This window comes from Brachyhypopomus gauderio, chromosome 3 (assembly GCF_052324685.1).
Source record: "Brachyhypopomus gauderio isolate BG-103 chromosome 3, BGAUD_0.2, whole genome shotgun sequence".
Classification (NCBI taxonomy): domain Eukaryota; kingdom Metazoa; phylum Chordata; class Actinopteri; order Gymnotiformes; family Hypopomidae; genus Brachyhypopomus; species Brachyhypopomus gauderio.
Genome location: NC_135213.1, coordinates 21,204,881 through 21,275,274, shown reverse-complemented (window position 1 = coordinate 21,275,274; position 70,394 = coordinate 21,204,881). Strand labels below are relative to the sequence as shown.

The 70,394-nt window shown below is 43.9% G+C and overlaps 4 protein-coding genes and 2 long non-coding RNA genes across 11 annotated transcripts in view; 3 read left to right on the top strand and 3 right to left on the bottom strand.

Annotated features, from left to right (window-relative positions):
* The window catches only part of atpaf2 (ATP synthase mitochondrial F1 complex assembly factor 2), a 3,212-nt gene extending 524 nt beyond the window's left edge, over nucleotides 1-2,688 (top strand). The window contains exons 2-8 of the mRNA XM_077000284.1: nucleotides 25-69; nucleotides 196-344; nucleotides 430-527; nucleotides 756-836; nucleotides 928-1,040; nucleotides 1,302-1,417; nucleotides 1,664-2,688. Of these exons, the coding sequence (XP_076856399.1) occupies nucleotides 25-69; nucleotides 196-344; nucleotides 430-527; nucleotides 756-836; nucleotides 928-1,040; nucleotides 1,302-1,417; nucleotides 1,664-1,801 (740 nt within the window). The 3' untranslated portion in view covers nucleotides 1,802-2,688. The remainder of the gene's footprint in view (nucleotides 1-24; nucleotides 70-195; nucleotides 345-429; nucleotides 528-755; nucleotides 837-927; nucleotides 1,041-1,301; nucleotides 1,418-1,663) is intronic.
* On the top strand, nucleotides 2,539-12,574 carry tom1l2b (target of myb1 like 2 membrane trafficking protein b). Of its 6 annotated transcripts, none has more exons than XM_077000279.1 (15): nucleotides 2,540-2,688; nucleotides 3,571-3,655; nucleotides 4,077-4,155; nucleotides 4,245-4,394; nucleotides 5,079-5,213; nucleotides 5,331-5,495; nucleotides 5,592-5,708; nucleotides 5,958-6,091; nucleotides 6,181-6,229; nucleotides 7,438-7,603; nucleotides 7,708-7,825; nucleotides 8,028-8,103; nucleotides 8,592-8,651; nucleotides 9,173-9,209; nucleotides 9,394-12,574. In XM_077000279.1, the coding sequence occupies exons 1-15, from the start codon at nucleotides 2,637-2,639 to the stop codon at nucleotides 9,546-9,548; spliced, it is 1,578 nt and encodes a 525-aa protein (XP_076856394.1). In that variant the 5' UTR covers nucleotides 2,540-2,636; the 3' UTR covers nucleotides 9,549-12,574. The 6 variants fall into 6 exon arrangements, with proteins under 6 accessions (XP_076856395.1, XP_076856394.1, XP_076856393.1 ...); XM_077000278.1 differs by having other exon boundaries at nucleotides 7,983-8,103; XM_077000282.1 differs by having other exon boundaries at nucleotides 7,996-8,103; nucleotides 9,394-9,497.
* A 2,443-nt stretch (nucleotides 12,575-15,017) lies between these two features.
* On the bottom strand, nucleotides 15,018-20,352 carry foxl3 (forkhead box L3). Its single transcript, XM_077000276.1, has 3 exons — nucleotides 17,683-20,352; nucleotides 17,008-17,176; nucleotides 15,018-16,702 (listed from the first exon to the last, which is right to left on the bottom strand). Exons 1-3 carry the CDS (start codon nucleotides 17,787-17,789, stop codon nucleotides 16,280-16,282), a joined length of 699 nt encoding a protein of 232 aa, XP_076856391.1. The 5' UTR covers nucleotides 17,790-20,352; the 3' UTR covers nucleotides 15,018-16,279.
* Nucleotides 20,353-20,488: 136 nt separating this feature from the next.
* fam20cb (FAM20C golgi associated secretory pathway kinase b) lies at nucleotides 20,489-49,241 on the bottom strand. Its single transcript, XM_077000275.1, has 10 exons — nucleotides 47,817-49,241; nucleotides 47,142-47,317; nucleotides 44,590-44,668; nucleotides 27,579-27,671; nucleotides 25,679-25,794; nucleotides 24,068-24,248; nucleotides 23,179-23,288; nucleotides 22,954-23,035; nucleotides 22,766-22,825; nucleotides 20,489-22,412 (listed from the first exon to the last, which is right to left on the bottom strand). Exons 1-10 carry the CDS (start codon nucleotides 48,344-48,346, stop codon nucleotides 22,154-22,156), a joined length of 1,686 nt encoding a protein of 561 aa, XP_076856390.1. The 5' UTR covers nucleotides 48,347-49,241; the 3' UTR covers nucleotides 20,489-22,153.
* On the top strand, nucleotides 31,129-37,752 carry LOC143510666 (uncharacterized). The gene is made up of 3 exons (XR_013130050.1): nucleotides 31,129-31,252; nucleotides 36,185-36,800; nucleotides 36,915-37,752. It is a non-coding gene; the product is annotated as an uncharacterized LOC143510666 (long non-coding RNA).
* A 19,346-nt stretch (nucleotides 49,242-68,587) lies between the features above and the next one.
* On the bottom strand, nucleotides 68,588-70,068 carry LOC143509773 (uncharacterized). The gene is made up of 2 exons (XR_013129769.1): nucleotides 69,827-70,068; nucleotides 68,588-68,736 (listed from the first exon to the last, which is right to left on the bottom strand). It is a non-coding gene; the product is annotated as an uncharacterized LOC143509773 (long non-coding RNA).
* Between the last annotated feature and the right edge of the window lie 326 nt (nucleotides 70,069-70,394).

The window sequence follows — 70,394 nt, the reverse complement described above, 5'->3', positions numbered from 1 at the left end:
TAAAATCAATATTGCCTTCCGCAGAGCGTAAGAGATTTTATGAGGATGTGACTATCTCTCAAAGTGAATGTAAGTATTTGTTAACTATTGTCTTTAATTAAATTTATGGACGAGGGTCTCCCATTTTAAAAGTGCCTTATGTCGTATGTGTCTTCAACAATGTGCTGAATGAATGTTACGTGTTTTCATGAACAGGCGGCCGTTATGAAATTAACCTTGATAGGCGAAAGCTGAAGACCCCTGGTGGCAAGCTGTTCACTGTACCCAACGAGGCTCTTGCCATCGCAGTCGCAACAGAATGGGATGCTCAGATGGACACGCTTAAGTTCTACACAATGCATCTGGTGCGATCTAAATGAAGATGGAAGATAACGGACTGTAGTAGTTGTTGGGTTATCTATCTTATTTGATGTTTTGTTCTTCCTCTAGACCACTCTGTGTAACACTGCCCTCGATAATCCAACACAGCGTAGCAAGGACCAGATTATTTCTGCTGCCCTAAAATATATAGATACGGACACCATTTGGTAAGATGAACAGCACTTTAAGTGAAAAATCTATGAAGCCATTAGTGGTTCTTTTTACACTGCAAATAACCAAAACATAATACTTTATATAAATTCAGGGGGGAAAAATCATGACATTTTGCATGAGGGTGTGCACTCATTGACAGCCAAGTCGTTACCATGACACAGATTGATTTGACAAAAGAAGGTAGTTGAGGCAGATGTTACCAAACCTCTGTGTTCCTAAAGTTACAGAGTGGATGAACCTCCAGGACTTGTAGAACTTCAGAAAAATGAATGGGACCCTGTAATGGACTGGATTGAAAAAAGGTCAATTTTATCTTTGTTGTTATTAAAGTTTTTAAGTGTTTCTATATGTGTGATTGAATGCAGTATGGCTAATCAGTATTTATGTTTGTAGGTACAATGTTGTAATCGGTTCATCTTCTAGTATAATGGGTCCCAAAATCCCAGAGGAGACCAAGGAAACATTTCGCCAACATCTAAATTCTTATAACTTCTGGTCTTTGACAGGTATAGATGAGTAACATCATATGCTAAGTTTTGTCATTCATTGTGACATGGTTTTTATACAACAGGATTTTATGTATTTTATACAACATTACCAATTAAATGAACATCGATCCTTTGCAAACAGACTGTCACTGGAAAACCATTATTAGAACACCTGTAAAATGTTAAAATAGAAATATGAAGTATTTTTTTTTTTATGTATTTGATAAATGTTTTTTTAAATCTCTGAGAAATACACTGAATATTGAAATATTTCTGCAGGATTTGAGTATGTGATCACCCAGCTGAAGTCAGTGGTCCTTTCCTTTGGCCTGATTGATAGACATCTGACTGTGGAGCAAGCGGTTCTCCTCTCACGACTGGAGGAAGAATACCAGGTATAAGCAGCTGATTGATGTTCATCAGCGTGCTTGATGATTGGATATTCTAAATAATCATGTTCATTGAAGGTGACATGCAGTTGTTAAGAGATTTTTCATCATATGGGGAAGCATCACTTTGCTGTTGCCTGTTTTCTCTGTTCCAGCATGTCTTCCTGAAAGTGTATAGAAAGAACATGGTGTGAGCCCTTGCACAGTTCCATGCAGATCTCATCAGTGACCTGTGTGTCTGTTCTGCTCTAGATCCAACGCTGGGGTAATGTTGAATGGGCTCATGACTATGACATGTATGAGATGCGGTCCCGGACGGCAGCAGGTGCCCTGTTCGTGCATCTGTCCTCAGAGAGTTCCACAGTGAAGAAGAAACTCCTGCAGGACTGAACAGGCCAGTTGCTGTCTGCTACGGTCAAATGCAGAATAATAAGAGCAGACAAGGAAACGTGCAATCTCCTGGACTCATGCATTTAATGTCTGCTTGTGATAACACGGACTAATTATGGTGATGAAATTGAACTCTTGTTGGAGCCTGCAAATATTAAATAACTGCATAAGTGGTCTACAAGCCTGTTAAGTCGCTATGTAATTTGTGTGTGTGTGTGTGTGTGTGTGTGTGTGTGTGTGTGATGTCTGAGATATGCTTACACAAATGCATCTGATGGAGAGAACCTTGGAAGTGTTGACTAATGCACTTGCTATGTTCAGTTTTAGCTGCAATTCAAGTGTCATTGTTAAAGTCTCTTATGCATTATTGTCTAACATTACATATACAATGCCTGTGACTGTGTGACCCTTACCCCTGTCTTCCTTTTCAATTGCTATCTTGTAAACTAAAGTACAATATTAGATGACTTGTCTTGTTGCTTCAGTAATGTACTAGGGGACATTAAAAGTGTCAGATACTCAAAATGTCCAGCAGATAAGGCTTCAATGCAGGAGGAAAAAGGTCATTACGTGTTGGACTAATAAAAGTGTTGTTTTATATAAGTCAAGGCTGTCGTAAAATACATGGTATTATTTAATCTGAAAGATTTTCAGACTTTCAGCTAGCCGCTGCTTTTTCCTTAAGCGATTTTTAAAACGACTTTCCTGAGATGGGCAGCAGGTCCGACCAATAAATGTGAAGTGCAGTCTAACGCCCTCCAATGGAACTATTTGAGGGGCGCGCCTTCAATGTTTACTGTCTAATTCACTAGTAGTCGATGGGATTGTTGACAAAATGGAGTTCTTGCTGGGAAATCCATATAGTACTCCGGTGGGACAGTGCATTGGTATGTTTTAAATATTAATGATTCAATCATGTTTTGTCTACTTTTATAATAAGACTTTTCTGGTCTGGCAGCATCGCAGCTGCTAACGTTAAGCGTGCCCTCTGCTAGTCAGATCCTAGCTAACTAGCTGGTTAGCTATCTTGATAATCGTTTCGATATCTGTCATAAATAATGAAAGGTCAGTTTTTCATTCGTTTTATCTAACAGGTTTCGTGTATGTTTGTGAACTAGCTTTTGTTGGTGACAAGCCATCAATAAAAAGAAGCTCTAGCTACACCCTGTCATCTGCTAGTTGGCTAGCTAGCTAGGTTAGCTACATGGTAAAAGCTGGTTTTTATTATTTTACACGATGTAGATTGCTAGCTAGCTAACCTAGCTGGTTAAACCGTACAGACGACTAATACGCTAATGTAGCGTTAGTTTCCATTCATAATGGATGCAATTAAGCCGTATTGATTAGAATAAATATTCTTAAAAAGACGATGGGGCTTGCAGCTTTTGAATTCTGCTAGACCGCTGCAAGAAAGTGTTGAAGTTACTCGCATGAGCCGCTATATCATCAATTGTAGCTAGCTAGCTGTGCTGGCTAATACAGTTAGCGTGCTCAATTTTTACCTAGCTATCAAGCTAGATCGCCTGTTATTTTGTGGTGACCTCAATATTTTTGACTAGAGTTAACTTAAGTATTACGTGTATGGTAATTATAACACACTCTGAAAGAGTGCTGTCCTAGCTACTTAGCGAATTGTGCCAGGTCACTATCTTGCTAGCTGCTTGCTCTTGTCATGGGAGTGTCCCTTAGAATTGCATATACATAGGCTAAATGGCGAACAGGGTTACCAGGTTTCTGTGTAATATTTGGTAAATAATATTTTGTCTAAGAAAAAGCTACAGATGGCTCCTTACAAAGTGAAGACTGGACTTTAAATATGGAGATATGTGACATCATCAACGAGACAGAAGATGGGTGAGAAATAACTTTTTCTTTATCTGTAATGCTAAGATTTATGGGTTCCTGTTACCAAATGTAAAATTGTCATTGTTTGAGATACGACTGGGGTCATTCTGGTGGTTGAGCAGTTGGAAGTAACTGCACAATCATAGATACAGTTTGCAAAATGACCTGTATGCACGATGACCTCATTAAACGAATGACACATCATAAATGTGTCCGTTTTGTCAGTAGCCAAAAACAAAAGGTCAGAGTGGTGATGTATCCTTCAGATATGTAACAGAATATAACTGAGCAACCCAGCAGTCAAGAGAAAGCGTCTTGTTGCATTTTAATGAGAAATGTATTGTGGTGCAGCACCCAAATACCAAAGACAGCTGTAATGACACCATAAAACCAGTGTCTCCAACAACCAATTTATTCTTTCTGATCACAGGCCTAAGGATGCCATAAGGGCTGTAAAAAAGAGACTTAATGGTAATAAGAATTATAGGGAGGTGATGTTGACATTGACGGTAAGCAGACATATCTAATAAATAATTTCCTAATCTCACTATTGTCATATTACCATGTTTTACATACTGCTTATCCTTCATCGTCACAGGTCCTGGAGACGTGTGTGAAGAATTGTGGTTATCGTTTTCATGCTCTTGTCACCAATCGAGACTTTATCGATGGCGTTCTGGTTAAGGTCATTTCTCCAAAAAACAACCCTCCCGCGATAGTGCAAGACAAAGTGCTGGCTCTCATTCAGGTGTGTTGCAACCTTCATAAAATATGAGTAGAATGAAAACATGATTAGAAACATGACAACTGAAAGGTCTTGTGGGAAGAGGAGAAGGGTAGCCTGTTGAGTCTCTTTGTAATGAGAAGCCTGTAGTCCAGGGGAACTGGGCAGTACTTTGACTTGGGACTGCTGGCCAAACCAGCTAGTGTGATCTAGTTACCTCTGAGTGCTCAGGTGTCTCAGGGCAGCTTGAATGCATCACTAATAGCTCACCTGCTGTTTATAGAACGGTAGCCTGCTCTCGAAGCTTTAGGAAGATTCAAACACAGTAAAAAAAATTTAGGACATGACCTAAAACAAATTATGGTTTTTACCAAAGAGACTTCAAGTTGTTTTTTTCCACCTCCAAGAGTTGTGCCTGTGAAATGTTATTCGGCTGTGTCAGTGGAGTGAGGTTTAGTAAGCATCATCTTACTTTGTATTATTTTACATTTATGATTTATTTACTTTTGGTATTGTGATTGTGTAGCGATGTTATTGCTAATAGTGTTGGTCTCTGTCAAGACATTTTATTGTGCATTTTCAGGTTTTTTTCCACATGTAATTTGGTGCTAACAGACTTAGCATTTTTGCACTATACTCTGTATTCATGAATGCCTGCATGTATCTGAATAATGTTTGTTGACGCTCGGGTAACGTGCTCTCTCTCAGGCTTGGGCTGATGCCTTCAGGAGCAGTCCAGATTTGACGGGTGTGGTACACGTCTATGAGGAAATGAAAAGGAAAGGCATAGAGTTCCCAAGGTCGGACCTGGAGACGTTATCGCCCATCCACACTCCACAACGGGTAAGGCACACAGGCGCGAGCGGCCTGGCCATGCGATTGTGTGTGCCACACTTGCTAAAGAGGCGGTTTCGGCCAGAGCTCTTAGAAATACACTGTGCTTTCTACTGCTGTGCTCAGTTGCAGGGGGCTACCGAGGGGGATACCAAACCCTCTGCTCCGTCCCAGCCCAAGGCTCCGCCCCACCCAGCCCCTGGCCCTACCTACTCGGCTCCTCTGGCTCACGCTCCCCCGCAGATCCCAAACCTGCAAATGGCTGGACCCATCACCCCCACCTCAGAACAGGTAGGCTGCTTCTGTTCTGCATGGCTGTGTGACCTTATTACACGTGCTGAGGTGGCAGTGTCTGATCTTGGTCACCACTCCACATGTGTTGATCAGATCTGCAGGCTGCGGAGTGAGCTGGATGTTGTGCGTGGTAACACTAAAGTAATGTCAGAGATGTTGACGGAAATGGTGCCCGGCCAAGAGGACCCGTCCGACCATGAGCTCCTGCAGGTCGGTGACTCTGCCTTTTGTTTTACCTTTTTTTTTAATCGTCACTGCCGTCTGTGGAATGCATGAGTTAACAAGGTTATACAAACAAAGATCGAGTTTAATCTCTGCGAAAGATTCTGATTGCTTCCCGCACACCCCCAACCCGCCCACCCCCTAACGCTACTGGGTTTTAGGCTCGCAGTGGCATTGTAATGACCGTTATTGTTGTTATGACCACTGTGTGCTCATAACCTTGTGTGTGCTGGTAAGGAGCTGAACAGGACGTGCCGGTCCATGCAGCAGAGGGTAGTGGAGCTCATCTCCCGCGTCTCTAACGAGGAGGTCACCGAGGAGCTCCTGCACGTCAACGATGACCTCAACAACATCTTCCTGCGATACGAGAGGTATGCAGTCATGCCTGGTCTCTAAATGGAACTTTTCCCCCCAAGACTGCTTGTAAGTAACATTTAATGTATGCTTTTGTCCCATTTAGATACGAGAGGTTCCGGTCCGGTCGAGCTGCTCACGGTGTCAATAACGGGGTGAGTTGCACTGTGTTGTTAGATTAATGTTTTGTTTGGAAAGTGTCACTTCATACACACAGCCTCTTCACCTGTGTACATGAGGGTTAGTGAGGTCATGGAGAGGCTGCCTCGGAGTCAGGCTGCTTCTTCTGCTTCTTCCCATTGCTTGCTTGGTATTTTCTCTGCATTTTGTTTTGAGGAATGGATTTTGTGCTGCATAGAAAACACTTGTGAAAGCATGCTGACATTATTTATGGTGTCTTTCTGTTCTGTGTTTTCATTTTTTTTTTCTTATTTCAAATTGCTAGCTGAGAGAGGCAAGTATAAAACTCATTTGATCACACTTCAACATTACGAAGGTGTATTCGTCTCATTTCCCAACATTTCACATGTTGCATTTTGGCATGATGAAGCCCGCGTCTGTGTTTGAATGACTCCACTCGCCCCCCCACCCCCAATGTCCCGAGACTGCAGCTCGCCTCCCTGTCTTGTCTCGGACGCGGAAGGATAAATACACATCCAGGACTTGGGTGTCTGAAATGAAATTCTTGCTCTAAACATCTTGGCCTATTTGCTCATGCGGTTTTATTATTTCCATTTATTCCTCTATGTTCAACGCTTGGTCAGCTGATCCCCTTTCACACTTTTCTCACCAACTCTTGATGTTCTAAGCTACAATTGTTGGTATATTCATATGGCTAGTCATGCATTTATGCCTTTTGGGTTGGTGAAACTAGTGAATTTGCATTTTACTTTTCCTAAAAATCCCCCAAATCATTTTTTACTAACCTCTCCCTTATTTGTAGTTAGCGCGCTCCTAAAGGAACAGCGCATATGTGGCTTATTTGTAGTTAGCGCGCTCCTAAAGGAACAGCGCATATGTGGCTTATTTGTAGTTAGCGCGCTCCTAAAGGAACAGCGCATATGTGGCTGATTTGTAGTTAGCGCGCTCCTAAAGGAACAGCGCATATGTGGCTGATTTGTAGGTTTGTCATGCTGTCACTATTTTAGTTGGGTAACTTGTCTGCTTCCTGATGCAGTTGCTCTTTTATTCTGATGTTGAGGGCCAGTTTTATCACACTCCAATATGAATCTTTAACGGAAGGGCTTACACAGCTGATTTCTGATTGGTATAAGAAGGCAACTCGCACCTCTCTGCAGCTTTGGTGGGCCGTGGGAGCTGACCGGGGTTTGCTGGTGCATGTGAAATGGTTGTGTGCCCTCAGGTCCTGAGCGAGGCCACCGAGGACAACCTGATCGATCTGGGTCCAGGATCTCCGGCAGTGGTCAGCCCCCGTATCTCTGCCACGCCGCCCTCCGCCCTGCCCGCCTCCGTGGGCCCCGCCCGCTCAGCCTCCCCTGCCACGTTGTCCTCTAGGCTGGCCGGCCTCGGTGAGTGGACCCCTGCCTGCCCAGACCGCCTGTGCCACCCCAATCGTGGAGTGATGTTCACGCTGGCAGTAGTGAATGCTGTTTGATGGGTGGTTGTTTTTCAGACGTGGGCGCTGACAGCGTTAGCGGCACTCTGAGTTCCCTGAACAGCTGCCAGCCACAGGACGACTTTGACGTGTTTGCTCAGGCTCGGACCGGCACGTTATCTGACCAGCACAAGAAGTAAGAACTTCTTATAATAACTGTCTATGTTATGAATAGTATTCAATGGAAGTTTTCATATTGTAATTCTAATTATATTTTTGGTCTTTTTAAAATGCTAGATGTGAGTGTTACCTTTTATATGAGAAGTTAATATAAAATAATGCATTTGGTCAAGTAATCTTTCACAGATGGCCTTCTCCTTTACCAACTCAAAATCTAGCCCACCAATCGAAAACCCACAGGCTGCAAGTGGAACGCCTCCTACTCTTGATCTTAGGCAAAATCTCTCTGGAGGGGTGAGTGTGTGTTGTTCATCTGGGCATGCAAGGCAGGCTGGGGAGGGGGGACTGTTTTGCCCTTTATTCTCTCTCTGTATGGATCTCTATGTTTAAGGATGTTTAATGCTCAGGCAAATGCAAATAACTGTAGTTATGTAGTAACAAAAATGCAAAGTAGGCACATGATATCATCTTATGGGTAGTGTGTTGGCCTTCTTATTATTGACCGGCTTATCCTACCTAAATGGTCACCTCTATTTCATGTCTCGTATGTTTCCCTGGACATGCTTAGGGCCGCACCTTAAAAACACTTTACCAGTCACCTCATTGCAGTACTGTTTTCGTGTGTGGGTGTGTTAGACTCTTGATTTATTTGGGGGCAGGGCTTGTCCTTATTTTAATTTTTAAGGCATTTCCTATTTCAGTTGAATATTGTTTTCTGTTTTGTTCTTTTATGTTTTCTGCCATTGTGTTTTTCCACTGCGTCCTGTGGCTTTGGTCCAAAGGTTTCTCTTGCTCAGTTCTCTGTCATGGAGGACATTGAGGAATGGCTGTGTACCGATGTGGTGAGATTTGTATTTTGTGTTTTTGTAATCTTTTTACTTCTTGGATGATGGATGCTGCATAACTCGAAAAAGAAATCTGCTCCATTAACAGCACATTTCTTTTTGGTTTGCTGTTCTTTCCTTAACCAAACAGCCAACACCTTCTTTTAGACATCTCCTGTCCTGTTAAGGACTTTCCTGGGATGGTCACTTTTCTATATGGACTAAATCTTCCTCTTTTCCTTTTCAGGTATATTCTAACTGTCTGATTTTCCAAAAAAACAGTTACTAATTTAGCTTCATTTTCGCATTTTGACCTCTGTCCCTAACATCTTTGCATCCAGAGTACCCTGCACTAGAGTGCTGCTGTAATTGGGAATGGGTGTGGATTCCTTACAATATGATTAAGGCGTTTGTTTTTCTGAAAGTTCTCTGTGGACAACTTCTCTCAGCTTGGTTTGTCCTGCTACCCAAAAGCTTTGTTGCTTTCCTCCGATCCCTCCATCATGTCTTTTGACTATTTTTCTGCTTCTGTTTAACAGAAAGGAGATGAAGGAGAAGAGGGTGTGACGAGTGAAGGTATGAATCAGTTTATGGAGCAGCCTGGGGGTCTTTTGTGTGGCGTCCCCAGTCTAGCAAGTGTTCAGTTCACACGTGTCTAGCTGTCAGTAAACGCCGAGAACTGTCATTCAGTAGACTGTCTGTAGAAACCGCCCCTCAGTCACTGCTGACATCTCCCTCTCCCTCTCTCTCTCTTCCTTAGAGTTTGATAAGTTTTTGGAGGAAAGAGCTAAAGCTGCCGATATGGTCCCCACCCTCCCGGCGCCCCCTAGTGGTGACCCTGCCACAACAGCGAGCTCCTCTGTAAGTGCTGGTAAGAAGGCTGATCGGCCCGAGGATGCACTGTTTGCCTTGTAGAAGGAGTGGCAGGCCCCCGAGCGTGTGGCCCCCGAGTGTGGCTCCACGGCCCCTACAGCAGTCCTGCTGGCCTCCATCCCTCCGGCTTCCTGCATCACTACACAATCAACCCTATGGTGGCTGCCTCCTATGCATTTTGTATTTCCTGGATGTAAACAGACTGGCTTTGTTTGGGTTTTTCCTTGAAGGTATCCTAAAGATGGACATTTTCATACTGGACATTTTCATACGCTGCAAGGTTGTCATTTCTTCAAAAGCCTCACCCCACAAACACACCCCCTTCTTTGCCTGAGTGGGAGAGGTCACTGTCGTACCTCATTACCTTTTCTCAAGCACATGGCAACGATCGGTTTTAACTCACCAGGTTCCTTTGTTATGCACCCAGTAATGAGACAGGGCCCTTTGTCCCAATTTCTCAAATGTTTGTTTCCAAGCTTCCAAACACTTTATAAGAACGTTGAAGAGGTAATTTTCTTTCTCCGGTTGTCTTTAGAGTGTTGATCGGGATATTTAACAACAGCCTTTGAGTTGCTTAGCTGCCAGTAGTACAACTCAAAAGGTTCTTGTGGGCAAGTGGCACTAATGCCTCTACAGAATGTAACTGTTGCAAGTTGAGCTCTTATTTAGTTGGGTGCATCTCTTTGTGTTGTAATGTATGAAGGTTGTAGTACCACAGGGATAATGTAGAAAAGTCGTATTCATAATTTATCAGAACAGGTCTATTGTATTTCAACAAGTTTCACATCGTCCATTATACTGTATGTGAAAAGGAAATTCGGAGGGAAAATGGTTTTGTTTATCTTTGCGTGTGTCTTACTCGTGTGGTGTTCAGCGATTTAACGATGAGGTTGTTGATTTAGTCTTCATCTACCTGAACACCTGCTATATTTTTGCTTTCCTCGTGTAGGAATCGATGAGAGGAGGAAAGGACAGAAGAGTGATTGTTTGGCAAAGGAGATCTCATATATGTTGTAGTTAATGTGAGCGTGACATTAAGACAGCACTGAGAAACGGTAATGCTGGCCATGCTTAATCATTTTACCTGTTAAAACTCTTTGAGAATCACAAAGGATTATAATGTTAATATGTATATTTTAGTATAAATTTGCACTGAAACAGTTATTAAGTCTTTTAGGTTGTCAACAAAGCTTTAGTTCAAATGCAAATCGTAGCCGTCATTTGGTTTAAATGCTGCCTATTATGAGAGCTGTATTCCAAGTAAATCGAGTTCATCGAAACCTGATGGTGACTGCAAGGCAGTTTAAATTGGATTTTCCCTTACACAACTTCTGTAGGAATGATGTCAAGCTCGCTCTTGTTACTGGGGAATGAAATGGATTTGCCTTAATGAACAGATTTCCTTTAGTTAAAGAAGGCAAAGGTGACTAACATTTATTTAGGGTTTGGTACTCGCGTGTTTGCACATTTGAACTTTAAACTTTGGTCTGTGAGTTGAATGTGCTACTTTATATCTTTATAATGGCTTTTCTGCCATGCGACTCTCAGTTGGGTACATGCCGTTTAATGGACCAAATGTTTAACCCGAACGAACTTCAGCGATTCGCTTCATGAATGAGTCAGTACTCCACTACATAATGTAAGTATGCGTGTCCAGAGGATTTGCGGTTCTGTTTGTAAACACTAGAAAGTGACGGTATCCTTTTGTGTGAGTGGATGGAGATCAAAGGGACGGAGTGTTTATCGCTGAAATGCTAATCCGATATGCGACGCAGCTGCCTGTGTTCTGCCCGTATAAACACAGATGGCTCGTGCCGGGTTGTGTTCTGAACTCCTGCTCCTCCTGATTGGGTGCACCAGTTCTACAGTCTGGTGCTTGATCTGTAGTTCCGTTGTCCTAGGGAATTGTCGCCCTAATGTTTTTACAGTCTAACAAAGGGAAAAGCTTCCCCGGGTGAATCGAGGCAGGGCTCTGTTCGGCAGCTGTGTTGTGAGCCCTGCTGTGGGGTTTGCCAGCCACAGGGTGCAGGATGGCACCGTCAGACTGGCAAAGGTGTGTAGAACAGGACGCAATGGTTCCAGTTGTTAACATGTGCTTGTAGCAGGAAGAGACGTGATTAGGCCCGTGTCACTCTCTGAGTAAATAAGGTAATGGGTTTGTGGTATGTAAGTCTTAGTGGGATCTGTGCAAATTTGTGGACAAGTTCTAAATGTTGATTAGTGAGTGTAGAAAACTGCTGTTTTCCAGATAGAAGCAGGATATATTTCCTGGTGAAGAAAAAAAGTCATTTTTAGAGGAGTTGAAGGAAGAAAATATATAATTTTTAAAAATCATTATTAAAGCTGATACTACACATTGTTGTTGGTAGTTTGTATGCTGAAATTAATCTGATATTCCAGGCTGGCTTTTTAAGGTACCTATTTTCTTTCATACAAGCAGTTATTAATTGTTGTTCTGTTATGTCTAACACTTTGAATCTGGTGTATCTACCTTAAGGATGTTGGTAGGGAGGTGGTATGAGATTATTACTGATTTATGAACATGTTTAGTGTTAATTTGGTGGGCTAATTCAACTATGTGCAATTAATTACTGGAATTTTTTTGGAATGGATGAATCACTCCGCTTGTACACTACATGATATATTTTTCATATTGAATATGGTTGGCATTGTGAACAACATGATGTAAACCACATTTTGAGAATGTAAGAATGAGCTTGACTTTTTTCTTTTGTTTCCTATTGTCAGTATTGGGACAGTAAAATTGAATGCAATCGGTGTCACTGTTTCCCAGAGTTCAGTGTTTGATTGTCTTGAGTTTCTGGTGTTCGAATTGCATTTGTCCTTGTGCTCCACATAGAGGCTGCTGCAGCTTTTCGTCTAATAATCACATAATTTTAAATTTGACAATGTGCATTTCTCAGACATGGTTACACCAGTAGTGATCAGTGAGGTATCTGACCTGGCAACAAATTGGATAATTTTTTTGAAAAGCCAAAAAAAAAAAGTGCATTTCCATGTTTTCCATGTAGGAATGGCACTTTCCTTCATTTGCATACATGTTTGAAGTGTGTGTGTGTGTGTGTGTGTGTGTGTGTGTGTGTGTGTGTGTGTGTGTGTGTGTGTGTGTGTGTGTGTGTGTGTGTGTGTGTGTGTGTGTGTGTGTGAGAGAGCGAGCAGTTCCCCATACTTGATTGCTGCAAAAAACATGTTCAGGAGGAAAAGACCCCAGGCTTTGGGCACACAGGGGCCTGTGAGGCATGGCTAGGCTGGCACACAGGGGCCTGTGAGGCATGGCAAGGCTGGAGTCGGCACTGCTATGGATCTCCAGATTAGGGATGTTACCAATATGCTGGTCTGTGTGCTTATCTGTTATACCTCAAGTTGAGCTCTGTACTGTTTGATTTCATGCATGTGTTAATCTCCAATAAAACATACCAAGTTGGTGACCTTTCATCAAATTAGTGTTGTTCACTGCCTGTGCTGTGTGTTTTCCACATTACAGGTTTTGGTGTACAGCAAGAGCAAAGATTAATATATTTACAGTATAAATGTTGGTGTCCCTTATTTTTCCTACTCTCCAAAAAAGCTTAAGTTTAACATTTATACTTTTTGAATATATTAAACCGTATATCTTTCTTTTCCTACTCTCCAACATCATATTATTGACAAATACCTTGCTTATTATTTGTTTTTGTTTCACAGTCTAGACTTAGATTTTACATTGTTGTGCTTGTCTACTGAGCCACCATATCATATACTCTGTATAAGGTTACTTACAGCGATCAGTACTTTCTCACTGCTGTCACCTAGAGTCATTTAAGAAAATACTGTTTCAGTTCACCTGTAAGGCACATCCATAAACTATGAGCTGTAAGTCAGACGTAGCTGAAAGTCAAATGGGTTGCAAATGTAAACGGTGTTAGTGGTATACAGGGATGATAAAATGTCTTAGAATCTCAACAACAACCTGGTGGATTTGTCCACGCTGATAATAAACATTATCATATGGCCATTTTAAATAACACTGGCCTAGTTGAACTGATTGTCATAAACAGCCAGATCATTCAGACAGATATGTAAATATCCACTGAGTTATTCAGTGAACACTGCATCTTTAATCTTCAGTGAAAACAGACCTGAAGGAAAGGGTAGTTAATCAGGGACTGAGTAATTGGATTGCCATTCTTACACATAAACACACGTAATATATTTAAAAAATACAGATTCCTCATAGTCATCATTGTCATTTATTCACAATTATTTCTGAACAACAACAAAAAATCCAATTATGAAATGTGAGGAGAAGGTAACAGTAGGGACGTAACCGCGTAAATTGGCTGTTTATGTTTATGATATGGCCGCTGTTATTGTTGCACATCACTGATTTCCCAATTTCCTCTCTGTTCTGTGTACTTAGCCCTAAGCTCCTTCAGCCCACCAGTGCAACATTGGTGCTTTTATAATGCAAGTTCTGGAAAAATTATGAAGACTGAAGTATTCTAAAAAGCCATTTTTATGTTATGATTTCTAAAGACAGAAATGGACCAAAGAACCATCCATTTAACCAAACATTTAACAAAAAAAAATGGATAAATAAAATATTGTGTCCAAGGCACAAAGCTAACTTTGTGAAAAAAGCATTAAAGTATAGAGAGACTTATGACTGGTCTTTCTGTTGCCTTTAGTTTTTAAGACCAGGCCTTGGAGCACTTTATGCTAAGTTAATTTACCCAAATATATCCACACCACAGCCCACAACATCAACAGCTCTGTTAATAGAAACCTGCTGATCCATAACAGTTCTACTCCTAGTCGTGCGCTGGGGGGCAGTGCGATATTAACGTTAATATCAATGATCGATCAGAGGATTTGCAAGCCGGCATAAGGCATTTAATTATAATTGCATCAGGAGTGGTGTTGTAGTGGCAGCAGGATTTGAATAAGGTCACATCTCCTGCTAACCTTGCAAGTGTAATACTATATTAAATGCCACTCATGTTAAGTGCGTCGAAACCTTGATGTAGTCAAACCATAATATAAAGGTTAAATTGAAAAATGTCCCCTTTCCAGTACAAAAGCCAGCAATGATTGATACACCTTAGAAGGAAAATAAATGTTAACAGGCTTCCATTTTAAACTCCCCCTTTATGAATGATATGTATTCTAATAGTGTTTCCATCTGTTTCAGGAGAATGGAAAAGGTCAGTCAGAGAGATTAGCAGGATTTGAAGAAGGTTAGACTGTACTGGACTAGCAGCATGTTAATTACCATGTCGCCGAAACATAAACTTAACAAGCAAAGAAAGACAGTTTTTCATCTTTCACATGAAGTGTTATTTTCATTAATAATATATTGTAATTAGAGTTGGTATTATTTTCTAATTATTTTCTAATAATCAGTTGTTTATTGGATGTTAAGGTATTCAATAGATGAATTTCTTCAATTGAAAAATAATTTTACACCTTGGCAAACTTGAAATTAAAGGTGTTTATTACACTAGTGTATGATCAGTGCTCTTTACAAATGAACATGGCTTTACCATAAGGTCTTGGCTGTTTGTTTATTTGTGTATTGGTACCATCAGACGGCTAGGTTCTTTTCTTTTCTTCTTTTTTTTCCAAAAAGTAAATATACAGATCTTGTACAGTAAAATGTACATTCATATTTACCATAACACACACACACATACACACACTGTAAATTTTGGTATTGCACAAAAAAGCGATAGCGCTTTCTCCTATCCTACTGATGGACTAAATATAGACATTTCTTTTTTAAAAAAAAGCATTTTACAGTGACAGCTGTTAAACGGAAGCCTATCTTGTGGAAGTCAAATGAGCACAAGGAAGCAATATATAGTGTGTAATTTTTCACAAGTTCTCTAATATATTGTAGAAGACGTACAATTCCAATATTTCCATCCCTCATCCTTTCAAGATGTAAATAAATGTTTAGGATTCAAAAAACAAAAGCAAAGGAAATTAAAATGTAGTAAAAAAAAATTTGAAGTAGTGCAGATTCGTAGTCATCGCTGTCATTGTGAAGTGAGAACATGCTCATAAATCTCAGACGTAGATCAGTGAGCGTCGGAGGCAAAATGAAACATGATGTAAACACTGAAGTATGTGTAAACAGTCCAGCCAATGTGCCAGCATACATGTTTAAGCAGCCTGCTAATGCCATGGGAAGAGACTCCAGCAACAATTCAGAAATCAAGGAGCACTGAGGATCCAGACATGATGGTTCAGCTTTTGGTTCTAAAAAGACTGTGTCTCAGAAAGCGGCTCTGGGTGTCAGGTTTTAGGAACATGGCTACCAGAGCACGCATACATTTATCACTGATCAGAAAAAAATCCTGTATGTGTAGACCAGTAGTCAGATGTAAAAAAAAAAAACTGCACTGTTTGTAGAGAGAGAAAGGAGAATTGAACTAATATAGCAGGATCCCAAACAAAATAATTTAGGACTCTGTATTTGTAATTTGCCCATTTACTTACTGATACCTCCACACATGTTGATATCATGTTGTGCAGCTAACATTCCACTTTAACATACCCACTAACACCAGTACAATTTCAAGCAGTACTGTACATACTGTATACATTCTGTTCAAATTATGTGCTTTGCACGAAAATCGGACAACCCCATGCTTTTACAGTTACACAACTGTCCAAACAAATTGGGAAGGGGGGGTGAATTTGAAAAGTTCAGTGATTCTCTAGCGATTTGCACATCTCCCGATGTCCTTCAGGGTGTGCCAGCATGCAGGTTAGAGGGTCCAGAAATGCAGGTTGATATGTTGCGGTTCCAGGTGGTGAATTACAGCCCCCACTGATCCGCAGTGGGGGGGTCTGAACCCTGGCGAAGGGTCTGGCGTGGAGAGGATGTAGTCGATGCTGAACTTGATCTCTGACTCTGGCTTGCCGAGTGTGTGGCCCCCCCGGCCTCCTCTGCGACTCGCCGTCTCGGGACAGAAGGGGTCGGGGTCCAGCGGTCCCGCCGGCACGTTCTGCTGGGGGTCCACGGGACCGAAGGGCTCCGACGGCTCCCGGAAACCCAGCTTTATGTTGCGGCGACGACGGCGGCGCCGCCTGAAGTTGCCGTTTTCAAAGAGGTCCAGCATGGACTCACAGCCGGTGGCGAAGGTCCAGTAGTTCCCTTTGCCCTTCTCGTTGCCTTCGGTGCGAGGGACCTGAGAGAAGCCCAGAGGACAACAGGTGTTTGGCCACACTGAAGTGTAGAGGCTCCAAATGGTATTTATGTGTGCACATGTATCTGTGGTTAGTTCAAGGCTTACAGCAGCAGAGGGACCCCAAATGAATAAAACACAAGAGCAGAAATATGAGCACATCTAAAACTAAAAAAAAAATTATCTGGTGTGCAGTAGTTACTTATTTATTTATTTTTATTTATTTATTATCTGATTAAGATCAGAGTTTTCTTTTAAAGAAGTTATAATTTTTTGTAAATGGCAATGCCTTGACACATACATCTTACCTTTATGAAACAGCTGTTGAGGGAGAGATTATGTCGGATGGAGTTTTGCCATGCCCTCTGGTTGGATCTGTAGTAAGGGAATCTTTTCATGATGAACTCATAGATCCCGGACAGGGTGACTTTGTTCTCTGGGCTTTGCTGAATGGCCATAGCGATCAGTGCAATATAACTGGAAGATGGAGAGAGAGAGAGTGAGAGAGTAATAATTAATGAAGGATGGAGGTCTTATAATTATTAGTGATAAAGAGGTTGTGACCATTAGCGTAAAATCCCTTCACAAGTTAAATCAATGGTTACATGCTTTTTAATTATATTCATCTAGATTATTGTGATATTTTTGATAGGCAAGATTTATTAATAAAACAAAATAATATTTTATTACTTAAAGTATTTTACATATATGATATATTTTACACATGTTAATAAGTGGAATTTTTACTGTTCCAACTAAAACTAACACATTTTTAAGCACAATATTACTTTTTCTGTTTTTTTTTCAACTTTGATATTAGTACTACTACTACTGTGATGATATTAGCAATAATAATAATAATAACAACGATAACAACAACAACAACAATAATAATAATAATAATAATAATAATAATAGTGCTATTGTTATTGTTGTGGTTATAACCAATGAAATGCAAAAATAAATACAAAAAAGGGAAATACCTGTAAGCGGGTCGGCACACTTTCTTCTCTTCATCAGTGCCACATGCCGGGTAACCGTCTCCATCATAATTAAAGCAGTTGTAAGGATACTGCGAATTGTCAAACATTGTTTGACGTCCAGAATGGCAGCTTTTCCAAAGACACCTGCAATTATGAAGTAAAGAAAAAGACTACTGACAAACACAAGTGCACTTTTAAAATGAGACGAATAAGTGCTGGCCTCCCGGTTGCCAGATGACTGTGTGGAGAAACTCCCCACTTTCTCACCGGCTGTTGCTCTAATGCTGGTAATGGGCGTAAATGACTTGGCCAACTCCTGTGAACGTCTGAACCCGGGGCGTGATCAACAAACTATTCAGTCATTCACTCTTTGATTCTGGGTGGTCCAGTCCTATTTAGAGTTGGATGTTTTGTTTCGTAATGTTTCCTTTTATAGCTTAACCTACTAATAATTCAACAAGGGATGAACATTAACAAACATGCTTGTGGTGAATCAATCTTAACTCTTTGAGGTTGTTTTTGTTCCCCGTGCACAGCCCCGTGTGCTCTGAATCACATATCTTTCGGCAACAAATTGAGTTCTGTAGATGTAATCTATAATACTGTATAATAGCCATAAATTGTATTTCCGTGACTAAATGGGGGTTGTGTGTTCAAAAGAACATTTAACAGAGCATATGAGGGACTGGACTACCGTCGGCTGCACAGAGCGTGGCAAACAGCCTGCGGCGCGAGATGTGTGTGTGTGGCCTCGGATCTAGATAACGCTACTGCCCAGTGTGGTACACAACCAACGTGGCCACACATATTCACAAATTCTTCGTAGTTTATAATATTCACTAGAGTTTGAGTTTATAGCATGGACGAGGATGTTCTTACAACTTCTGAGTCAAAAGTCCCATTCATATTTATAATGTTTATTTAAAGATAATCCGAACCGGAGGATAATGTTTGGGGGGGTGGGGCTGCATCACTTCGGTTAAAAACCTCTACACTTTAAACCGCTAAGAAATAAAAACTCTAAGGAATTACGAGCTTTTAGGGAACACTTGTGTTCATGTGTCTAGTCTTTCCAAGAGGCTGAGTGAGATCAGATAACAGTCCCGGTGGAGTCCTGGTGCGTTCCCATGACGCCGTTTCCTCTGCAGAACTGTCTGCGGCTTCCCTGATTACAGCTGTACTATTAGTGGTCCCTGTCTCCCAAGATTTCTGTCTCAACTGAATTTCCGTCCTCCACTTGTGGACGAACGGGCTGCTGCGGTTGTTGTGTCTCCAATGGCAGATGCTCGTTCGCTGCAGAAAAGGGCATGTGTAGGTTACCATAACAATGTAGCCTGTGTGAAATAAAAGCAATAGACTTCAAGTTGAGTTGTGTAAACTTGTTTCAAATGGTAACAACTCGGTCAATAATTATCCGGGTATGACACAGCCTATAACTAAGATTCATATATATTCACAAAAGTAGAAATTAACATTTAAAAAATTTATTTTATAATTTATATGTATATTATTTACGGGTCATTCCAGAATTTTGGTACATTTCCTGTCCCACCAATTAAATTTCAAATGTACATATCCAATATATCTAAATGACAATTTTTTTAACAATGTACTTGTTATAAGACAAACTGTAAAATTTGGTGGAAAAATAAGCTCCTTAGATATTATTCAAAAGACCGAATACCTTTGGACCACCTCAATAAATGGCCGTTTTCTCTTGTCCCACACATTGGGTGACCAACTCCTTTGCCAAATTTAACAATTAAAATAAGCTCTAAATAAATTACTTCCTCTTGTGTATTGTTGAAATGCATCTCCTTTACTTATGAAAACAACTTCTTTGGTCTACATTGTATTGCAAGTCATAGTTTCTACACTATTAAGTTGTGTCCCACAACATGCGCGCAGCCCTGTTACCATAAGGAATTTTATCTCGCAGAGAAAGGGTTAAAAATATTTGTTTACTGGCACAAAGGAATTTGCATCACAAGGACATTTCCTGCCCACATGGCAAGAAAAATGGTAAGTGCTCTAACAATTTTCAAGGTTTTTTTTTCCAAATATGTTTGTCCAAGTTGTGTGTGTCACTCAGTGAATGCAACTCTGTTCCTCATATTGTAAGACTAATATTGAGTAGAGTCAAAATTTACTTTATATACTTATATAACCATATTTGTCCTTGATCTTGTATAAATAGCTAAATTTTACAGTTAGCATCTGTTCCTGGGGTAGACCACAACTTAGACTAAATTTGCAACCCTGTTAGTCGCAACCCTGTTACTGCATACCAATTTACTGCACACCAATCTAATAAAGAAAAAACTGCTTCCATATCTGAGATTGACGAATCAAATTTTTTGATAGTTTATAACCTGTAGATAATAAATATGTGACTAAAAATGATCAAATTGAAGATCAAATTTTCAGAAGTGACCACCACTGAAATGTACCAAAATCCTGGAATGACCCTTACATTATTTTGTATATAGTAATACAAAGTACATACCTTGTATTACTTTAGACCTCTTGTTGTCAAATAACATTATTGCAAAAATAATTTAATAAGAACACTATCTAAATTACTGACTCCCAGAAGACCATGACCCATTTTAAAAACAAATTCCTCAAATTCATTTGGTGGTTATGACTAAGATAAACTCTTGGTTTGCTAGCTGTAAAGGGCTAGGAAACAGCTATAGCTATAAAAACAAAAACACGTTTTGTGTTCTGTCATGCAATAATGACAATTGTGATCATGTGATAAATACTCTGGGCCAATCACACAGCATATCATGGCACACATGGGGAGCTGCAATATTCAATTTATTGCACTAGGAAACCCTCCACAAAAACAAGAACAAAATGTATGTAGAACATCTCTAAAGTTTATATGCGAGTGAAAATTCTGAGGGAACTCAATGCGAAAATTGTAAAACAATATAAAGAGAATGTACCTTAATTTGGTAATTAAATGCCATCTCTTAGGACCCAAACCCTTTCATTTACAACCCAAATATTCAAGTATTTCTATAATTGCACAAGCAATGGAATCACATATTTACAGGTCTTTTTCAGCAGGTACTGAAATATGCTCTAGTGCAGCTTAGTCTTGGTAGCTTTATACATTAGTGCCCATTCATTCAGAATTTTGAACTAAAAATGAACAACCCTTTGAAAAAGCAATGTAAATGCAATGATATAATTTTAAAGCTGGAATTCAAAAAATGTACAGGAAGTGAAATAAATGTGAAGGTCTGTAAGTTGATTGCAAATAATCTTTGCAAAATAAGATGTTAGTACCGTTACGTTTTTTTGATTGTTTGTAGTCAGAAAAAAACACCCCCCAATCTCTCTATGTTGAGCAAATGTGTTGATTGGCTAGTGCATTCTTGCAGAGACGGAAGAGACGGTCCCAGCCACTCTTCCGCTCCATGAGAGCACCTCTGTCCTTTAGTCAGAGTTCACCTTCGCTCACGCCACACGCTCCTACTAATCCTAACTTTCAGTGAGTCCACTTCCTTGGGGATTTCTGAATAGCATCTGATGTCCATGATGGTCAGTGTTGGGGAGGAATGTGCTGCAGACCCTATCCAAAGCCCACTGACGGTTCTCAATCAGCCAATGTCAGGCTGCTCTTCCAACCCGGAGAAGCTCTAGAGAATATGGGTGGGTGCCACATTCTCAACATTAATGGCACCATCGTTTATACATGCTCAAACCCACCTGCGAAGGCAAAAAGGTCCCATTACCGTATTCAGCTCTAATGCCTGAAGGGGGTTACTGTACTGTATATGGTGTGTGTTAACTCAGGTTGACCTATAAACATACAAAATATTCACAATTTTAGTCAACCCCTCTAATTTTAAATGATTACATTTCTAAAAAAAATCTTTCAGATTGTATTCATGTGACTAACTGATTTTACTGAAGTGAGATTCTGTTAAATGCAAAAAAGTAGGAATGTCTTTAATACACAAAACACTTTTCTAAATGCTATCACAAATACTGCAGTTGGGTTAAAGACTTGCTACTGAATCCATCTCTGCTGTCTTTAATGATATGTTGGCCAAAACACTTTACTCGAAAATAAATATGAAACTCAATAAATAATGCCAGGGCAGCTGGCAGCGTGTTGGAGCTAACCTGCACTCCACTCACGTATGTTCAAAGCAGTTGATTATTTTCCGCCATAAATTCCAAAGTTAGACATCTCTCTGTTATATTAAGACACGTCCGCAGCACATCAGACAGTGCTGTGCGTCCCGTCCACGAGTCTGTGTGTCCCTTGTCACGCGCACTCCACTGGTCCGGGGAAGGAGCCTTTTGGAATTCACTGAATTCAGAAGAGCCGTCCCCGAGAGCTGCTGTTGCGGGACGCTGGAGGTCCAGTCACGTGTGGCGCGGCTAGACGGAAGTGCGGGCAAAGTGGCCCACTTCCACCTCCGCCCTCCCCCCCTTCCCCCAGGGCCTACTACCTCTGTGGGGCTGGGGGTGTGGGCGTGCCTTCTGGCACCAGGTCGTCCTCCACCACGCCGACATAGCCCTCCTTCTCGATGCAGTCGGCCAGGACCTGCAGCACCAGACGCAGGCGCCGGTCCATGGCCTCCAGGTGGGGCCTGATGAGGATGGGGGCTAGCGTGTCCCTGCGGAGAGACTCCTCCATCAGAGCACTCAGCTGGAACTCCTCCCTGGCCAGCAGCTGCAGCCGCAGGTGAGTGGATCTCTTCACCCTGAGCAGGGGTAGAGCGGCATCACGTTTTGCAGCGCACCGCACACAAAACCTCGGTACAAAGCGTAGCCATGCTGACTGACCTCATGGTAAGACATGTAGCTGCTATTGGTCTGACATTAGGATTTCAAAATCATTCCAATACACATTTGACACTACACTGTCTGGCTTTTGAGTATCTCTTCTTTTCAGGAACAACACACTTGATCAATGTCTCATGAATTCTAAAACTCTTTTAAAAACTATATGCTCTGAAATGTTTTAGGGATCAAGGTCTAGATTAGTAACTTGTTGTCATATCAGAATATTGATACTCAGACTTTGTTAATACTGCATAGTGAAGACATGACTAACCTGCAACACTGACTCAAAGGTGCGAGAATAGAGACCTCGTCATGGGAATGTTTGCCAAATCTGGAATTAAAGAGAACATTTTAGCACAATAAATGAGCTCACAAATATGTAATACATGAATAATGTTAATAAATGCTTGTACTGAATGCTTCTGAAACAAAGGGACAACATGAGGACATTTGTCTCACCCTCTTCCATTGTCCAGGTGAATAATGAAAGTGTCATTTCCAAACTTCTCAAATGTCTCATAATGATGTCGATCCATGTTCCCTGTCAGGAAAGGAAAATAAAACAGGATGCTCTGATTGGACGAGACATCAGTTAGAGAGAAATACTCAGACTGGATTATCCACAGAATGTGCAGGACTATTCAGAGTAGCAGAGCAGTAACACAAGCACAAAGTTGCTGTTACCCATAAGGAAGTCAAAGATGGTCATATCCATGATGTCCAGCAGGCGATTGCCACTGTCATATGGGGGGGTTTGCTTCACCTCCTCACAGTAGTCTGGATCCACCTCCCACCTGAGAAAGAGTGAACACCCACCCATACACACAGATAACACACGCACACACACACACACACACACACACACACACACACACACACACACACAGATAACACACGCACACACACACACATACACACACACACACACACACAAATAACACATTAGTCAGACAAAAAATAACTAACATCCTCCCTATGAAGTGGACGACAAAACAGAAGCGTTCCTTTTTGATGTGCCACAGAGCACTGAATCACTGTAACCAGAGATCCCAAAGGCCTATAATCTCAACTGCTCTGGACAGAATAAATGTCACGAGTCTTCCCGTTCAGCAGGGCGAGAGCACCTCTTGTGGCATTGGTTGTTCATTACAAAAGCTTGGCCAGCCGGAGTGGGCCTGCACTCCGGCGACCCTTGCTCGTCTCTGCCACCTGGTGGCTATAAACGGGACTGCAGCGTAACGCATCGGTTTTTTTTACCCCCTCTTCGTGTGCCTCAAGGACGTAGACTTGCTCTTGACATTGCTGGGGACCGTGCCCAGTTCTAAAACAGATACCTAGCTACTTTTACTGATTGCTGCCCAGCGCAGTGTACACATACTATATGTGTGCGTGTGACCGGGATGGGGTGGGGGGGGGGGGGGGGGGGGGTACAAGTCACTTGTGTCCATGCTAATTCTACGCCCTTGGCCTCATAGCATCCACAAAATCTGTCCACAAAAGCCTCATCTAGACCCAGAGCATGAATATAAGTGCCACTGAAACAGTGCTGTGGGTGCAGCGGAGGGGTTCGCACTCGGCTTTCTTGCGCTTGTGGTAGGAGCGGCGCCAGGGGTTCCTCCAGGTCTTGCGCTTGGCCAGGCTCAGGTCGGGCAGGAACGCTGCCAGCGAGCCCTCGATCTGGTCGGGCTTGCCGCACAGAGCGTGCTCCGTGGAGCAGTAGTACGAGCACTCGCCATAGAAACAGATATTGTTGGCTGCAGGAGAGAAAAACAAAGGTGGTTGGGGGAGGAGGGGGGCGGGGTCAGTACAGCACATGGACATGGACATCAAGCCAATCGTGCACATTTCGTCTGACTTGGCTAGCAAGAGCAGGAAGCATCGTGCTGTTTTGGTGCAGATTAATTTAAACAAGTCACTGGTGCGTAAATGTCGGATTCCAAAGCCAACTGCACCACCTGGTGTTCACTCAGTGGATGTAGACCACAGAGTTTTCAGTGGCGGGTGGAGGGGGGAGGGTAGGTTCGTAGTTTGGTCTTTTTAAGCAGTTGTTGTTTAAAAAGAGATGAAGCAATCCAAAAAAAGAGTGGTGTTTGCTAATGTGCTGATGAGAAAAATCTCCCTGTTTGCTTCTACTGCAGCGTTATCAGTTTAGCGTCAGGAAGTCAGTCTGGAGATGAAGCCAAAAAGCCGCCAGTTAAAACGCGGGTGGTGTTCAGTAAAGATGTTAGAAATGGCTGTCAACAAAGAAAGTCATAGCGCAATAAAGTCTATACGTTTAAAAGAGGCCAAATGGGAAAGCAAAGCTGGATGCGGGGAGGCGTGCGAGGAGGAGGCGTGAGAGGAGGAGGCGTGAGAGGAGGAGGCGTGCGAGGAGGAGGCGTGAGAGGAGGAGGCGTGAGAGGAGGAGGCGTGCGAGGATGAGGCGTGCGAGGAGGAGGCGTGAGAGGAGGAGGCGTGAGAGGAGGAGGCGTGAGAGGAGGAGGCGTGCGAGGAGGAGGCGTGCGAGGAGGAGGCGTGAGAGGAGGAGGCGTGCGAGGAGGAGGCGTGAGAGGAGGAGGCGTGCGAGGAGGAGGCGTGCGAGGAGGAGGCGTGAGAGGAGGAGGCGTGCGAGGAGGAGGCGTGAGAGGAGGAGGCGTGCGAGGATGAGGCGTGCGAGGAGGAGGCGTGAGAGGAGGAGGCGTGAGAGGAGGAGGCGTGAGAGGAGGAGGCGTGCGAGGAGGAGGCGTGCGAGGATGAGGCGTGAGAGGAGGAGGCGTGAGAGGAGGAGGCGTGCGAGGAGGAGGCGTGCGAGGATGAGGCGTGAGAGGAGGAGGCGTGAGAGGAGGAGGCGTGCGAGGAGGAGGCGTGCGGGGAGGAGGCGTGAGAGGAGGAGGCGTGCGGGGAGGAGGCGTGAGAGGAGGAGGCGTGCGAGGAGGAGGCGTGAGAGGAGGAGGCGTGCGAGGAGGAGGCGTGCGAGGATGAGGCGTGAGAGGAGGAGGCGTGCGAGGAGGAGGCGTGCGGGGAGGAGGCGTGAGAGGAGGAGGCGTGAGAGGAGGAGGCGTGCGGGGAGGAGGCGTGAGAGGAGGAGGCGTGCGAGGAGGAGGCGTGAGAGGAGGAGGCGTGCGAGGAGGAGGCGTGCGAGGAGGAGGCGTGCGAGGAGAGATTCCCCTACGGCCTGGAGGGGAACAGAGGTGAGGTGAAGTACCCGGAGAGATGAAGAAGGTTTTCCAGAGCTTCTTGTCTCGGGTCACGTCTCTGATCTCTTTGGTCATATTCACCAGCCTACCAGCCACTGGGGGGACTCGGCGGAAGTCCAGGATCCTGTTACACATGAGAGACTTTACTGTACAAAACAATCATGGGGGAAAATTGCTTACATTAAAGTCCTCCTGATGTACAAAGCAGAATACCATCCATAGCTCGAAGCGCGGTGGTACCTGTTTAGGAATGAATGGTTCTTAACAAGTAAACAGAAGCATGTCAAGGTCACTGCCTTTACATAGAAACATTTTTGTTTAATGACTGCAGAATATTACGTGCAGAAATGCGAAATGAAGGAAGATCGCTGACTGGCCACAGATAATTACTAAAACCCCTCCTTAATGTTGTATTGCAGGTTAAGCTCCGATACTGGATCTGAAATCACCAAAATATTACAGCACAAAAATAAGGGGCATTGTTGCTTGATTTTGCCAGTAGAGGGAGCGCTAACCATACTGTATAATCTCCTGAGTGTTTAAGAAAGGCCCAAACCAGTGGAGACGTTGGAACCTTCTTAACAAAATAAATTGAACGCTTCCTCCTAAGAAATAAGCATATTTTGTAGAGGTTTAAAACAGGCTCAGTGGCACATAGCCTAGCTTTACAGAACTTCTCCCTGGGATACAGGTGCGGGATACAGTCTGTCAGCAGAGAGTCTCCAGCTAATCCTGCTGTTACAGGCATTCCCTGTGCTTGTTTCATGCACATGCTCCCTCCCAGAAGCTTTCTGCTGATGCAGCATCTTTAAACAAAACTCATCCTGCGAGCGCATCTAACAGGGCCGGCTGAGCAGGCAGGAAGCTGCTAATTGCTGGGTCCCATCAACAGAGGAAGCAGGAGGTGTCCACACTCGGACAGGATCTGTCTTCCCACTCTGCGGGTGGCACGAGCACAGCTGACAATGTTGCCTACATAACGGCCACTAGGGGGTGCTCTCTCATCCTACCTCCCTCTGTCTCCTCACCCCTTAAAATTGGAGAGTTAACCCGGCGCTTTCCCCGGTGCGGTGGGGCTTAATGCTGCCCGCCCGAGCCGCATCCCAAAAGAAAAAGCCGACACTTCTGGGCCAACCCAGACGAGAGTATATTTAGAAGATGGGCGGCGTTGTTTTTTCTTTTTCATGTGCTCGGTTTCCTCCTGCCTCCCACACGCATGCCTGTGTGCCCCGAGGGGAGAGTGTGCCCAGACGTGCGGAGGGAGGTGAGGCGGGCCGGCGTGGGCATGGCCCCGTCTCAGAGAGCGCACACACACACTCACACCCACACCAACACCGCCGGAGCGCGGCGGAGGCCATGCTGGATACGTCGGCTCTATTTCTCACTGTGTTTCTCGCCCGTTTACTAGAATATAAATGTGAGTTGAGGAGAGACAAGACTGGAAATAAGCCACCTGTCTCCATGACTCTATGTGAGGTTGGCTAATTGTGAAAATCCTACTCTCAAATAAATGACCAATTACTACAGCACAAATAACACTGAAACTGTCACACAGGAACTGAAAGCTGTGTGTGACTGTATGTATATAGCCACCAGACCATAAACAGTGTCAACCCACTTGGTGGGTGATACAAACAGGAGTCTGCGTTTATATCCGGATGAGTCACCATGGCCTCTGTGGGTTTGCAGTTTTATTACAATTACACTGAGGGCTTCTGTCAGATTACTATCCCAGATACACCTTCACATTCTCAATACACCCACATGATTACACTTGTGTTTACACGTGTTAGAGCTCACCATGCACACTCAAAAACCCTGGCCAAATAGATACCAGCACACACAAACACACTCATTTTTCTTCACCTCAGTGGCTGACATAAATGGAGCCATGCGAGGAGCATTTACCTGTCCAGGTGATAGGCAGCGATCTCTGCATTGTGCCTCTCGAAATCGGAGAAGTAGAAGAAGTCTGGCGGCGTCTCCTGCTCCCGCGTCTGCCTGCAAAGCAAGCGTCCATCTGCCATTAGTGCCAGGAACAACATCCACCAGGAACAACCTACCCTTCCACCCCACTAGGACCCCCACCTCCTACCCCTCACCTACCCCACCCCTCACATGCATCACATCACAGACAAATCAATCCTGTACCTCTGTCTCGAGTTCTAAGATCCACCCTGAAAATGTCTCCCCTGCACACAGCAGCCTCAACCCCACACTGAGTCACAGATGAGTGGCCCGTTTGTAAAGCATAACACATGAGAAATAGTGCAACAACCAGCGCAGCTTCATTGGAGTCTATGGTGAAGTCTTACCATTTGTCAAGAAAAGGAATGAACAAGAAATGCTTGGCATCTTTGGGACAGTCAGAGCCTTTCATAGACCCCACATTATCAATCTTAGTGTAAAATCAATACATGTAGGTCAGTAGAGGACAGTGAAACCGACAGGACAAGCAGGCATGCAGGAGGCAGTGAGAACCTTTGTGAGTTGCGCGATGGCGAGTGCCTCCCAAAGCATAAGAGGCTATTTTTACCACACATCATGAGTTCATATGCTCCTGCTGAACTGTGTCCAGCAGAGCTCATTCCAGACCCGGTCCAGATTTCCACCTCTCCATGGACGTTGGTGTCCGAAGGCCCTGGAGCTGGCGTACTTTCTTTATTCGGCTCACCTTTCCTCGTCCAGATGTTCCTGGAGATGTCTGAGCTCCTCTACGGACAGAAGTGGACTGATTCCACTTTGCCGTTCCGCCTCCGCGCCGCTGAGCTCACCGAGGCAGCCGAGTTGGGGCCCACGTCAGCCTCGGTCCTGCGTGAATGCCGCACCAGACCCGCATCGATCTCCCTACATCCCCTCACCAGAGCCCCACCGACCCACACCAGTCACACGCCAGAACTGTGCCAGACGGGCACCAGACACGCGCCACCCCTGCGCCAGTCTCCCCTCATCCCCTCAGCCCAGGGCCAGCCCCATGCCCCACAGTGGAAACACTAATCTGGGTCTTGGCAGGGGTGGGATTTCTCGAGCCCGTCCTCGAGGTGATCGTTCCAGCCACAGCTGCGAGGCCGACACATGCGCCGGCCGTTAAACAAGCCCAGCAGGGGAGTGCCAGCGAGGCCATCCAGCTCCACATTCTTCCACTCCCCCCGTCTGGCCAGCGCTCCTCTCGCTCAGGCGTGAGGGCGGTCGAAGCCGCCTGTGGTTTTCTTCCTGGAGAAGAGGGCCCACTTCCACATGGAGCGAATTTGCGCAGTGCACCGACTGGATTCTTGTTTGACATTGAACTGGCAGGGTTATCCTCTGCATGACACTGTGCCAGAAAACTGGAATTTTTTAAAATAGCAGCAGTTATATGCTGGAGTTATTTTCCCCTAAATTCAAATTTTAAATCAAAAAGGCATACAGTGATTTGAAAATTCTTAGTTAATGCCAGAAATGATCTTAATGGCTACATGAGTTATATATTAGGTTTGTAACAAAAATGCTGACAATGTTACCATTCTGTAATCTACCACAAATTCAGTTTGAGAAAGGAAAAACAGCATCCTGTTTGCAAGATACAAAAATTCATTCTTATTTAATATATGAGCTAATATACCATGATATGCCTGTTAGTGATGTACATAATGAAATAACCATGTGGAATGGTACTGAAATTTAAACTGTACCCCAGATCCTTTAAAACGTACACAGCATATTTGCACCCTGTGCCCCTCAAAGGGATTCTCATGCTCTGTTAGTAAGAAGATATTAGGAGCAATGTTATCGTATTATTAAATCATACTTCCTGAATGTCAAAACATGCATTGAGAGGGCAGCTGATACGTTGATGATGATGATGTGCGAATGACTAAGCAGAAACAGCAAAAGCCGCCCAAACGAGGCTTGTGCGGAGTCCCGCCTCCCCGCCTGTCTTTCTCAACGGGCCCCCCGCTACAGTGAAAAGCCCGATGTGAAAAGCACGTTTGCAAAAGCATCGTTCCAGTGTCAAGCGTCAGCCTCGCGATGCATGTGGTCCTATCAGGAGAGGGCGGCATGGCAACCCTCACAGGGAACACTGCGCAGACTGAGAGCCCCCCCCACCCCTCCATCCTGCACTACCTCCTCAAGCAGCCTTGTTAAGCAGAAGTTGGACAATCTCATATATTCCCATGAAGGCCTGCACAGGCCTGGGGGAACCAACCCTCCACTGCACTGGTGGACAAGGAAATGATAACAAAGGAAAGAAGATACGGCCCGGCCCGGCCCGTCACGAGATCCCCATCAGCCCCACGCATCAGCCCAGCTTCACACAGGAGCTCCCAGCACTCCGCACAGATCAGGGAACCACTCCAAGCGTTCGCAACAATGGCCGATGGCGCACTCGGTGAAGATAAAATGTTTTGAGAATAAGAAATGGGTGTGCGTGTGTGTTTGAGAGAAGTGGTGCTATCAGTATATAGTTACACACAAAAAGAGATCAAAAAGAGAAGTTAGAGGAGGTAGAGAGAAACCAACAGAGGGAAAGAGAAAGAGAGGCAGAAATGGAGGAAGTAAGAGGAGGGCAGAAGAGAGAGAGATATCCAAATACTGCTTTCCAGTCTAGTTCTAGCAAGCAGATCACAGGGACACAGGCTGTTCAGAGGGACAGATCACATGGACACAGCCTGTTCCGAGGGACAGATCACATGGACACAGCCTGTTCAGAGGGACAGATCACATGGACACAGCCTGTTCCGAGGGACAGATCACATGGACACAGCCTGTTCAGAGGGACAGATCACATGGACACAGCCTGTTCCGAGGGACAGATCACATGGACACAGCCTGTTCAGAGGGACAGATCACATGGACACAGCCTGTTCAGAGGGACAGATCACAGGGGACACAGCCTGTTCAGAGGGACAGATCACAGGGGACACAGCCTGTTCAGAGGGACAGATCACAGGGGACACAGCCTGTTCAGAGGGACAGATCACATGGACACAGCCTGTTCAGAGGGACAGATCACATGGACACAGCCTGTTCCGAGGGACAGATCACATGGACACAGCCTGTTCCGAGGGACAGATCACAGGGGACACAGCCTGTTCCGAGGGACAAATCAGCAGTCTCTTGTTCGCCTGTGCTGACTGAGGCGTTGGCACGTGAGCCGTCACCCAGCTTGAGGCATGGCACAGACGCGGCCGTGGCGATGTGGGCCTACTCTGCTGAGTCCAGGATCTCTGGAGCGATCAGAATACACTGAGTCAGCGCCTGTCTTGACCCCGCACTCACGGGTCAGCACACTGTTTACTCCTGCCTGGCAGACGGGATATTGGCACAAACACACACCAGGGGAAGACACGGTGGGCCACGGCAGTAAATAAAAGTGGGTCGTCTGCTTGCTTTGCAAGCACAAAAGGAAAAGCAGATGGACAAGTTGCACCGGTGGGGGGGGGGGGGGGGGGGGGGGGGGGGGGGGGTATGAACGGCGAGGCGGTACAAGATAAAATGGCATAAAAATCTGCAAAGAGAAACAACCTCACTGATGAATCAGGAAGTGCAGAAATGGCCACAGCAGAACACTGGACCTGAATCCCACCGCAGCCCTTTGCTGGGTAAATACCATTAGTCACTGATAATGGCACGAACAACACACTCACACGCATGCTGCTTCAATGGGTTCTGAGAGCTTGCTATCGCGGTCTGGTTAATGGCTCTCTCACCCGAGCGAGCGAGTAGTGCTTTGGCTGCCAGCATGGCTGCAATGCTGACCTTTGACATCTCTCATACCATGGACACTGTCCTGGGCAGCTCGGGGGCTTTTTTTCGACTTCTACATGATTAGTCAATGTGTGTGTGTGGGGGGGGGGGGTTGTTTCGAACGCGCTGGCGTGTGCAGGAGTGACCTTCGCTGTTAACGTGGAGCTTCTTGTCACAGAGGCACCTGTGGGAGGAGAAAGCCGCTTTCATGGCCGTGGCAATAACAGATAACACGTCACGCCAGCGGGCAGCTCGGGTTACTGACCTCATGGCACCCTGCCTCCACCACAGCGCTCCGTCAGCACCACACGCGCCCTTCCGTGACACCAGGAGCTGTTAACGGCGTAGCGAGGGAAAGTTGGCACGAGGCAGCAGCTTAAAACGGTGCAGGTGCGCATGCACGACTACGCACCACACGCAGGGATGGGCGGAGCATCACAGCTGGCCGGTCAGGTAGAGCGCTGTTAACGCTTTCTCTGATTCAACTTTAAAGCACATGCTGCACTCTCAGTGGCCAGACCTGGGACCCCTCCCCCATCCACATTCGACTCAGTCAGGAACGACGGCTATTTAGTGCCGCGTCTGACAGGGCTGGCAGAGCTGTTTATTGAAGGGAGTGGAGGGGACTGACGCGGTGGCCTTGGGCTTTTGCTTTATGGGAGCCCATGAGGATGGAGCTTCGGCCATGCTGTAAAAATTCCAGAGTAACTTGTGCGTTTTTCTCTCACATCTGCCAGTCACTCACAACACATTTTTTTTTTTACAGCATCTATGTCCTGGCTCTGGCTGGGTTTTGTATGCCCTGAGCTGGTGGATACTTCACCTGTGAATAAAGGCACTCTGTGCTTGTTTAAAAGGTGGTGTTTGGGCAGTAGTATGTGGAACCCTCTATCACCCACAACAGGCTGCAGGGCGCGAGGCCTAGATACAGGACGCCAGCTGTTTCCCTTAAATCAGCACATGTGGGAGGAAAGGCTTGGTGTGAACACGAGAATATAGGGGTGGGCTAAAAGAGGTCGTGTGTTCCGAGATTCCTTAAGTAACAGACCTACTCTTCTGCAGTCTATGGCTTTTGCTGAGCTCTAGACAGTCTGGGCGCATGGTAAAATATCCAGTTAACTGAACGTGTGCTTCCGTGACAAGCATCGGGTGAGAAAGGTAGTGGTCGATTTCTCCTCACTATCACAGGAAGTCGGCGTCAGTGTTAAAGAGGCCCTCTCAAGATGACAGAAGTCTGACAGCTCAGTAACCCTGCCATACTCAGAAGGTCCAGATTCCCTCCTTCAAAAAAGAAAGGCTGAAGGACAGACTGACTAAAACATCCTGCTGCATTAACCCATCATTGTACCCCTGCTCCAGTAATGGCACCCTGTAAACATGCCATCCAGATCAACACACCATGAAGAGGAATCCATAGTTCATTCATAATCTCTGACAGAATTACTAGTGCTCTGCTCATTCGGTCTCAGCTCATCTCATGTACATGAGTGGTGACCATCCGATGTTGGGTTACTTTCACTGGAGCACTGGGGCTCACTGGACCACTGGGTTTCATTGGGTCAAGTCATTGGGTCGAGTAGTGGTAATCACCAAACCTCTTAATTGTTAAGAAAACTGCTTCTGTCTTGGAAACTTGTAATCATTTATCTTTATTTCCTTTGTCACAAATTAAGCCTTTCCACTTAATTAAAACTACTTCAATAAGAAAAATCTGGCTGAAAAATGCACTTATTAAGAATTTAAAACAGAGCCTAAAATCACTTGGCAGGATCTTAAGATAACTGCCATGGAGGCTGTGCCTGTCTGGCAGGACACTGGAGCAGACCTTCTTCGTCCAGCCTGAGAGTCTGCCAAGGGTGCTGCCTGTGGCCCCTCCCATGTGGGCCGTGTTGCTCTCAACCTCAAAGCCAGTTTTGGGTGGCAGTTCTAATTTTTCATCACTGGAACCTCAAATTCCACACCCATACCAAAATTATACCCTTCATGCACAACAGTTTGTTGTAAATGTTTTAATAGCCTCGTATGGAACATACATCATCTACTGCCTTTAAATTCCTGACAATGGAGTGTTAATTGTGTAAGAAATGGCACCTTCTAGACACAATGCAATATTCTTGACCATATTTCCTCTCAACAAAAGGAAAGAATATATAATTTAATCAAATATGATATGGATGTACATCTTGCCCTTTTTAAGAATTAGTATGGGAGCATTAATTCGTCATTTCATATTTGGCTTTTTTTCTTTATATTAAAAATATGAATTACCATAACAGGACAGAGAGCTCTTTGGACAGAGCGGGTTCTTTGTGTTTGAATGTTGACCTGATCCCACATGTGTGTAAGAGGGACATTGCTGTGAGGAGAGAGCTGATGAGTGTGTGAGGTGATGAGATCATTCACTTTAACTGTTTAGGACAGTCGATACTTGACCTTGAGCTTTACTGATTTTCTCTATCAGTGCAAAACAAGAACCCTTTTTAGTGTCAGGAAAGATTAGGACCTGAAATAGACTGTAAACATAGTAGTCAAGGAACATGTCAAAAGAGCAAGGTGCTAATGAACAGACTCTATCCTGGAAAACCGTGACTTCATCCAGTCTATGAACATCAAGGATCATTAACCCAATACCAGTCAAGCCTCTAACTGAAGAATGCACACAAAACCTGAGAGGGAGCTGCTACAATAGAACAGTGCACCCCGCATGCTTCAAAGGATCTGGCTTCCTGCTCTGAGTAATATCACATTTGGCACATGCTGCATTTGGGCTCAAGCTTAGACGCGCACACTTCTGCATAATTTGATTTGACCACTTCATCTCAACCTCTTTGCCGCAGCACAAAGAAAACTGCTGTCGTTGTCAATTAGACCAGGGCCCAGGGACCGATGGGTATGGCTCATTGATCAGCTGTCAAACAAGGCCTTTCTGCTCTTCGTGCGTCCTTTCTCAATTGCTTTAGAAATAGATGTCAATTGTTTTATAAATAGTATCAGCCTTCACCGGATCCATTTCCAATCAGGCCCGAAAGGTAGCGTGTGAAGCTCCGCCAACCTTTGGCAGAACAAGCATAACGCTAGCTCCAGGACTTCCCACAACACAAAGTCGACCTATATCCTATATGTGAGTGGTTTTTAAGAATAAAGTGTGTACAATTCCTCTTAGTTTTCTCCATTTTACAGGCCCGTCAAAGTGCTGTGCTATTTGTGTTCTGATGCAGTTTGTATATTACAAAAATATGAACCATTTCTCATTCAGACCGTGTAGTTCTGAGGACACGTTAAGAGCAGTGCCTTGTAAAGAGGCACGATTTACAGTGGTAAAGCAAAAACAAGCAAATTGCTTTGCCTATACAGCAATTACTGCTAATTAGCAGGGCTGAATCTTCCATTTTGAATTCTGCACTCAGTGCACGTAGTCTACCTTAATAGTCTCTCCTCAGCCTCCACTTCCCCTCAGAGAGCAAAACAGCATTTATCTAGCAGCAGGGGATGAGAAGAAGCAGAACTACCCAGAAAGCTAATGCTAATGCTGTAGCTAAGCTACAGTAAAACACAAAGACCAGGAGGCAGCAGCTCTTAGGGGAAGAGAAATGTGCACATGAACAGCTGATGCCTTCTGAAATCTCAGCTAATGTTGAAACAAAGCTCATACGTCTTTATGTAGCAGCAGGGGAACTACCCGAGAGACAGGCTTTTGTTTTTGATGTTTTTTCTGAGGTGAATCCCAAGGTTTAGCATTAAGCTAGCTTCATCTACTGAAATTAGAGTAATGCAGGGAGAAGGCATAGGGCTGTGAGGACGAAACTGAACAACTCGAGAGTAAGCTTTACATAATTATATCCTCAATTTCTATGTTCCCCCTCCTGTGAGAAGGACAGACCTTGTAAGGAGCACTGCCAGGAATATCTGGCATCCCATCCCTCAGGCTGTGTGTGTGTGTGTGTGTGCGCGCGCGCACACGCAAGTGCATGTGCACGTGTGTGCGTGTGCGTGTGTGTGTGTGTGCATGCCAAGAGCTACAACTTTAACTGAATGCCTGCAGTCGAATTGTCACCTGGTGTTCTGTATAAACCCCAGCCTACACTTGCCTAACAGACTAATGGTATAAGGATGGGAAATATCCAATTTTCCTGTATATCAGCATTAGGAAGAATCCAGAGAGTACCCTGGGAATATTATTGGAACGATGTGAAAATGTTTGGGAAAAGTGTTTGCTAGCTTTTGTGAGGACAGGGATTAGCTCTATTTGGCATTCAAAGTGCTTTTTTCACTTATCCCGAGTCTGCCTTGGCCTCTATCATAATAGGATAAGCCCGCCGTCTAATAAAAAAAGCATAATTTGTGCCATTCCAGTGCCGTCCGCAGCCAAGCAGCAAACACAGCTGCCGACCTGGGCCAGGCATGCGGGCAGCCTATTATAGCCACGCAGGTTAATGATGACACAGTCAGAATGTCAGGGTGCCGGGGGGCACGCCATTCCTTCATATTACAGAGCAGCTTGGTGAGACTTAATGGACAGGATCCAAAGCCTGGGTTCACGGTAGGGGGCGGCGGTGGTGGGTGTGTGTGTGTGTGGGGTGGGTGGGGTTAGCAGGAAGAGGATTGACGTTATTCTTCTGGTCAGGAATCGAGTGAACAGGAGCAGGCGGACGGAGGGTGGCAGTGAAGTGGCACATTTGGCATCGGGAATGGTCTGGGGGTGGGGCAGGGTGGAGGGATCAGTGCTCGCACAGGATTGGTGCAGGCTGTGGCGGTCGACAACTATCCACCACAGTGACTTCCAACAGGTCACGGCTCCGAGGAGAGGGACGCCCACTGACGAGCTGTGCATGGAGTGTGTTCCCAGTTCCACGATGCAGGAAAAGGAGACGGATATTGTAGCAAAATCTGCAAGTATTTCATACTGATAAATGACACAAACACTGCTTACCCTTCGGACCTCGACAGAAATACAATAGCACTGATACACAGCAATGGTCTCTGAGCACCAAACTCCACCTGCTGCAATTCCATGATGATTGAAAGGTCACCTCGATCTGGCACACAGCGCTGGCAGGTGCGGACATGCAAACACACGGGGCTGCTGAGCTGCGGTGAGAAGGAGGCGTTTCCTCCCCGCCAGCGTGCTGTAATGCATGGCTCCGCTGGAAGCTGCTCCTGCTTCGTAGCTCCCCTGGGAATGGGTGCAGCCAAGAAGATGGAAGAAACATCTGCTCAGGAAGAGAGTGGCGCTTCCTTCAGACGTGGGTGTGCCGGGCCGAGAGGCAGTCTGATCAGAGGTCCTCTGATGAGAAAACGCGGCTCTCGACATGCCTGACTTGATACCCTCATTCCAGCGTGATATATGAACAGCAACATCATTATTTCTGCTCTATTATCTTTGCATTATCTTTGCTCTTCAAGGCAAGCAAATATATATTATTGGATTAATTCAAAAAGAAAATGTAATCACCATTCATACATTTTGAACATAACATGCCAGGATTGCTCCCTAATAAGAATCCTTCTTTTCAACAGCATGGTGTCTCGCTCTTGGCTGACGGTGTAGTTCAGTGGTCCGATGCTTCTGTTCGTAATGGCTCTGGTATGTTCAACCACACATGAATTCCCACGGTACAGAACACACCCTCCACCTCTCCTATAGTGGTTCAATGCATCTCCTAAAGACCTTCGATTCCCTGCTGCTCTCGTAAGGTAATACATCCCACCCCCACAATCGTATGGATTTCCTACAGATAAAGGGCCGACAGCACAATGCAACAGCAACACAGAGCCTCCTCTGTCCAACGTCAGACAGGCCCGGGGCACTTGGGAGAGGAAAAAAAACAGGAGAGCGAAGATCAGATTTCAGCCCGCACCACCTAAACGCCGGCTGACCTGTGAAGCGACTGTGGACACCCCTGATGACACGCACATCGGCCACAGAGGGGCTCTGATTTAAGTGCCCATCTATCGCCTCTTATGGTCCTGCCTATGTTAACTGATCAATTCAACACCGGCCTGTGTATACAAGACATGCTGGCACTGTGAACACACACACACAGCTGCCAAATTTACATAGACTCTTATGTTTAGTACAGGTAAAACAGGTAGTACAGGAAACTGGAAAAATGCTAAATTCCACATTCATTTAATGAGAGACACATGTATCATTTAGCTCATATATTGCCTTTTGTACTTACAGAAAGGCTTTTCGAGTGACTCTTTCATGAGGTTTGTGCTTCGGTGGTGCCTCTTGATGTACACTGAGATATCATTACTTGCGAGTTGCAACCAATTCTCCTAAATCAAGTAATTCCCAGATATAAAGTTTATTTCTATATAAAGCAGCTCCCAGACCTACAGTACTTATTTGGTCTCCTCTGTGTGCATAATTAAAGATGTTCACAAAATTCGTTCATGTCTGGATTCAGATTTACTGCAGGAACACTTAAGAGTAATTATACTGCTTAGGTCTAGTGTGGCTGTTGCTGGCAAGACCTGACCTGTAGCCAAGACGTTTTCTCATTTTCCCCTTTTCCCCTTAATTGGAAAAGCAGTGCCCCAGTCATTTAAATCATTTAAGGTAATGCAAAATAATGCTCTAAAACAAGCATTTTCTCTCATGGTCCGTAAAATGGCACTACACAGGAAAATCTTTTATCCCAATTGCAACATTTCCAGTGATACAGAGCATTACACTGTGCTTTCATATAAATAATTCACCATAACCTGGGAATGTTGCTTCAAAGATTACCTGCTGAAATGCTTTGCTGAAGTGGGGGCTAAAAACTCAGCTGAGTCTGGGGTTATGAAATCTGTTAAACAAGCAGGTGGGCAGTAAAGGTGTCCTGTTTGAGAAAAAGAGCAGAGGCATGGTGCTGCTGGAGAAAGATGCCATTTTTATGCCATTCTGAGATTAGTTTGGGAGCTTCTCCTGGACTGGTCAAAGTCAGGATCAGAGCAGGCAGATACTGGCCTCAGAACAGGCTCCTCGTGTTCCTCAGCTCCGCGGTGGCAGCAGATGGTAAACTGGCCATATCCATAAAAGCTCTGCCTTACTGTGTTTTACTGTGTCTCCTGTGTGCAGAGAAGCCAAATTTCGGTTTGGTCCTAGGGCTAATCTGAGATGCTGGGAGAAACCCTCCCTCGCATTCTGCCCACAGTGAATACCAGTGGCCGCGTTGCGGGACGGCAAGCGGGACGCAGTAGTGGACGAGACACGGAGCACAGTGGCACTACCAAAATCGTCAAACATTCTTGAGAACAGTCTGTGATGCTTTATTGCTTGGAAAAGAAACAGAAGTTTGCAAATGAAGATAAAGGACAGATCAGCTACACCCTGGACACCAGTGATGTTTGAAGCGTCCACGTTTCCCAGCTATGTGTATAAGCTCTTTTTATAATGTTCCAAGTGCAAACACAAAGAACAGGGGGGAAAAAAGCCTGTTTGCTAGGCTCCATAAAAAAAACCTGAAGAGTTTGGCATGCACTGCTTGCCTTTGCTTATCTTTCACTAGATTATGGAAGAAAGGGGCTGGGCAGCAAGAGAGAGAGAGAGAGAGTGCTGAAAGTAGCAGCTGAAATCCCGTAGTCCTGAGGCACCAGAAGCTGCGGAACACGCCCACCTCAGGGCTGCTGGGTCCAGCCACACGCTGTGTGTGCAGCCCTCGGCCTCCTGTCCCCAGGGATCAAGAAGATTTATGCTGGTGCTTTTGGTCCACTCTGCCCATACGGGCTGTTTTCTATCAGACTGAAACGTCTACACTTTCAGGAGGAACTCAGGCTTCGGCCCGTGCGCAGTCGCGTGTATCGGAGGCTGCATAAAGCATGCTTGTGCAGGGGAAATCATGCACGGGGTGATTTGAAAGGGAAGTAGGATCATTGACGATGTCTTTCACAATTGCGGCTCCCATAATTTTACTGCAGATCATTTAAGGCCATTTTCCAGTCCAGGGCCATCTGAACGCTATAGCTGTAATAGCTCTTAGACTGATTGTGGTAGTGAAAGTGATTTGGGTTGGGTTTGTCATTCCGTCAAAAGTAACACCAGCAAATCTTTACCTAACACTGCCTACAGTTTGAATATGCCAACATAAGGGTACAAATACCCAGCAGTCTTTGCGCTTCCTTTCCTGAGGTGGTAGTTACTTGAAGCACTGTAATCCCACTTGAATAGCTCCCTTCACTCTTAGAGTGTTTACTACTTAGTCTGCAGTGCAAAACATAATGTCTGTGGTTAACAGAAATACACTATCTGACATGATCAAAACCTTCGCCATTTCTGCCACTGTAAATGCTGCACGCGGCTCCAAGAAAACAACTCAGTAAGAGAAATGAAGACATGCTCCAACTCACAGAGTGGTTTTCTGACCCTGTAAAAAAGCCCCTTACATGAGTTGGTTGATCTGAGGTGGGAATTAAAGAAGGAAATGTTGAGGCTGAATTCTTCCATGAAAGATTTTTGGGTTGAGGCCATTGTAAAGGTGTACATGGCAGACCTCACCACGTGTGAACTTAGTGAATCGTGTAACCCCCCCCCCCCCCCCCCCCCCCATTATATGCCTCCTCCGTACTGCAGCTGTTTGGCAGTGCTTTTGTGGTGCCTGAAATAATACATGCACATTATTTTGCATGATCTGAAATTAGGCACCGAGCTTCAGCTCTCCTTTAACCACAAATTAGATTCCAAAGCTCATATTTGCATATGCTGTAAAGCAAACAAGCGCATGTTTTCTCACTTCTGCTCATCTTGGGCCTTCCCGAGCAAACAAATCGATGACTTTTGCTGCGAGCTTGTTTCGCTCTGTAGCTTTTAGCCCACATGTTCTGGTGGACGTGTAGCAGCAAATTCAAGCATGGGTTTTGGACACAGCTCTACCGCATGTTAATCTCTCTTCACATTGACAGAAAGGACATATGCTACTGTCTTTAGTGCCTTTATCCTTTCAGTCCTCTGCTCAAAAGAGATCTTCATTAATCGTCAGTTATGTAAACCTGGGAAAGGGGCGGGGTCAGCAGATGGGTGTTAAAACGGGGCACAAACAAAACCTGGAGTACTTCCTCTGCAGCAAATGATCACAACACAGATATCGGTAGTGAACTTGCGAACCTCAGAGAGGGCAGGGGGAAGGTGAAGGTGAGAGTAAAGCAATGGCAGAGAGAGAGGGAGAGAGATAGAGAAGGAGAGAGAGAGAGAGAGAGAGAGAAAGACAAACAAACACCATATCCATCACCTGTTTTGATTGCACAGCCTTTCGGTAACTCGGACACAAGGGGGCGGGGAGGGGAATGAAACACAGAGGGGTGTGATCCTCCTCTTGCTCAGAATTGCTCAGCTACCGCAGTCGAATCGGCCAGCCATCCAGAGGCTGGTATGAACCGGCAAGGACAGCGGCGTGCTCAGTTAAAGCTGCGCTGCACACCAGATGTTCCCAAAGCCTGGTTCAGGGCCATTAGCGGCTTTCCCCGCTGACAGTGGCTGACAGAGTTATGGTGCTGCATTTTCTGTCGCTCACCAATTATCAGTCGTGTTGGGTGCAGTGTTTCAAATACTGTGGTACATGAAGAGCCAATTAGAGAGTTTGTCCCACTGTGGAGAAGAAAAAAATACTCTTGTTGCTCACGCCTGTGCTGTTATAATTAAGACTGACAATCAAAAATTTTAACAACTATGCACACAGTATTTTTAGCTCCTGATTATGGGCTAATTATTCTCCAAGGAACGGTCTTGACAGTAACTACAAGTTCTAATATGGATCTCTTTCCACTGCCATGCCTTCTGTGTCGGATTTTATCAGCCTCTGTCTTTCAGGGTTCACATGTCTTTGTCATTTCTTTGTAAAGCTACATGTATGTTTGGCTGTATTTGTAGGACATGGAATCTCCCAAATGTCTCCCAGAGTTCTAAATTCAATGAAGACGAGGTAAGCAGTAAACAAAGAAATTGCAGATGGAACTTATCACACCAGGTCATGCAGTATATGAGACTTAAGGGACTCCTTGGATTCGCCCTTGAGGTCATATCTTGTAAAACAGGGAATCTGGGGTCCCTGCGCACATTATTAACCTCTGGAATGCACATAACTCTGCCGTTCAGCGGACCTTCGTACCCTGACTCATTATGAAGGATGTTAGCCAAACACATGTCTCCAAACATGGCTCCAAGCATGTCTCCAAACACACGTCTCCAAACACGGCTCCAAACACGTCTCCAACCACACGTCTCCAAGTCTGCAACCCAGCACAAAGCCTCTTATTCCACTCTTGCTCTCCATTCTTCTCCCGAAGCTCCATGGCTATTCAAGCAGTGAGACACATCCATGCCGCCGACACATTTCAACTGTGGTCACCAAGTCCGACCTGTGCTGTACAGGGAGAAGTCAGCAAGAAAGTCTTATTGCTGGCTGGGAGGTATTTTTATACTTCTAGCTTATTGCAGTATGTCACATACAATATTGTGTTTTCTGTCAAAAGCTCTGCCTGAAACAGCTGCTGGCCAGTGAGCTACATCAAAATGGCCACTGCTCCGAGACCCCGCAGCAAAGCCAACTGCCAGCGCCGGCTCGATTCCATCCGAGCCGAAAGCTTCTTATTCAGTTTTAAATTACAGCCTGTATTAAACAGCCTGGACTTTGTTTACACGCCAAATACAACAGGCTTACAGATAACCAAATCCGCAGGCCTTGTCATTTGTGGAGCCGGCACACACCTGAGTGTAACCCATTATTCCGGGAGAAGTCTTTTATTAGATTTACTTCGGCTGTCGCAGACGTGGTGCTACACTGGGTCCAACTCATCAAAACGGTGTAATCAGTGGCAGTGTGTTTGTCCAAAATCTTGTTGTGTGTCTGCCGAGGCGCTAATTATGTATGAATCGTGTCAGCGCTGGTGAAGCAGCCAGGCTCCTCCGAGAGGCGGCGGAGCCGTTGTAGTCGGCAGCACAAAGGGCCGACATCATTGGTGTTCCCGCTGGAGAGAGATAACAGGCCGGAATCCGCCGGCTGCTTCTTGTCCACAGTCAGCGGCGAGCAATCCATGAGCAATCTGCTACGTACGGCTCCATGACCGAATATCAAGTGTAATTTTGACCAATTATTGCTCGACAAAGCCAGAGCAGGATGTGATTTCTGCAAACGGTGAGTAATACTGAAGACGTTTGCTGGTCATGTGACATCTGGAAGAAGATGTCAAACACAGGCATAGGAGAACAATTCCACAACTGTAGCTCTGTACAATTGTTTATCGAAAGAAGCATGTCTATCTTGGAGTGTTTTTTGCATCAGAGTTTTTAGGCAGGCCTGTTTTGCTATTAAAATATCAGAACTCATACCCTCATTGTTAAAAATATTTGCTGGAGGAACCATGTCCACACAACAACACTAGTGCATAATTTCTTTCCGGGGAGTTTCAGCATACTATGCAATCACTTGAGAGCAAGCTCAGTCAGTAAGAACTATCATTGGCAGAGATGGGCTTGTGGGCATGAGTCATCTTTTGGAAACTTGATTCGCTAAACTACATATGTTGCAATGAGGCATGTCTGTACCGGAAGGGTTGAAGAAATGTGGTACACAGGGCTCATGAGGTCATAATGTTTCTTCTTCAAACTGTAGGTTATTCACTGGTCATGCTGTTGGAATTCTGAATTCGATTAGCCAAGAAACAGGATGTTCAGAAATGACATGGGCCCTGTCTGGTCATCTTAGTGGTCATTATAAAAAAAAGGTAATGACACATTTGCCCATACTGAGTCCAACAACAAGCTGAATCTCCCACTACTGTTACACTTCTGACCTGTGAGTTAAATTATAACATCTCGAACTTTTGAACCATGTGTGCAAAAAATAACAAATGCATTTGGAGATGTTTTACAGGGTAAGTTTGAAATTACTCACCTTAAAATAAAGCAGTGAGAGACTGTTGTTTGCTTTGTGCTAATTATAGCAGGAACAGCGTGCATGCAAAACCCTACTCTCCACGTAGCTGCTCACTAAAGGCCCATTGTTCTCATGTGTCCTAAAAACCCCCACAAGCACAAACCCAGCACTCTGTCCATGAAGCCACTCTGTCTGAGATACTGTACGTCCCAGCTACAGCATGCGGATATGCAACCTGCTGTATATCCACACTGAAGTTGTGCATGATTCCAGTTCATTATCAACAACCCTGTTTGGATGAGGGTCCGCAGCTTCTTCCTCACATCTGTTTTGCTTCAAACTGATTACGTTCGTTTCAGACACATAGCCCTTCGGAGAGCACACAAATACTGTCCTAAAAGTGGTCTCAGCTGAAAACATTTCAGAATCCAGGAAGAAAGGTGAGTGCACTGGGTGCGTCTGTATTTAACAGCAACTGCGAGCTGAGTGCCCACGTACACAGCACCACACTGCTCCATAAGCATCCATTCACACATTCATTCACCGTCCGCTATTGTTATGCTGGTCCATTCAAGCGGAAGAGCCGGTGCATTAACACCACCGACAGTTGCTCGTTACTACCGGGCCTGCCGGAACCAAACAGAGCCGTGCAGGACACACTGCTGGGCCTACATAATACAGCAGGGCAGCACTGGCGTGAGGGAACAGGACGACAATGGCTGCCTCCCCAGCCAGGGCCACCTGTGCCGCCTGCAAGTACGTGCCCGAAGGACTAGCAGCACAACACTCGATCGGACAGAAATGATTTACTGCCACATACAGCTTCTGAAAATTATATGGAGGGTACTATTATTGCACAAAGGGGGCCGTTAGATCTACAAGCACCGACCCTCCCATTGTAGCTTATATTTATGATTAAAAACAACCCCCCCTCATTCTGTAATCCACTCTGATGGCAACCGTAAATCCTCTATTAACAGCCCAGATCCAAGCACATTTTATATTATATGACTGGGTATTATAAAGATGTATTCAAAATAAATAAAGCCACAAGGCTAAAATCATATCTCCCAGAACAATAGGGACACCATTTTTATGGGACAGAAAAGATTCGGAGGATAAACTGACCGAGCTAGGCTGCCAAAAGTGAGAAGCGTTTGTTTAACCCAAGGAGTACATCTCCACGCCAGAAGAGCCACGATGCTTAGACTAACACTGCTTTCGCATCCATTTCTTATGGGCAAAAATACTGTACAGCATGACTGGCATTTACAGATCACTTCAAAGACCCGCAGGCCCACATACGCGCCGACTGGTGTTTACAAGGCACTTACTTCATAGGTTTGAAGAGTGCCTGGCCATAGTTCTGGAAGGTCAGGATGAGCTTCAGCTGGGTCCCTCCAGACTTCATGGCTGTAAAGAAAACAGGCATGAAACCAGAGCAGGAGAAGCCTCAGAGTGTTGGCAGCAGTGGCACACACTACTGCACACGCATCGAGTGTGTCGAGGCACGTCGACCTCCGTGTGGGTCTGCACTCAGTGCAGGGAACAGGTCGGCTACTGCAGTGAACAGGAGCGAGCCCGTCTCCCCTCACTGCAGATCACACTGCAAAACGTGCGTGAGATTACACGAGGCGGAAGACTGAAAAGCAATCCGTGTTTTGAAGGGACACACTGTACTTTTGGAAATGAACGGCTGATAAGGCTTCACAAAAGACCTCTGTGTGCAGAATAGCTAAGCACAATCACAAACATATTCAGTATACAGCTGTAGGAAATAAGCTGGATTCCTGATCAAATTTTTTGCTTAAATGTGATCTTATGAATGTGAAATGTGCCATATTTTGTCAATTGTGATTTTTACACCCCAATCGAAATTTGTCCTCCGCTTTTAACCCATCTGTGCAGTCAGAACACACACACACACTAGTGATTACTAGGTGGCTGTGGATCACACGTGCCCAGAGCGGTGGGCAGCCCTAGCCCGGCGCCCGGGGAGCAGTTGGGGTTAGGTGCCTTGCTCAAGGACACCTCAGTCATGGCCTGTCTGGGAATCGAACCCACGACCCTCCGGTCACAAGTTCAGTTCCCTAACCGCCAGGCCATGACTGCCCCTGTCATGCTCATTTGTTATGCTCATTTAAGTCAAAATGATAAATAAAAAAAAGTCTTGTCCACCAATGAACACACATGACTTTACAGTGTCATATTTTTATTGAACAAAATAACTTTAACAACCAAGGTTGGAAAAAGTATGTGAACTTCCTGTTACCGGCAATAACTCCAAATGAACCAAATAAATGAAAAGCAACCTCCCCACCAAATGTAATCCAGTCTATGTCTGCATGTAATTTATAGGTGTCTATCTTGAATGGCCCATGTCAGATCACAGCCATGGCACACTACAGGCCTGTGGTGTAAGATACAGATTCCTTCTGTTGCCGCCAGTCTGTCGATGTTTTACTCCTGGTGTAGATTATGGCCACGATGCATGGCCTAGCATCTTTTAGAGTTTTACATCACAGACAGACACTTGTGCACAATCTGCTGTAGAATTTTATCATCTAGTGCAGAGTACATCTGTCTCCCCAAGACTGCCAGCCACCCAGGGTCTGAGGGAACAGAGCAACCCTAAACCATTATGGTTCTTCCATCAAGCTCCACAGCTGGGATGAAGTGATTGACGGTATTCAGCATTTTACATGCAGGGCCTACCAATTCAATACTGTGAATATTTACCAAGATGTGTGGCTCTGAATCTGTCCACCCTGAAATTCACTACAGTAGTGATGTGGGACACAGAGATAGGGTCTGGCACACTTGACAAGCAGTGGCTTCCTCTGTGATGAAGTCTAATTGAATAGCACTCTTGTTCAGTGCTTTTCCTATATATACTCATGAACACAGATGTTATTAAGCTAAATGGATGCCTGTGATTCCTTTGCAGTCACTCTAGAGACCTTTGACACTTCTCTACAGCATACACATAAACCGATATATGTAGAATGCCTAGACAGAGTGCAAAAGTAGCATCTTCCATTTGCAAACTACCTGCTTGACTGTGGATTTATAGAAGTCTAAATATTTAGAAATACTTATGCAACCCAGCCCAGTCTTGTCAACTTCAACATATTTCCTACAAATTTGTTCCTCTGAAATCTCTTCTGATTGGTCCATATTGTACCACTTTACACATATTGCAACAGAATGTCATTTCATTCTGTCAAGAAGGACATATAACAATAAAATGTGTGCTTTTATATGGCAGGTCATATGCATATCCATAAAAGTACAATATCTTTCTGGAGGATCACACACTTTTTTCATCCATGATGAATTTTTAAATCATAGTTTCACTAAAAAGATAAAAATAGAAATATTGTTTGTGTTGTTTGATTAGTAGGATTCTATTTATTATTAGCAACTGTATATGAGCAAAGAGGATGTTACAGAGCAAAGAGGTGTCTGAAATTGTTCAACTGAACACTTTACTATTTTTTTCTTGGGCACTATAAAGTAGTGAACAATAAACTGTTCCAAGCAAGAGTATGTGTGGGCTACACACGCACTGCTCCCCAACAGTCATAGTTTGATTTATATAAGACATTACTGGATGCCAACAGCCACTGCGTTAGTAAAGGTTTTAGGTTTAGAGTTTGTGGTTTGTAAGTTATGGCTTGGCTTTGGTATTTAAAGGAACCCAATAACTGACAAGCATCTGCACAGACCCAAAAGCAAGAGGAAATAAGCAAAAATCACATCAACTAAACAAAAATTGATGTTAAAAAATTCCCATCTCTAACATGTGTCAAGCTCCAAAAAGCTACTGTGTATTTTCACAGCACGCATGAAGTCAGAGAAGCATGCAGCATCTGGCGAGACTCACCAACACTGGTGATTCTCTGGGTAACCAGGTCCTTAAGCATAGCATCAATGACAGGGCTGTGTCTGGAGTACAACTCGTAGCGGTTGATCCCGATGTGGAAGCGCAGCCAGTTTGGGTAGGAGTCAGAGGAGAGCCCTCCTGTAGGAGCAAACTCCCCATCCTTCTCCTCACCATGCCTGTGGAGAGAACCCAAGGCCACATCCCCCCCCCCCCCCCCCCACACACACACACACACACACACACACACACACACACACATTTAATCGATGCTGACGAACCATACAATCCACAGCACTTTGTGACTGAATTAAGCACAGCTGTCAAACTCACTAAGTGATAAGCTGTAGTAATTAGGAGCTTATAATTTACCATCTGAGCAGCAAGTCTTGTAAAGCATGTGGTTAATGTTTTGTGCTTTGTTTTTACTTTTTTGTCATGTCATCCTTCAAGTCCTTAATCATAGTAGCCAGTGTAATTAGGAATGCATTGCTTTATAGATTTGTATTAGAATACATACTTTAGTACACTTGACTTTGACACCTGAACATTTACTACAAAATTAACATATCTATACATACATTTACCAATAATCAAAAAAATATATATTTCAGCTGTGACAGGTGTTAAGCAGTTTTTGCTCACATAAATGAGAGAGAGAACGAGAGAGAGACTGACCATTCTTGGTTGTCGGCAGCTTTGGGGTCAAATCTAATGTCAGTATTGACGTTGAATAATGTGTCTTCGTCAGTCAGAGTGGGCAAAGGTCTCTTATACAAAGGATGTTCGAACAGAGCCAAAAGTCTGGAACCCTTGTCAGCTCCGTCTCGCTTGAAGGCGGCTGCCTCTATGACTTGCTTCTTGTCGTCTCCATTCGTTGCATAGCGCTCGAGCCTTTTCAGCGCCTCTGTTTTCTCTCCCGCGCTGGTGATCTTTTCCAGTGAGTGAGATGATAAATTCGAGCTGGGCTCATTGCTAAAGTCCTGAAGTATTCTGAGAGTGTGCTTATTAGGCCAACCTGTTTCTAATGCCGACCTGGGTCGATGTTTACCCCAGTTCTGTGGGTCCTCACTGGGTGTGTGAGAGCAAGAACAGGCGCTATTGGTTCGTCTTTCCAGCTTTGGTAACAAGTCGATCATAATATGCATTGAGCACGCAATAAGAAACACCATCAGAATTAAGACACGGAATTTTCGAAAGAGAATCATCTTGATGGTATCCTGTTCTATAAAACCGGAAGATTTGTTTGGAACAAGAAGAAGAAAAGTCAGCACCCGCACTACATCGCACACAGTGTACACAACGCGAGCACCCAGTTTCAACAGAAGTACGCATGGAACGTTGTCGTTTTCATTCGCCAGTTTAAGTCAGGATGTGAAATTTGTTAACAAAATAGTTCCTCGTCAATAATACATCCCTTAAAGTATAATCCAGCCCTCTGATGAGCGAAAAACAATTACACTCCAAGACAGTCAGGTAAAATGAGATAGCCGGAGACACTTTAATCTCCGACATTGACAGAGGGTTTTTAAGCTAGTGGTGGACTACAGTAATATAATAGTACATTAGTTATCGAGAAGTTTGCAAACACATCAAGAACCCAAGGAATTATCCACGGAACAACGGTCCATTTTTGCGACCTATATTTTACAATGTGCGACTCCCCAGTTCCTATTAAAATGGTTAGGGAGGAAACTGTAGTTCGCAGTTCACCCTCTGATTGTATAGCGCATTAATAAGGAATATGTGACGTACGCTTGCTCCGGAGTTCACTCGTTATTTTGATCCAAAACGAAGCGATGTCGTTCAGTCTTTGCGAGCCGAAATCAACCCCAGCAGGTTATGTGGAAGTGCTGCATCTCCGCTCAAACATAATGCGATTTTTTAGGAAGTTTCACATTTTAGGGTTGTCGATTCAACATGCCGCCGACAATAATCTGTGTTGACAAGCGCGAGAGATGTTCGTCCGATGACAACTGCTTCACCTGGACACGCGCGCGAAGATGTAGTTCATTCCTCGGACGCGCTGGGTGGGTGTGTTAACTATGATGTAGCGGCGCAGCGCTTCTCAATCCAACCTCGCTCCAGCGTCACTGAAAGGGGATTGGCTGAATCTTTCCAGGCAGTGACAAAAGCTTTAACAACAGCAATCATATAGCCAAAGGTTCTTTATTTCAGCAACTCCAAAATGTGCAAGAAGAGGGCGTCTCAACCCGCACTGTTCTCAACCCGAGCATTGCTTTGCGGAATGGTGGATATTCAAGGGTGTTTCTCTCCTGTCTCCTTCAGATGGAAAGGACGATCCTATTTACAGAATACTGTGATTGGACTGCCCCATTCACACTGTGTGGAGAAACTGCAAAATATTTGATAATTTGTTTATTTTATCAAATATAACGCATATACAACTGTATTTATATCACAACGAGTTTTCTTTTGTACACTGGAGTAGACACCACTAGCAAGCTGTTATGTGCCATTAAAAAGTGAAGACAGGTTGAAAGCCTGTCCAGAAAAACTCAGCTATAATTCAATCAGTAGCAGTGACTGAATACTGAAAAAAAACTAAAACATATTTCATTTAAAAAATGATGGATAGCAGTTCATGAAAGCAGTAATATTTACAATTTGCAGCCACTGCAAATATTGTGTGTACTGTATAAATGTAGAAACATCTGAGCATGCACTGCTATGTACTGTGTGCATCACATTATTCTGATTTACAGTGTCAATACTAGATTGATACCAGATTATTCTATTTTCCTGAAAGCTTCAAAACCTTCAATCAGAAGACAATATCATGGTATGTTTGTTTCAGACGGCAGTGTTCTGAGAGGCTTTGTTGTTTGGCAAAGATGCAGACCACACCAGCACAATGTCATGCTTGTAGGTAGGGTGACCACCTGAGGGCAGTCCTGATAAATGAGCATTGATCCACAGCAGGGTTAGGTTTCACAATCCAGGGGAAAAAACAGCTCCTCTTTCCTGCCCAGTGTCAGTAAACCTTCTATTTATTCTTTCTGCTTGAGAAACCGAGCAAGCATAACTACCACCTTTCTCTGGAAAGAGACGAAGCCCAGTTAGAAACCCTCGCTCCTAGAGGACGGCTCTCTCGCGTGTTTACCCAGCGGCAGCCTGGACTCTGAGCACCTGCCTGGGAGTGCTAGGTCTCCTCTCCTCCGCTGGGCATGCTCCGTCCCACTGCTCGGTGTTCCTCGGTTCTGCCGGGCCTGCTTGCTTCCTGGTACTGCTCGGTTCCAGCGGGACTCTGTTCCATGTTCTGCGTTGTTGCCCAGCCAAGTGGCAGCAACCACAGAGGCCCACAGATGGCAAAGGCACCCGAGAATTTGCTCCTTTCAAAGCGCTGACTACAGCAGCGACTGTAAATAAGCCAGAATAGATTTATGACCACTACCGTATGTCTCTGCAAGGTATTATGGAGCACTATTAGATACAGTTCTGTGGACAGAGATAGGGGATTATACTGGAGATGGAAATAGATACAAATACAGATAAGGGGAGAGCGTGAAAGTTTTGGTTGACATATCTATTTATTATTAAGGTCAGAAATTCATTCTGCACTGTGCTTGGATGGTGACAGAGTGATCTAGTCACAGCATCCCGCCTTTATTCTGTAGATGCTATTTTTGCTGTCTAATGGGAGAATGGCATAATGTGGAAGTCCAGATTACAGGCCAAAATCAGCATCAACCTGGTCTGAAAAAAACAGAGAATTCTGGGATTGGTCCATCAGCACTTGATCCATTTCTGTCTCTCTCATGTCACTATAGGCACTCGCTAAAGAAGCTTGAGAGTTTAGAAACTTTAGAGCTATGTTAAATGTGCAAAATTGGCAAGCAGTCCTAATGTAGCATATGTCAAGCCTGATTTAATGTAGCAATTAATGCTGAGACTTGAGTGGTCTCTGTTTCTTCTATTAGCACCGGCACCAAGGCTTAGACAAACAATGTACAGTCAGGTACAGTACGCTGCGCAGTCTGATCTAACTGATAAAAACACGGGCGCATTCATACCAGGATGAGACGGATAGGGCATCTGAAGCACAGACGGACACACACACTCATGCACACTCGTGTGCGTGCGGCCATGACTAAAATAAGCCACAGCAGTTGCATTGTGAAAGATCTGTTTTGCCTCTTTGTGTCTCTCCCTCTTTCTCCCTGTTTTTTTAAATCGTTTTTAGCTGTGGTTTGGCAGCTACCGATCCACACGCCACACTCTACATGTTTGGATAAGCAAGCGTCAAAATGCGAGGGGTCGCACAAACAGAGAGTGCAATGTTTGTGTCTTGATAAGACACTGCGTCCCATGCAGCCCGTAGGCCTTATAGTGCACTATAATTAGCCCCAGGCGGATCGTTTTAATGAGCGGTAGGTCTAACTGTGGAAAGGTTCTAGTTCGGATCATTGCGTTAGACTTGTGTTTATTTCAGTGTGTGGGTTTTAATGTGTGTCTCCGGGGATGACTGGTCAGCACTGATTATAGTAACGACCCCCTTGCCATGCCTAAATAACAGTCATCCATGCCGCAGTTTGTTATTTCACATATATATATATATATATATATATATATATATATATATATATATATATATATATATATATATATATATATATATATATATATATACACACACACACACACACACACACACACACACACACACACAAAGCTGAAAATGACAGCCAGGAGGTTTGGCTTGATTTAAAGGAAGTGTGGCTGACACAGCTCTGGTCAATGAGAGTTTTCTTACTAGAAGTGAATCTGCTCATCAAGCCGGCGTAAACAGTGATCTTAATTATATGAAGGTCTGACGATATATTTGATAGTTTCTTTGACCGTCATTGCTCAGCGCCTGATTTCTCCATCCGGTTAGCTGGAAACATTCAGTACAATGACAATCACCCAGTAGAAGACCACAGTATACATCCACACATTTTCCCTGGGCATGATGGCACTGGCATGTGTGGACGATGGGGTGGATGATTGGGTGGTGCAGCATCCTGCCTGAGCTCACAGTGTGTGGGGGTTCCTCAGCTTCTTATCTGCCACCACCTGCTATTTCAGCACCCTGATGAGTCAGTAATCAGCTATGGGTGGAAGGGCACTCCTTTGGAGTCTTTTGCATTTAATATGCTGCAGAAATACTGTCTCGCTCTCCTCTCTAACGAGTCTAAAGCTACGGGATTTGGAATACTTTGAAAAGGCTACAGGATATGGGAGACAAGCAGCGTAGCTGGGGCATTACAGTGTTGATCAGTCATGAGCCAAATCAGACCAGACCAGCACCTCTGAAGATTTCAAGTTATTTCCAGCAATTCTTTCTATGCGTTTCACACTGATAATGGACAGTATCTTTACCGCACATCGGCATTTGCCAGCGCAGTGTCGAGATTCGTCCAGAGTTCCCCAACAGCACGTCCTTGTGCTGTGCCATTTTCTCAGCTGTCAGGATCTTCACTGTATTCCTCCACTCCTCATGATTCAGCCTGAACACCCCCCCCCCCCCCCCCCCCAAAAAAAAAGTAAACGTTATCTTCTTTTTGCCTCAGATGGCTCTAAATGGCACTGTGACAGGCAGAGGCGTTTGCTAAGGCCTTCATTACGACCAGCTGGGTGGCTGCATGATGTCACCATGGCCCTTTGTTAGGGGCTGCTTCTGGGGTTACCCAGGTCAGTGGAGCAGGGGCAGAAGCCTGGCATGGGAGAAGATGTGAGAGTGCCCATGATCCAGCATCAAGGCTGAAAATCCCGTCCATCATCTCAGTACATAAACGTGTGACAAACACCGGCAAAAAAGAAAAAAAAAGAATGCAGCCAGAAGAATATCGTTGTCTTTAAAAACTTTCTATGAAATAGCTGAATTCAGCAGATCTACTTTCTTGTCACTTTAATACAACTCACAGAAGCACGTGATTAAATCTGTGGTACATAGTGGTGTGTTGTTAAAGTCTTCAGCATGTCTGTGAATTGTTTAAAATATGAAACTCCACAAAAACAGGTTTTTTTCCAGCTGTAAATGATATTCTAAAAGTTTAGTGAGTATTTAAGATATTATATATGGGTCCTCTGCCTTTTATTGCTTTAAATGTGCCACTGGTACGTGAATTCAGTTGAAGTCAGACCGCGAGGATCCACCAATGGGAAGGTATGAGGGAGTATCCGTTATCATCCTCACAACAAGACACAGTGTTCCCTCTGAATAAGAGCATGTGTTGATGCCACAGGAAAATAGCAAACTGCTCATACATACGGCCAAAGGGCAGTTGTCATCCCCTGATGACCTTAAGATCACAAAGCCAGTTTCTCTTGACAGGGCGTCAGCCAGGTTTTCCTTCATCTTCCAGCCCACTGACCTTTCTGCCTTCACTGCTAGGTGCTTTTTCCTTGGGACTAAACAAAGAGGCATTGCTGGATTTCCCCAGCACAAAAGCTTTTTTGAATCCAGACAGCAGCCCCATCTCATCAGCCTGCCTTATTGAGTGTCATGAGAAATGTTGGGTTAGCCTGAGCCGCGATCACCCGGCTCCCCAAGCCTGCTCTGATGTGTGCAGTCTTAAAGCACACCAGTGAAAGAGAAAAGTTCCCCAGCCTAGAACAAAACAAGCTTTCAAAGAAAATGGCATCCCTGTTGATGTGTTGACATTACAGAGCTGTCATAAGATGTGTGTAACACAACTCACAGTTTATGTTCTCCATAAGCCAAGATTTTTTAACTAAACAGCTGGGACTTTAAAGCACAGGAATATGAATCTCTGTTCTGATTATTGTTACAATCATTTGTTTCACAGTTTAGATGATTTGGTTTTGTTGGAATTTAAGACAAATAAAATATTACCAAACATACCAGCAAACCAATTAATTGCTATTAACAGGTTATTCAGTTCATACCCATAAGACTCTAAACAATCTTGCACTTCCTTATCTGCCCAAACTCCTTCTTCCCTACAAACCATCTCATTCTCTTAGGTCTTCTATTGCCAGGCTTCTAACTGTCATTTAGACTAACTGGGCATTTTCCAGACTCCCTCCTAGTCCATGGAACTCTCTTCCAAACTCTCTGGTCAAACAATCTTCCTCTCTTTCCATATTTAAATCTAATCTTAAGACTCACCTCTTCTCTCTCACATATGGCCTTCCTTCTGTTTAATTGGCTCTACCACTCATTGCTGATGTCTAGTTGTAATTGTCAGGTCATGTTTCTCCAAACTGATGAACCATTACTCTCTGTGTGCTTAGTGTTCTTTGTTCTAATGATTGTAAGCGTCTTTGGGTTTTAGGAAAGTGCTATATAAGAATAAAATATTATTATTATATTATTATACTCAGAATGAGAGTGCAAGAGTGGATATCAAATTGCGATGACATCTGGATGCACATATTGTGTCTGTGACCTTGAACTGAGCATAATTAGGAGTCAGTGGATGGCAAATTTGATCAGTACATATAACATTCGATATAGAATCTCCTAATTAAAAATGACCTTTAACCATTTTCTTTGAAAAAAAATCTCCCAAGCAGAGATAATCTTAAGACAACAAAGCAGCTTTCTTTCTTTCTGTTGTGCCAAAGCTGTGTAACTGATGAGCAGGTAGAGATTAGGGTTGTGATTCACAGCTCTTTGCTTTAAGCAAACAGTAGTCAGACAAACCAGCAGTTCTGGAAATATGGCACATCATGAAAGAAGGAGGAAAACAAAGATGGAACTTGCTAATCATTTGCTGTCTGTTCAAAGTCAAATACCCCTCCTGATGGCAAACTTTACGCCAGCCCTGTCCTAGTGCTCAATATTCCCCAGCTGGAACACCCTCAACAATATGACAGTGAGAGAAAGGTAATGTTCAGCAAGTCTATTTCAAATCCATTTGCGTGAATCAGACACCTTGTCTTTTTAATACAGCAACAATGCAAGTGAAACACCATCTGCCCAGGCAACACGGAAGTCTCCTGATGAAATTCAATTAGAGTGTTACCTCACAGGGCAGTGAAATAGTCACAACATTCTTTGTCTGTTTTTTTCTGAGCTGTTTTCAGCACTGCGGAGCAGAAATGAGTTCTCAGAGCTCTCAGCAGAGCCCCACCCTTCTTTACTGAGCGTTTGCCATGTCTGACTGTGCCCTAACAACACCCTTCATTACACTACACACCTAAAGGTGCGATTTTCTCTTGGGGAAGAGAATATCATAGTCCAATCATGGCTGTAAGAGAAAAGGTACACACACATGTTATGTTTATCTATCTTTATAGGGACCTACATTCATGTATAAACAGCTTTCAAAGATCCCAAACCCATAATTGTAATCCTCAGGTTAAACCTAGCCATGACCACACCATTGGCCATAGCCTTAGCCTCTTGTCCTATATATGTCATATATAGTCCCCAAAAGGAGCAAACACATCCACATTTCCATTCACAAACACAGGCAAGCATACACAAACGCATCAGTTGGTCTTAATTACACAGGAGAACTGGGCTTTTCTAACTGGTCTCTAGCCCTACAGACTCCTTCTCTTTTCCACGTCATTAGATGAGCTCTAAAGGAAGCATGAATGCTAGCTTGCTCAACCAAAGTGAGGCCAAATGGTATGGAGCAAATATTTACTCTTGGAGAGAACAGAAGGGCACTGTGTGAGCTTAAGCGCACAAGTGTAAACGTCTTTCCTTTACAAAATCACACGGCAAACTAAAGGATTCATTTATTTCCATGCCCTTTTATTTTCCATGTTATTGTTTACTTATTTGTCAGCAAAGTGCACGCTGGCCAGATTGTGGGGGAAATTGTAGGTCCACTGTATAGTCCATAAGTAATTGGCAATAACAATTTTTTGCTTTTTTGCCTCTGTATTTCAGCACACTGCATTTGAAATGAAAACAATAACTGAGGTATTATAGTGCAGAATGTTAGCTTTATTTTGGGGATATTCCATGACCTGTAAAGAAATCACAGCTCATTTTAGGTTTCTGGAGCCCTTTTTTAAACATCAGAGGGCCACGATTAATTGTATAAATTGATGATATATTAAAAGATAGGTCCAGTATTTTTGAAATTCATGCTTTATAAAAATTGCTGTTGTCTATTATTTATAATCATGCATAGCATAACCTCACCAAGGTTTAGTATGTGTGCAATCTTAGATGGAATGACCTGCAGCAAACACCTCCAGGAAGATCTTTTTCCTTTCAGGCGGTCTATTTCCTTCTAGGCAGTTTTTTCCTTCAAGCTCTGGTCCTCTACCCGGGTTCAAGCAGATGGTGTTCCTGGAGCCATTCTCCTAGTTTGGGGGTCACATCTCCCACATGATGTGTTTAGTAAGTAGTAGTTTAGTAGCTCAGTCATTCTCCACCACATTCAGAGGTGCGGTAAATGATGTATAGGTGGAGCCTTGTGTATTTCACTGCAATTTTTAAATTTTGACTCTCTCTCTCTCTCTCTCTCTCTCTCTCTCTCTCTCTCTTTCTCTCTTTCTCCTCTCTCTCTCTGGGGACTGTGAAGGCCAGGTTAGCAAAGAAAAAGCTCTCTGTCATGTTTCTGGAATCAGTCCACAACTATATGACCCTTGTAGCATAGAGCTTTGCCCTGCTGAAAGTGTCCTCCTGCCATAGGGTAAACAGCTGCCAAGGAGGGATGAACTTAGTTGGCCACAATGCTTAGGTAAGCCCTACTGTCCAAACACCCATCCACAGGTATCAAAGGACCCAGGGTGTGCAAATAAAACATTCCTCACACCTTTACTCCACCTCTACCAGCTTGAACTGTTGCCACCTGACAAAGAAGGACTCATTAATAAATGCCAAATTCTGAACTTCACGGAAAACATTTTTTGCACACTTTTGGACTCCTTAATACCAACTGAGCATCACTGAAATGCCACAGCCTACCTGAGTATTGCCGCTGATCCTGCCCTTTGCTTTATGACCATAGTGTGCCCGTTTGCCCAAGGCTATTTTCAGCACAATAATATGCCATATAACAAAACTCAAATAATCTCAAACTGGTTTCTTGAACATAGGTTCACTGTAATCAAATGACTCTGGTGACAACAGTCACCAAATCTAAAAAGCAATGGAGCACCTTTGGGATGAGTGTGGAATGGGAGATTAATATCATGGATGTGCAGCCAAAATCTGAAACAGCTGTCTGATACTGTCATGGCAAGATGGACCATATACAGGTGCATCTCAATAAATTACAATATCATCAAAAAGTTCATTTATTTCCAAGTATTAAGTGCATTTACTGTACATACTTTTCAGTAGTCCAATATTTCTGAATTAATTTCAGTGGGTCTTATATAATATTCAAATTCTTTGAGCTAATTACTTTTGGGTTTTCATTGGCTGTTTCATCAACCTTAACAGAAATAAACACTTGATTCATTGTCATGAATCTACATAATATATGGTATCACTTTCCGTATTGAACTACTGAAATAATTTTCTTTTTTATGACATTCAGTGTATTGAGATGCACCTGTATATATATACATTCAGGCCACTTTATTAGGTACACCTTGCTACTATCGGGTTGAACCTCCTTTTGCCTTCAGAACTGTCTTAATCTATCGTGGCATAGATTCAACAAGGTACTGGAAACATTCCTCAGAGAGTCTGGTCCATATTGACATGATAGCATAATGTAGTTGTTGCAGATTTGTTGGCTACACATCCATGATGCTCTATTAGATTGAGATCTGGTGACTGTGAAGGCCATTCGAGTACAGTGAACTCATTGTCGTGTTCAAGATTCCAGTCTGAGATGATTTGCGCTTTATGACATGGCGCATTATCCTGCTGGAAGTAGCCATTAGGGCTGAACGATTAATTGCATTTGCGATAATCTCGCGATATTTTAAAACGCGATTTTCTAATCGCACAGGCTGCGATTTAAACTGGTCACGTGACTTGGGAGCGAGCCGAGCCGAGAACGGAGCAAACCCGAGCAGGAGGCAGGGAGGAGGAGAAGTGAAGTTAACACAGCGCACTTTAACTTGTTGCACAATGGCTTCAGGCTTGACAGAAGCTGACACAACTGAAAGTCTAATACCAAAGAGGGGCAGTACATCAGTTGTGTGAAATTACTTTGGCTTTTAAAAAGATGCTGCTCAACGTCAGGTACTGTGTAAAACGTGCCTTGGTACTGTTGCTACGACGCGAGGTAACACTACAAACCTTCTTCAGCATTTAAAAAACACCACAAAGCCTCGTATGATATTTGTAAGGCTAAAATGCCAACGACCAGTGCTGCATCTTCAAATACGCAAAAGTGTTTCTCTGCGCTTATACAGCCTTAGTATGCGGTGAGCAGCGAAATACCATAAAATCACGCATATAGGCGCAATAAGATTTAAAGCGCGGATGAATCACAAAAGCGCGGATAGCTTGACCGGTCCAGCAGACAGGGATCACTGACCGAACCGTTTGAAAGTGTAACTCCTTATGGATATAATTGGAAGCGGCACGCTGAAATAACTCGGGCAGTAACGGAGTTCATAGTGAAAGACATGATGCCCGTTAATATAGTGAACAAGCCCGGCTTCATGGCTTTGTTAAACACACTGGATATGCGCTACCAAATGTCCTCACGCACATATTTTAGCCAAGTTGCTATACCTGCAGGGTTGCCAACTCTCACACATTGAGCGTCTTAGACTAAAAAGTTACTAGTTCGCTCTGGCGCCAACCACAGGCGATCGATCGATCACGATATAATAATAATACTTAAATTTAGACCATTTTACACCCCCCCCCCTAACAACAAATTACGTTCGCCACCCACTCCAGGTTCAAGTCTCACTCCAAGCGATCTTGAAAAGTTGGCAACCCTATATCTGAGCTGTATAAAAAATGCCGAAACAGTGTTTCCTGAAAACAGTGGGAAAAAATTTTAAATCGCAATCGCAATTTATAGATAAAGAATTGCAATTAGATTATTTTCCAAAATCGTTCAGCCCTAATCAGAATATTTGTTCACTGTGGTCATAAAGGGATGGACATGGTCAGCAACAATACTCAGGTAGGCTGTGGCATTGACACAATGCTCAATTGGTACTAATGGCTCCAAAGTGTGCCAGGAAAATATCCCCCACACCATTGCATCACTACCACCAGCCTGAATTGTTGATACAGGATGGATCCATGCTTTCATGTTGTTGACGTCAAATTCTGACCCTACCATCCGAATGTCGCAGCAGAAATCGAGACTCATCAGACCACGTAACTTTTGTTGAGCAGAAATTTTAGTGAGCATGTGTGCATTGTTGTCTCTGTTTTCTGTTCCTTTGGTGTTCTGCTGCTGTAGCCAATCCACCTCAAGGTTCAGCGTGTTGTGCATTCAGAGATGCTCATCTCCATGCCTCAGTTGTAACGACTGGTTATTTGAGTTATTTGCCACATTCAAAGTCACTTAATTAAGTCACATTTCTTCTCCATTCTGATGCTCGTTTAAACTGCAGGAAATCGCCTTGGCCACGTCCCTAAATGCATTGAGTTGCAGCCATGTGATTGGTCGACATTTGCGGTAATGAGCAGTTGGACAGGTGTACCTAATAAAGTGGCTGGTGAGTGTAAATACGTATGATGCTTTTACATGACAAATGTAATTCATCCTTAATATAAAATGATCCTGTTTGCTACTTCCTTTTGGGGGGAATTATCATCCCCAATCATCCCTTGATTGCGCTTTCTGTCTTCGTATTGTGGAACCTGTATTTACTCTGCTTACTGCAATATTTCATGATGGCCGCACAAATTTATCTGTCCAGACAAAGAAGCTGTCCGTACTTTTTCCTTCTCTATGCGTTAGAAACTACATTGCAGGCAGGTGGAGTAACTAAACAAAATACTGTGATGGAAATGACGCTGAAGACCTAGGTCAGACCAACTTTCCCTTCATTATTGCATTTTTATTGTATTTTACTAGGAACTAATTGGAGATAGACTGAAATCACTAGTATAGCCAAAACACAAAAAGGTTCTCCAATTTCCCCGTGTTAGTTTGGACTAGGCCAAAGTCCCCCCCAACCTGGGTGTGCTGAAGGTGCAGCTTGGCGCAGGATTGCAGCAGGGCCTCAGAGCAGCAAGGGCTCTGGAGATATCTGCACCACTCATCCATCAGATGAGGCTGGCAGTGGAAGTTATGATCCTTCTCCCCTGCTGGTCCAGGGTTGCTCCAAAGCTTGGGTAAGCCCCCTAACCCCACCCCCAAGCCTACAGCTGAGCCTGGCCAGTAATTGTAGACATCAATAAAGCTTTCACATCATATCTTCTCTCTCTCTCACTCAGCCGAGCTGGAGTAGAGGACATCATAATTTCATTGAGAAGAAAATGGGACTGAGGCTGAAATAATATCTGTATTACTCACGGAACAGGGAGGAGTGTGCATGGGGGCGGAGACTGTCCAGTTTGCAAGAACCAATGACTTCTGTTTCTTTCTTTATGGTCCAGCGTCCCAATTACCTTGCAGTGATTGGTACAGAGAGAGGAAATGGATCCATAACTCATTTACGCTTACTGTCAGTGCTAGACAAGAAAAGGGCTTTGGTTTCCTAGTAACCTCACATCTGCATTCAAAGATGTTGAAAGGATGGTTATCCTTAAAAAGGATGTGCTCATGCTCACAATTATGAGCTGTCCTACTGAGTGGGTCTGCATGATGAGTTTATAATACGACCAGTGATATGTCTACTTTATAATCAAATTTAAAATGATACATTCAGCCGTGTTAGTGAAATTATTATATTAAGAAAAACAATAAATCAGTATTATTAAAGGGTCAAGAATCCTAATCTGGGATAAAAATATTTTTCACAAGTCTTGTCCTGTGACTACATAAGGTTCGGCTTCCAGACATTCCAGTTCAGAACGTCACGCTCAGTACCTTAAATAATAATAGAAATATGTTTCATTTATAAGAACCTTTCTCAAAATCTCGGTACAAACCATGTAAAGGAAAACACTTATAAACGGATAATCAGCAGCTTAGGGAGTAGGGAGTAGGGAGTATGGAGAAGGGAAAATTGAGTAGGGAGTAGGGAGTATGGAGAAGGGAAAATTGAGTAGGGAGTAGGGAGTATGGAGAAGGGAGTAGGGAGAGGATATGAAGGACACTTTAAACTGGACACACAGAGGGGCCAGTAGCCAGTGGAAGTTACAGAGCACCAAGGTGATATAAGCAGATTTTTACATTGAGATAGAATCCCAGCTGCTAAGTTTTGAATGTGAAATGCCTACAGTGTCGTGCTCTTGATTGACCTCTGTGTGGATTAGTAGACACTTTGATATTAACCACTCCCCTCCTATTCCTGACCTCTGAAATTATTGATTTCTCTCATAAAGCGTGGGCTTGATTAAGACAGTGGGCCTTACAAATGAAATTCAAATTAAGACGTGCCCCAGAAGGACCAGCGTCAGCAAGTGAGTTTCATTCTGATCGAGAGTCTGTGCAACAGACAGGGAGAGAGAGGGAAAGAGAGGGAGATAATAAAGTCCTTTCATCTGAATGAATATTGCTGATAGCTACTCAGTTATCCTAGCAATCCTGACAAAAATGAAAGGAGTGCCAAACAAAGGTCTTGTAGAGGCAACAGTCACACTCCCACTATTAAAAGCGCCGCTCATTGTTTAAGTAATGATGGCGCCTCTCGAGAGGACTAATGCATGCTCAAGATGTATTTGACGTGTAAAGCCATAGGTATTTGCGTTTCAAAGTCAGTGTCTCGTTTGATGCGGTGGAGCCATATGGCTAGAGCAGATGGTTCTGGGGCTTCCTCAGGACCTTCAGAAGAATCATGCTATTGTGATGCTTCCTCACCTTAGTTGTTGTGTAATTTTATTGCAGTCCTGTGTGTTCCGCACACCGAATTCAGACAGAGACCTAAAAGAGCTAATGGCTGTAGTTTTTTCAAAAAATGTTTTCAAAAAGTATCTTAGACATTTTTTTATGTCACACTGCACTGCAAGAGTTAGGACAGGGTGAAATAAATTATTTACAATAAAATGAAACCATCAGACTTTTACATTTGTCTAGAATTCCTCAGTGACCAGGTCTAGAGGACCTGCAAGGGAATGGCTTGAGTGCATTATGGAGATCATTCCAGGGGTGAGAAGCAGTCTAAAAAGACAATTTAGTGGACCGGTCTCTCCTAAGCACTCAAGGGTCATCCCTGGTCTGCCACCTCAACTGAAGGAACACGTTTTACAAAGGCACATCTCTTAGTAGCACATGCCTTACCTACACGAACCCCTTCAACGTTCTTCCCCTTTACAGGGCACATCCTTGTGTGTTACTAATGGTCTGTGGTGCTCTAATTACAGTGTAATATAATTACTGTGTTGCCATGCTGCACACACCCTGTGGGACTCAGTGATGGGCTGCACTGTGTGTTTACCCCACACCATGCCAACCCTTCCTCCTTAACCATGTGCGCAGAGAAAAAAGTGATGGTCAAGACTGGAGGTCCAGGGGGGTGAGTTATAAATCGGACCCTCTAATTAAGGCCTGCCACTACTGATTCTTCTCCATGTAGCCGGATAAAGGCTTTGGGCCAGGAAGTGGATTAGAGAGAAAATGAAGGGAGAATTAAACGCATGTAATGGACCCTTTACATTTCAAAGGTTCTATGAGCCCTCATTGAAATCAGTTGTGCTCTCCCTGAGATGTTGCTGACTATTTGACAGTGGCTTTCAGGGCCCAGTGCATCCCGAGTTCCAACAGCACAGTTGGATTTAGTTAAGTGCTAGTACACAGCGGAGTAGGCAGGGAGAGATGTATAGTATCCTCATCCTCTCCCCATATACCCAATCACGTGGCTTGATCCTTTTCTTTGTATTATTACAAACGCATGCGTTAAAGCATTTTAAACATTACTTTCCGAGTGTTACTGCATCCATTCTCTTCACCATACTGTGAAAACTGGATGACAGTGATATTATGAAAATAAACTAGAGGTACATATATCTACTATCAGAATTGCTTGTGGAGCTTCTAGGATTTTATTAGGATTAGAATGGTCAGCTGTGACAGGATAAGATGCTGATATAATAGAGTAGACTCCAGCCTCCTGGGCTCACTGCTGTAGCTTTTTGTCACACCAGCTCAGTACAAAGGGGCTTTGTGTCTTTCATCATGGATAAGTTCTTAAAGCACATTATGTCTAACCGGTGGATTATGCAGATATCAGATTACAATCTTGTATATTACTGCGTCTACTAGGAACCTAACGAAGAACATAACAGTACAGTTTTATTAATAAGTCTGGGCTAATTACAGTGGCTTTCATGCAAGAAAACCTGGACCAGTAGACAGGGATTTGGAAATATTTGGAGCCCACAATTATCTGCAACACGAATCTGAAGATTTATAGATAGGGAGCTGTTGAGTCAACCTAGTGACATGTGACTCAGTCTCCCTTAGAGAACTGCACTGCGTTCTGCCCTCAGGGGACTCCCTCGTCCAGCTCTAATGGTGCTGAATCTGGCTTGCTGAAGGCCTGAAGAGAGAATGACTATTTTCATATTCTGCCTAATGATTAATCTCAGAGATATCATCAATACAAGCAGCACAGTCCCACAGCGTTTTTTTTATGATGACAGGATATATGCATACAAACATGGCTTGGCTACAAAGGTAATTATATATATATATATATATATATATATATATATATATATATATATATATATATATATATATATACACATATTTTATTCATCACTTTTGAAAGGTGAAATCTTTTTTTTTTTTTTACCCATTTCTCCTTTGCTTATCATGACATGGAAAATGAGAAATTGGAGCTTCAGGGGACAGGAAAGTCTGAATGAGACTTGCTTCATCTGGTCTCATTAGAACACAGAAAAGGAATTTATCTTGGGGATTCTTTTGCTTAAGGGTGTTAGTCAGAGAATCAGGGAAAACATTGATCAAGGTTTTTTTTATTTGGACCTCACAATTATATAATTAGGTTTTTATTGGCAATGCTTGTCTTGCAATAATCTTTTATGTAGAATTTGTTTATAATTATAAAAAATATATAATTCTTATCAAAGCAGAGAACATAATCTGTCTTTTGTTGTATATACTATTGGGATTCAGTACACCAGTCGATGTCTAAATTAGAGTCAAATCTCACTCTCTCTGTCTGCCTCTTCATGTTTCTGATTGATACTCCTATTTCGTAAAAAAGATTTCATGGCTGAAAGAATCCAAATGGGTCTGCTCCCATGACAAACAAATCAATTTTTATAGACCTGAAAGTTGCTGGTCTTGAAAATTGTTAGAATACCTTTGAAGAACTAGAGTAAGATGCTCTAATCCATCCATTTTTGGCACATTGGACTGTTATCGACAGCTAAGGCCTCACAATATCTGAAAGGTTGGGCACATCTATCAGGTAAAAATAGCACTATTCCACTCCTTGACCTGAAAACTGCAATAACATATGCCTAAATGCAGTTCTTCCTCATGGGGGGGGGGGGGGGGGGGGGTTGTGTGCACAGTTGTATCTCAAATTCAAAAGCCTTTCCACCAGAGTATGCTATGTGTGTGTTGAGCTTGCTTGTCCTTGCTGTACATGGGTGCACCCAGTTAAAAATAACCCAGATTTATTATATTTTACTATATATTAAATGTATTTCAGAGAAAATGGCATCATGTTTTGCTCTTCTTTTGTTGCTTTTAATTAATATGAGTTATGAGTGTTTGAATTGTGCCTCATTTGTGTGAAAAAGTGGTAGAATTGACTTTTCATCTTGCATTTAATTTTTTCATGTATTATTCTTTTGCTATTAAAACATTTGAAATGTGCATCTGGCATTCTCATTAGATCATATTCATCTGTGCTATTTCCCCCGATATCAGAGTTCATCAGCAAACAGTAATTTCATCACAGGGCCTTATGAGATGCTGCCTGCACGCTGTCGCAGCAGGCTCGGCGCTTGTTTATATAAACGCAAATGGGATGCGTTCGAGAGCGGAACAGATGAAAGTCAGCCTGCTCAGAGACGCCAGATCAGAAGCAAATATCAACAATGAATATGTACAGATGGACACTGAAGTTAAAGCTTCCCAAACTATGTCTCGTAGTGTACCCGGCGAATGGCAATGCTATCACGTGCCATAAATCCGAGAAAAAATAGATGATAAACGTTTCATACGGAGTTGTTGGGCATTAAAAGAGCAACTAATAATCGCAAAAAAGCGCAGTGAACAGTGAATAGCGGAGAGTCTTCTCAGTATTCTCCCATAACACCATTCATTACTATCGTTTTTGGTGGAGAGTTGAGTGGTGGCGTTTGAAACACAAAAGGCACATCAACACTGTCGGTCTTCAACGGTCTTCAATTTTATGTTGGACCAGGACATGTTTCGGGAAGGTCATGGAAGAAGTTCTTTATTAGTTCGCGATCGCAGTCAATAGATCTGTTTCGTATGTAAAAGCGCCTTCGAGGAAATGAGCGGTCAGTCACGTTTCCTCTCGGGTTCTTGGTTTTTCCTACGACCCTGACGGGAGTTCAAGGGCAGGCAGGGATCGTTATGGAGATCGCGGTGCTTCCTCTTTCACCTTAACATTTACCTGCGTCTGACAGTATTGTGTCTAGAAATGGCTGTTTGATTCTATTACACTTTCATTACAGCTGTAGTTAATGGTTGTGTCACAGTCTATTAGCTGCATTCATCTTTTCCGTGATATACCACAAGACACTAGTGCACCGAACAAAGACAAATGATTCTGACTCGCGGCAACTCGCATTGGAATTCAAAAAAATTATAGAGGAGAACAGCCGGACCGGCCCCGGCGTTGCAGTAGCCACCCGGCAATCCAAACAACTCAGTTATGCGTGGCACAAGCCACCATGATCAAAACATTACCATAAACACATTCGATTTAAAAACAATATAGATGGCTGGAGGGGAACACGGATTAAATATAATGGCTCAAGAGCTGCCCGGCTTTGTTTTAATCTCTTTGGTTTGTAGTAGGCCTTCACACATTCATTTATAAGGGGCCCTTGTGGTTTTTCTCTTGCCAACGTTAATCTATTTAAAAATGCTTTTAGGGTGTCCATCATCGCTATATCCTTTCACGATTCATGAGCTTCCGATCAATAAGCAACGGAGCGTCATCACGAGGCCTGATAATCAGAAAACCACCAGGGACTGAGATAAAAGAAAAAGGCCGAGGCGAAGGTTTTCTATGAAACAGACACCGCTCAAGTGACTATTATAACTTCACATCGAAATCTAAAATTTACGAGGCCCATGAAAGCTGATATACGGAGGGTGGGCTGCAGTGCCTCCGGCTCTCAGCGCAAAACAGGTCCGTTTGACGTGCGCGAGAGCGTTGGATGGCACGCGGAGGACAACAGGCTGCAACAGAGACGCTCCACCAACCCCTGAGTCATAGTACACACCGAAAATTACATTGTCACTTAAACATTAATGAAGACAAGTGCTCGAGCACTTTTTGATCTCCTTTAATTAATATTTATTCTCTGTCAGGCCTCATTACGGGCTATATTAAGTTGTATCCTCTGCGGATGGACTGCTGACCCCAGACAGGAGACTCTATTAAAATTTCTCCGCAGTTTCGTGGCACATTCATAAAACATCATTGTAAACAAGGTAATGGGCCAGATTAAAGGAGATGCAGCAAACAACCCCATGGGTGTTGTGCGACATTCTGTCTGCAGTGTAAAACTATTGGTTTGAAAAGGAGTAAATGCTGTAATAAATCATAACTTGCTGATATTTATAGAACTGATTAACTAGTCACCTCACAGTAATGAACATTTTCACGGCTATAGCCTTAGTTCTCTTAACAGATCAGTGGTGAATTTGTCAAGATTACCTCAGTTCAAACATTTTAACTGCTCAGTTTAATGGCGCCTCCTGTATCATCATTTTAGTACTACTAGGCTACAGGGAGGTAACCCAGTTAAAGCACATACTCCGTTTGTGATAACAACTCCTCCTATCAGTGTAATCTACAGTGATTCTGTGATGCGTTTACTGATCTAGCTACTGATCTTCAGCATTCAGCGAAAGGGAATCACAACCCACTGTAGAACACGCAGCCTACTCCGTGGCCCAAAGATGCAGCCTCTGTATTTACAAGAGGTTTGATACGGGCAAAAAAGTGCAGTGATGATGTATACTCGACTTAATGTCGATGAATGTACATAATCCTCAAGTTCGTTTAGGGGGGAAATGACATCTTACAGGACATTAGACGATCTTGTGTGCTTTATTAAGTATATCCACGCTTTCATCTTCTTAAAACTTGCCTTTTGAATGATTGCGTATGACCGAGTGCTTTTAATTAGCGCTCCAGGCCCTGTATTCCCAAAGCAAGTTCATTACTTCATTAGCAACGTATTGCGTAGGGCAGTCACGCAACCTGTAATTTAAAAATATCTCAAATATGCCAGTATCACTCGCACAAATTACACATAGTCTATTAATGACCAAGGTTAACGTGCATAGTTTGGGCCGCGATAGACTAACGACTAATATTGCACCCGGAAAACGAAACCATTTTTTAAAATGTTGACTGGTGTCCCTCTGCTCGTCAGATGCATGGAGAATCAGCTTGTCATTTAAAAAATGAAAGTCGCAGGATTTTAAAATACTGACATCTCATAAGTTTACTTCCTTGCTTTTCTACCTAGAGCATACCACAAACTACCTTGCATGCTAATACATTTGGATGGTGCGATGTGCTTCATTAAACCTCACACAGACTGATCGCGCGCTGGGGGCTTCAGCACCCTGTTTTCCTTTCGACTCCCTCTCATTTTCTTGCCTTCCTACTCCCTTGGAGATGTGTTGTGCCTCTCGCTGACGTTGATGTAGACTTGGGAGGCCGTGACACTTTCTTGGCGCGGCGGAGGCGCAGCTGCCTCTCTGCGTTGTCCCATCGCTCTTCCTGCTTGCCGCTAACCCGACACAACCCCGAGTGGCAACGGCAGATCGTGCCGGAGAGCTCCACCGCCACGCGCGCCCCCAGTTTATTCCTTTGGGACACGTCTCTGGGACTAGAGACATGACTGCGCAAGTCACTGGCTGATTTAGAGACACAAAGCCACATTGCTTAACCGTAAAAAAGGGTCTCTTGCTTTATTTGTAACGAGTCTGGATTTCTAGTTAAACAACCTGTGCGCGAATCTCTTTACTTTGCACCATTTCGCTGAGGGCACGTAAATCGAAGTCATAATTTTGACATCATGAAAGAAAAGACAATCTCGCCAAGGCCATTTTCGTTTTAGGCCGTGAAAAATGACACGGGAGAATTGAGGAGGGAGTTGAATGTCCCAACACCACTGACTGATTCCATCTTAGAACTGTAGGAAGCAATGCCAAGACAATACGTCCAATTAACTGGCATTCCCCCAGATCTGTTAGGACACGGCGTATTTGCACAGAGTCAGTAGATTGCGAGCAATCTTGGGTTTAATCTGTGGGGTTATCAGAGCCATGATCAGTAATTACTACTGACTGTCAATTTACCACCCGCTCACAGGTCCAGGATGAAATCGTGTGAAACCGTCTCCCCACTGCCTGTGCCGGAGGTGAGCTAAGTGCTACACACACACACACACACACACACACACACACACACACACACACACACACACACACACACAGAGAGAGAGAGAGAGAGAGAGATACACCCCTGTAAATTTTAATATTCTCTGTCCATGGCCTATGTGACTGTGCGAGAAGTTTTCATATCTATCTGACAAATGCACATGCACGTGCACACACCCAACATATAACACACACACACACACACACACACACACACGCACGCACACACGCACTCACGCACACACACACACGTCTATTCATTCGTCTCAATTGCCAGGATGTGTTGAGTTCTTTCATTTAAATGAGATATTGCACAGCAGAAACAGATGGACGTTTTATGGCTTACTTAAACAGTTTTACGCTTCCACTCCGAATAATAGAGCACTTCTTTTGAATTCTGCTAACTTCAATTTTTTCCCCTCAAATTTGCAGGACCAAATGTTATGAATATCATCTCTATTCTCCCCTACGCAAATTAGATTACACAGCAGATAGGCTCTGGTCCTTAGGAATTCATTTTACACGTGGTTTCCAAAGATGTTTGTGCAGTTTCCAAAATCACGCAACAAAATTCCACTTCATGGGCAAATATCGTTCCCAGACAACAAGCAAAAAATCATTCATTATTTTTAACACTATTTTTACATTCAACGATTTGTTGTAAAGCTGTTCATCCGTGGCGCCCATGGTTGTCCACGGTATTAAGACAGAAGGTCATGAACAGGGGAAGGAAAGCTCTGTTTACTTCTAGAAGTCAAGCAAGGCCCTCCCACTCGTTTCCTGCTCTGAGGAAGCATTGATTTATCGACAGTGACAACTGTATTACTGCTTTTAATTATAGCTACAGTAGAGTCTCCAGGTGCAATCTACCAATCACACGCGTCGAGAATGAGGTTATTTGTTCTACCGTAACCTGACACGTTGATTAATTTGACAATTGTCCCCAGTGTCAAGTGTAACTACAACTGCAGGTAGATAAGAATGTTATTGCGGATGATTATATTGCACTGACCCTGCGGCCACAACATACTGTACATATTAAACGTTTCCCTGCCTTCTCTCTGGGCGATTATGGCGGGTTACCTGCACCTGCACCGCCGCCTGCAGCCAGAGAGGCCTGCGTGTCAGAAACCTCGCTCGCTCTCTCGCAGCGTGTAGGGCTGTGACTCGGCCTTAAAACTATCGTCTTTAGATTTGGGGTTTGATCTTCAATCCTCATCACAATGCGGTGGGCAATAAATCCACTTGTAACGAGTTTAGCGCTTTTGGAGTTCAGCGCCTATTTGAAATGGGAGAAACGGGCAGCCAGAGCCACAGCCGACGTGTCTGAGAAGGTGGAGCGTTTCCATGGTGCCGGAGTAAAAGCGCGCGCCTCAAGTCATTACTCAAGTGCCTGACTAGAAAGTGAGAGGATGGAGGGAAGAGAATAATACGATTCTAAAAAGACTATCAGCCTGACTAGATTATTCTTCCACACACAATTACAAATCCGCGTATGCCCTCTTAGTTTGACTTCTTCATGCATTTGATTTGATTTTTAAAGAATGAAATGGAATTGTTTGTATTAAATTGATTCATCGTGTCTAAATTACGACCGCTAAGTTCAGCAAATCCTTCCGCATGGTGCCTTATACTTAACAATAGCGTTTAC

What these genes read in the sequence shown, in the direction of transcription:
- tom1l2b (XM_077000278.1), top strand. Translation starts at nt 2,637, where the DNA reads ATGGAGTTCTTGCTGGGAAATCCATATAGTACTCCGGTGGGACAGTGC. An exon ending in TTATCTGACCAGCACAAGAA is followed by an intron (nt 7,826 to 7,982) that starts GTAAGAACTTCT and finishes CATTTGGTCAAG; the next exon opens with TAATCTTTCACAGATGGCCT. An exon ending in AATGGCTGTGTACCGATGTG is followed by an intron (nt 8,652 to 9,172) that starts GTGAGATTTGTA and finishes TCTGTTTAACAG; the next exon opens with AAAGGAGATGAAGGAGAAGA.
- foxl3 (XM_077000276.1), bottom strand. Translation starts at nt 17,789, where the DNA reads ATGTTTGACAATTCGCAGTATCCTTACAACTGCTTTAATTATGATGGA. An exon ending in GTGTGCCGACCCGCTTACAG is followed by an intron (nt 17,177 to 17,682) that starts GTATTTCCCTTT and finishes TCCATCTTCCAG; the next exon opens with TTATATTGCACTGATCGCTA. An exon ending in TCAACAGCTGTTTCATAAAG is followed by an intron (nt 16,703 to 17,007) that starts GTAAGATGTATG and finishes GGCTTCTCTCAG; the next exon opens with GTCCCTCGCACCGAAGGCAA.
- fam20cb (XM_077000275.1), bottom strand. Translation starts at nt 48,346, where the DNA reads ATGATTCTCTTTCGAAAATTCCGTGTCTTAATTCTGATGGTGTTTCTT. An exon ending in CACAAGCGCAAGAAAGCCGA is followed by an intron (nt 23,289 to 24,067) that starts GTGCGAACCCCT and finishes ACTCTTTCTCAG; the next exon opens with GTGGGAGGTGGATCCAGACT. An exon ending in CACCTGGACAATGGAAGAGG is followed by an intron (nt 22,826 to 22,953) that starts GTGAGACAAATG and finishes CTTTAATTCCAG; the next exon opens with ATTTGGCAAACATTCCCATG.